Source organism: Sciurus carolinensis, unplaced genomic scaffold (genome assembly GCF_902686445.1).
Source record: "Sciurus carolinensis unplaced genomic scaffold, mSciCar1.2, whole genome shotgun sequence".
In the NCBI taxonomy this organism is placed as follows: Eukaryota; Metazoa; Chordata; class Mammalia; order Rodentia; family Sciuridae; genus Sciurus; species Sciurus carolinensis.
The window spans coordinates 768,867-840,955 of record NW_025920146.1 but is presented as its reverse complement, the minus strand read 5'-3'; the positions used below and the strand labels follow the sequence as shown (position 1 = coordinate 840,955).

Genomic DNA, 72,089 nt, shown 5'->3' with positions numbered 1-72,089 from the left:
GCTATCCTTGCTTCATTCAATAGCATATTATTTAATCTCCACATGTTGGAGTAATTTTTCTTTTTTATTTTGTCATTGATTTCTATTCTCAGTCCATTATGATCTGATAGAACACAAGGCAGTATCTCTAATTTTTTTGCATTTCCTAAGGACTGCTTTGTGGAATAACATATGGTCTCTTTTGGAGAAATTTCCATGTGCTGCTGAGAAGAAAGTGTATCCACTCGTTGGTGGATGGAATATTCTATATATATCTATGAAGTCTAGGTCATTGATTGTGTTATTGAGTTCTATGGTTTTTTTGGTTGGATTTTGTTTGGAAGATCTATCTAGTGGTGATAGTGGTGTGTTAACATCACCCCAAATTACCGTGTTTTGGTCTATGTGATTTTTGAAATTGAGAAGGATTTGTTTCATGTACAGGGATGCACTATTGTTTAGGGTATAAATATTTACTATCGTTATGTTTTCCTGATTTATGGTTCCCTTAAGCAGTATGAAATGTCTTTATTTATCCCTTCTGACTAACTTTGGCTTGAAGTCCACTTTATCTGATTTAAGGATGGAAACCCCCACTTTTTTACTGAGTCCATGTGCATGCTTGTTTTTTTCCCATCCTTTCACCTTTAGTCTGTGGATGTCTTTTTCTATGAGATCAGTCTCTTGCAGGCAGCATATTGTTGGTTCTTTCTTTTTAATCCATTCTACCAGTCTATGTCTTTTGATTGATGAGTTTAGGCCATTAATGTTCATGGTTATTACTGAGATATGATTTGTATTCCCAGTCATTTGGCTTATTTTTGGTTTTTAAGTTGGCTTGGTTTCTTCTTGGAGTGGTTTTTCTCTAAGGTAGTTCCTCCCTTTGCTGACCTCCATTGTTGTTTTTCATTTCCTCCTCATGGAATATTTTGTTGAGAACATAGTGTAGTGCAGGCTTTCTATTTGTAAATTCTTTTAACTTTTGTCTATCATGGAAGGAATTTATTTCATCTTCAAATCTGAAGGTTAGTTTTGCTGGGTATAGGATTCTTGGTTGGCAACCATGTTCTTTCAGAGCTTGAAATATGTTGTTCCAGGTCCTCCTAGTTTTTAGAGTCTGGGTTGAGAAGTTGGCTGCTATCCATATTGGTCTTAACGTCTATGCAGTCTGATGCTTTTCTCTCATGGTCTTCAAAATCCTATCTTTATTTTGAATGTTAGGCATTTTCATTATAATGTGCCTTGGTGTGGATCTGTTGTGATTTTGTGCATTTGGTGTTCTGTAAGCCTCTTGTATTTGCTTTTCCATTTCATTCTTCAGGTTTGGAAAATTTTCTGATATTATTTCATTGAATAGGTTGTTCATTCCTTTGGTTTGTATCTCTGTGCTTCCTCAATCCCAATAATTCTTAAATTCGATCTTTTCATGATATCTCATAGTTGTTGGAGATTCTGTTCATGATTTCTTATGATCTTCTCTGTTTGGGCCACTTTATTTTCAAGATTAAATATTTTGTCTTCATTGTCTGAGGTTCTCTCTTCCAAGTGGTGTAATCTCTTGGTGATGTTTTCCCTTGAATTTTTCATTTGGTTTATTGTTTCCTTTATTTCTAGGACTTCTGTTTGTTTGGGTTTTTTGTTTGTTTGTTTGTTTGAGAATCTCTATCTCTTTGCTGAAATGATCTTTTGCTTCCTGCAGGTGCTCTTTTAGTTTATTGGTATTATCATTTATTTATTTATTGCTTTCTTATCTCATCCTTTGCTTCACAAATCATCTTAATCATATATAATCTGAAGTCCTTTTCTGACATTTCTTCTAACATGCTGTCATTGGATTCTATTAATATAGAATCCAGATTTGTTTGGATCATTTTCTTCCCTTGTTTTTTCATGTTGTTCTTGTATCTTCCCCTCTAGCAATGCAGATCCGGAGTATTGCAGATTTCTTCCTTTAGGCTTATAGTGGCTCTATAGGTTTCCATAACCCTTTCTTTAAGGGGAGATCAATATTAGCAGTGCCCAAATCAGACACTATGCAATCCTAGACCAAATGGCCCCTATGAGGACAATAACAAAATTGTCATAGTAAACAGAAGGAGTTCAAATATTATCTTTGGTAAAACAAACAGGTTTGCAGTAAGGCCTGCAGTTTCTAATGGAGGACAAAAAGGATGCAGAGGGATGTAGAATGTGTCTGTTAATGGGATAAGAAAAGAATATACAGAAGTTCTAGAAAATAGAAAAGGTGAGAGTGTATTCAAAAGAAATTGGATATTAGCTTGCAAAAAAGGGAGAAAGAGACTCTGAGGGAACAGGTAAACAAAAGGAAAAGAGAACAAGAAATGTAAAATAAAAACGTAATTTTTTTAAAAAGGAGAAAAAAGAAAATCTGCACTATAACAGTCATATACTGATGAAAACCTCCCAGTGTTCAGTAGCCTGATGCACAAGAGGTACCTGACAATGCACTTCAAGCCTCCAGCTGGCATCTGAGGTTGAATTTTGCCCCACCTGAAGATTGGAGCTGCAGCATAAATATGGTTAAAGCTTATTGTCTCTCTTATTCAACCAAGACATTATAGCCAAGGCCCTAGAAGCTCATTGGAATGCATTCTTGATGTTTCCTTAGGCTGGCAGAGTAACCCATATTTGTTGCTTTTTTTTTGAAAAACTAAAAAAATTATACCACTGATTTCCCTATCTCACAGTCTTTTTCTCTATAATTACATGTAAAGTCGACATATGTAAAAGACAAAGAGAGATTCCTTTAAAAAAATAAGAGCCACTGAAATATTTTCCTGCTCTAACATGAACAGGAGCCTCATAGTCACATGTTTGAGGTTAGTCAAAAAGAACAGGATTTGGGTGTCAGAAGACATCAGAGAGTTTTGGGATGTCTGGGGTTAGTGGAGGAATAGGTGTTTAGTGCACAGAGTGTCACAGAAGTACAGGAGAAATTCAGGCTTTATTCATGTGCTACAATGCCTTAAGGCAGAGAGTAAAAATCCTCACAAATCCTACTTTTCTAGAGCACAGGAGAGTACATTAGTCTGTCAACTCCATTTTACTTTATCTGCCTTATAGAAGTCTTCTCATTCGGACAACAGCCTCAAACAAAACTCTTCTTTATGGAGTATGAAAATCAAATATTCTTGCAAGGACCCTAATGATGTGATGGTACCTGTGGTATCAACATTTTGTGTAACATTTTACAGGATATGTCATGTCTGGGAAGATATACACTGTACTGGCTATGGTTACATTCCCCTGTATATGTTACTTTTCTTTCAGACCACTGTGTACAGTGTGAAGAAGAGGCCTGATTTCTCTAGTTCAGGCCAATGGGAGGTGGTCACTGAGTGTAAAGGGAAAAAGAAGGTTAATGTCTTTGATGGAGTCATGGTTTGTACTGGCCATCACACTAATGCACACTTACCCCTGGAAAGCTTTCCAGGTGAGTGACCTACTAGAAAGGAGGTTGACCCTTAAGCCATGCCTTTGACACTAAGGAATAGAAGGTTATGATCTATGTATTTCTGACAAGTAGAACATGATTGTATTTAGTTTCACAATGACTTTGGTCTTCTTAAGGATCAAAAAGGAAGACTGTGGATCTCTTACACAGCATTGGTTCAGATGTGGAATTTTTTAGTGATTGAGGAAACAAATATTGAGTTTCTAAGTGTTAAATGAAAGCTTGAATAATTTAGTTTCAGTTTGGGGCCTGAACTTTTTTTTTTTTAAAAATGCACTTTGTGTGTATCCTAGAGTATACAGAAAGATATATACTCTAATTGAAATGGGAGTATGTATCTAAGGGAATGAAAAGACAAAAGAGAATGGCAGTTTTCTGAGGCAGTTTGGGTTTTGGAGTCTGCAAATACAAAACACAAACTACTTATGACAAAGGAATCACAAGTTACAATTCTGGGGCTATGGAAGAGAAAAATAAGCAAAAGTATTCAGAATGATAAGAATAGCTGAATAAAGGTAGATCATATGGAGAATATGTGCTTCAACTTTAAATTCTACAAAAGAATGATTTAAAAATGATATCCATCATATAAACTATCATTAAAAAATATTTTCTGTTCTTTTGCAGGAATTGAGAAGTTCAAAGGACAGTATACTTCCATAGTTGAGACTATAAAAACCCAGAAGCACTGGCTGGAAAGAGTATTATTTTTGGGAATTCTGGAGAAGATCTTGTTGCAGAGATTAGCTACACAGCCAAACAGGTTTGAGTCAATGATTTACTTTGCTTTATTCTATCTTCAGTCTTATAAAGAAGGTAGACCCAACAAAGTATGGATGGCTGCACATTCCCCATCAGTAGCAGTGGCAAATATGAGGCTTGGTTTCATTGCTTCAATTGGCATCATGATTGATGCTAATGGAGGGGTATGATTACTGGTTAGAATTCCACTATTCAGTTGACCTTATACTAAGAAATAAGTTCACTGCTTCAGGCTTCACTCAGAATCCCAGTTAGGGCTGGGACTGTAGCTCAGTGGCAAAGTGCTGGCCTGGCATGTGTGAAGCACTGGGTTTCATCCTTAGCACCATGGAAAAATAAATAAAACAAAAGCATACTGTCCATCTACAACTCCAAAAAAATTTTTTTAAAGAATCCTAGTTAGCCTCTCCCTGGATTTGATGAAGACCAGGTATTTGCTGGAAGAGGTTGTGTAAATGAAATATTGAGAATGTGAATTATCCATTGGCCAGAAGAAATGCCATGCTCTCATATAAAGAAAGGAAAATTTTGGTAATTAAAAATTTTTACTTAACCAGATGGTGGGTGAGTTTCCTTTTTGCCACTCAAATGGAAAAAGAAAAGAAGCAATCTAATCTTTCCAAAAATATATAGATATCAGTACTTAACCACTGAGTCACTTCCCCAGCCCTTTATATATTTTATTTAGAGACAGGGTCTCACTGAGTTGATTAGGGCCTTGCTAAATTGCTGAGGCTGAATTTGAACTCGATCCTCCAGCCTCAGCCTCAGGAGCCAATGCGATTATAGGCATGTGCCACTGAGCCCAGCCTATTCCATGATTTCTAATGAGTCCTATAGTTGGTAAGTGCTAGTGAAGTTCAGAGGATGGAGTGAGAATTCTCAGCCTTAAAGATCAGTGGTGTTCTCACAGAGGAAGCCAACTTGATCTGGATCTTAAAAATGAATGGGTTGAGGAGAATTTAAAAGAGGAGAACTTTTCAAGCACATTAATTTTAAAGGAAAACAGTGGTGGATCACAGTGAAATATATTCTTGGACAGTGTTTGGGAAGGAAAATGGCAGGAAATTTTTTAAAAGATTGTACAGAACTAAAATGCCATACTAGTGAGTTTGAACTTAATCTTGAATAAAGTGTGAGTACTTTCAGATTGTGAGCCAGAATGATGAAAGTAAATAATGTATCCCATGCCTTAGGTTTTCCTCCGCACCAGGAGTGGGGCTTGGATCCTGAATCATGTAGGGGACCATATATATCCTTTTGAGGTGTTACACTTTTCTCAACTTAAACATCTTATATTAAAGATATGTGGTCAAGCATTAACAAATGAATTTTTGAAAAAGTATGAATCAAAGATTTGATCATGAAGTTTGGCCTGAAGCCTAAACACAGATATATTCTCAGGATGGGAATGGAGTTGGTAATGGCTAAGATACAAGAACAAGGATTGTTCACACAGTCTAACAGAGCAATCTCAACCCATATATTAAGACAACTCAGAGAATTTGAAATTCAATTTTTACCTTATCAACCACAGAAGATCAAGATCTGCTGATCTAAAGGATTTCTGTCACTTATTCTCATTGGCATTAACCATTTTCTTATTCTGTCAGGTATCAGTTCTTTTTATATTGTGCCCAACAACAACAAAAAGGTAGTACAGGGCAGTACATCTTTCAGTTAGTCAACAAATATGTGGCACCAGTCATGAGCAAGGCATTATATTGGGCATGAAATACAGAGAGAAAAGACATGATAATACAAATAATACCTTTCCTTTTTTGAAGAGTTTTTGAAGAATAGCACAGTGATGAGTTATATGCATTATATCATTACCCTCACAAATGTCTCTGGGGGTCTGTACCTTTTTTTATGTCCATTTTACAGATTTAAAAAGTTGAAACTAAGAGAAACTAAGTAATTTGCCCAAGGAAAATATGAGCAACAAATGGAAGACTTCAGAATGGATCTTACCTTAAAAATATAAATGAGAAGACAGACAACAGGATATGACAAAGAAATGCATAGGATGCAGAGTATTAAAAAAATAATGTTCTCATACAACCAGGAAGACCATTGTGAAATCATTTCTATATACTAACTTTAAATGTTTTTTTAATAATTTCTCATTTTTGAAAATGTTCAGATCTACAGAAAAACAGTTGAATAATAAATACATTGAACATTCATATATCTTTTACCTAGATTCACCTATCAAATATGGCCATATTTGCTTTTTCTGTTTTCCCTTTTAGAAGATAGAAAGATCCAAACAATATGTAGCATACATACATACTTCAGTACATTTTTTTAAAGTAAGCCAAAATCATTAATATCTACCTAAGAAAAAGGGCACTCCCTTATATACCATAATACAATTATCACATTTGGGAAATTTAATATTGATAAAATACATTATCTAAAATGTTGGCATATTCAAATTTGTACAGATGTCCCAATAATATTCTTTTCTTTTTTCTTTGGGTACTGAGATTGAACCCAGAGTCACTTTAACACTGAGTTACATTCCCAGCCCTTTGTATTTTTTGAGAAAGTGTCTCACTAAGTTGCTTAGGGCCTTGCTAAATTGCCTAAGCAATTTGAAATTAATTAGTGAGATGATACTTGGATGCTGTGTTTCCCAACAACTTTTTAATTTAGTTATTTAAGCATGAATATCTTTTGTAGTTGCAAAATAAATTGAGGTGTTATGAAATAATAAGAGGTAGGTAAATAGCATCAGCATTTAGCACTCTAATTATAATATCTTAGAATAGCAAAAGGCACATTATAGCCTGAGACCTGCACATAGTCTGATATATCTAGACTATATGGGAAAGGTAGAGGAGAAGTTGAATATGTCTCTAGGTCTATCAGATAAGAAACTTTTTGTATGCTCTGCTAAATAAAAAGTTTGGGGTTTGGGGATTTAGCTCAGTGGCAGAGCACTTGTCTAGAATTTAAGCAAGTGAGTGACATGATAATAAATCTGTAATAAAATAATTGTAGAATGACCACAGCACCTGACCCAATAATATTTTTTCTAGCTTTTTATTTTCTTTTCTAAATTGAAGATCCTAAAATCATTTTTATTTGACTTTCTATTCTAAGGCAAATGGTATAAAAGGCAGATAGAAGGGGAGCCCTAAAGACAACTGTAATAGTTCATGGGAGATAGGGAGGAAAGAAAACTATTATGGGTAATCTTCCTTTTTAAGTGATAAAGAGCATAGGGTTGGTAAGCAGATATGAGACAGTTTTGTGACTTGGCCATCTATGTAAATGTTGGTACTGCTAATGAAAGGGAATAGGTTTAGAGAGAAAAATGAAATCATGAGTTTGGGATGCAGAAAAGATTCTTCCTAAAGGTTAGAATCAAAGCAAATTAAATTTGACAAATCAGGTGTAGTTGTAAACATATAATATTTCTGAGCCTGGCCAGGAAGATAATGGAATGAGGATTGTCAGAGCCTACTGACTTAAAATTCAGAAATTAAGACTGTTAAAAAACTGAATTAAGACTTTTTTTAAAAGACCGAAGATACTGGAAACCTGACTTACTTATTTTGATACCCTTATTCCATGCTGTCTCTAGAAAATACTAAATAACAGGTCCAAAGTATACCAACAGACTTTATAGAAAGCTATTTTAATAAAAATTCTAAAATACTAGGCTGCATAAAATTGGTCAAGTCACTTCACTTCTCTTGATTTCGGTTTCCAAACCTATACAACCTAGATAATGACACCTATCCTATCTCCTTCTTAGAGTTTGTGTGACTGTCAATGCATGGAAATGTAATTTAAATTCTACATTGCTATATGGATGTAATTTATTACACAGTTTGGGAAATGAAATTCTAAGTCTACCTCTTGGGTCTTTGGAATTAGAAATGGAACTGAACAAAATATTAACAGACAAGTTCTGCCAGACTTAATGATATGTGAACAGAACTATTGGTCTATGGCCTTATGATACCACAGAGTGTTAGTATTACTTAAGAAACCACATATGCATTCCTCAAATAAGACTCTTCTTCTTTCACTTCTCCAGTACTTTCCCCTTTCAGTGACATCTAGGGTTAAGCTTTTGCCCTGAAAAGCTGATATAAAGTAGAACTGTTATAAAGTAGAACTTTTCCAAATTTCATTGGCAGAGTGAGTGGAAACCATTGACATTGTTTAACCACCTCCACTGAGGAAAATTTTACTTACATGATTTATTTCTCTCTTTCCCCTTCTTTCCCTCTCTCTTGGTCACACTCATTTCTCCTCTTCATCTTTATCAGCACTCATAGAACTCTGAGCCAGCATCCAACAGTAAATGATGATCTGCCAAGAATATAATTTCTGGCCTGGTAAAAGTGAAAGAAAATGTGAAGGAATTCCAGAGACAGCTGCCATATTTGAGGATTGCTCCAGAGAGGATGACATTGATGCTGTTATCTTTGCCACAGGCTGTTGTTTGCCTTTGCTTTTCTTGAAGATTCTGTCAAAGTGGTCTAAAACAAGATATCCCCATATAAAAAGTTCTTCCCCCCAACCTAGAAAAGTCAATCTTGCTATCATAGGCCTGATTCAAACCTTAGAAGTCATTGTGTGTATTGCAGAGCTCCAAGGAAACTGGGCCACTCAAATATTTAAAGGTAAGTGACTATACAAATTGACTACTTAATTACTTGATGATGTTTAATTGTGTTTATGTACTTGCTTTTAAATAGCAGTATGTGTGACTGAAATCTTGAGGATTGCATAATATCTGGCATACAGTTAGTACTAGAATGTTTATTTTTAAGTGACTTTAAAGTAGTAATTTATAACCGTAAACACATATTAGAATCACCTGGGATATTTTCCAAACTAAGAGATGCTTTGGTCTCATCCCTGGTGATGCTTATTCAATATATCTGGGTGGGACAGGCATAAGATTTTAGACAAAATTTTTCCCCAGATGATTCCACTCATCTAAATTTTGGATAACTGGCATGTATTTGTGAAGTAAAAGAATGCCATCTTTCATTATAGAGAATGTCAAATATAGAAATGGTATGACTTAACTTCAGACAGCAAGTTAACACCTGGTAGGAGAGTAGTCAGAATGTTGAATATTCAACTTTTAAATCCTCACACTCCCTTTACATACCTTCTTTCAGTTTTGACTAGGAGTACTAGAAAAAAAACTTTGAGGTTTGGGATAGTAGGCTCAATATGAGTCAGCAGAGGATAAGGTTTCTAAAAAGCATGATTAAATCTAGCATCATCAGAAAATATTATACCCCAGAACACATAATTGTTCTCTAAACTGATAAGACTACCACCTGAAAACATTATAAAAGTGTAACTGGAATTCATTGAATAAGGAGAGAGATAAGAATGATCTAAGGATTGTGAAAACATATCATTTGAAATACAGATGAATTTGCTGAAGAAGTTTAGGCAAAAGAAGATAAGATCTGGGGAAGATCTGAGAGTTTCCTTCAAATATTTGAAGGAATAACCTACTTAGTAGGGTAAAGAGTCAAACTAGAAACAAGGAGTGAAATCTTGATGGTTGCATATTATCAGCTTATTAAAAAATAAAAAAGACAAGACCTTTTCCTTTTTTGTCCATAGAAAGTTTTTTTTCTTAATTTGTTGTTTTTAAATATACATGACAGTAAGGTGTATTTTGACATATTATACATACATGGAGTGCAACCCATTCCAATTTGGATCCCATTCTTGTGGTTGAACATGATGTGGAGTTACACTGGTCTTGTATTCATATATAAGCATAGGAATGTTATATCTAATTAATTCTACTGTTTTTCCCATTCTCATCCCTCTTCCTTTCCCTTCATTCCCCTTCATCTAATTCAGTGAATATCCATACTTTTCCTCCCTACCCTCCCCTGTTATGAGTTATCATCCACATATCAGAGAGTACTTTGGCCTTTTAGTTCTTGGGACTGGTTAATTTCTTTTTCTAAATAATGTTTTGGTGTATATTGACATAATACCTTTATATTATTTATTTTTTATGCAGTGTTGAGGATCAAACCCAGGACCTCACACATGCTAACCAAGCACTCAAACATGGAGCCACAACCCTACTCCTGATTTATTTGACTTAGCATGATATTCTCCAGTTCCATCTATTTACTGGCAAATGCCATAATTTCATTCTTCTTTATGGCTGAGTAATATTCCATTGTATATATATATACCATATTTTCTTTATGTATTTATCTGTTGAAGGGCACCTAGGTTTGTCCCATAGTTTTGCTATCTTGAATTGAGTGCTATAAACATTGATGTTGCTGTGTCATTGTAGTCTGCTGATTTTAAGTCCTTTGGGTATAAACCAAGGAGTGGGATAACTGGATAACTGGGTCAAATTATGGTTCCATACCATGTTTTCTGAGGAATCTCCATACTGCTTTCTACAGTGGTTGTAACAGTTTGTAGTCCACCAGCAATGTATGAGTGAATATTTACCCCTGCACCCTTGGCAACATTTACTGTTACTTGTATTCTTGAAATATTTCTGACTGAGATATACTCTCAGTATAGTTTTAATTTGCATTTCTCTCATTACTAGAGATGTTGACCATTTTTTCATATTTTTTGACCATTTGCATTTTCTGTGAGGTGCCTGTTTTGTTCCTTTGCCCATTTATTGAATGAGTTTTTGGGGATTTTTTGATATTAAGTTTTTTGAGTTCTTTGTATATCCTTGAGATTAATGCTCTGAGGTGTAGATGGTAAAGATTTTCTACCATTCTGAGAGCCCTTTTGATTGTTTCCTTTGATGGAAAGAAGCTTTTTATTTGATGTCATCCCATTTATTGATTCTTGATTTTAATTCTGCTTTAGGAGTCTTAAGGAGGATGTTGGTTCCTGAGCTGATATGATAGAAAGTTGGGCCTACTTTTTCTTCTAATATGGTCAGGGATTTTAGTCTAATGCCTAGATCAACACAACCTTTTCTTTGGCAGTCTCTGATATTGTGAGAAATCCAAACATAATAGCAAAAGAATGTCACATGGCTAGATGGCCATTTGAACAGAGGTGAATGGACAAGAGTTAAGCCTCAGAATAGAGAGAAGCCAGATGACTTAGAAGTTTCTTTCTAAAGAAGAAATTCTTTGATCCTATAACTATCATAATAAATCTTTTTTATCATTACTAGTATTTAATTAAAACTATTCAGTGTTTTCATTGGAATTATAGCTTACTGTTTACTAGTGAGATCCTCATAATGTCAGAGAGAAAAAATATAATGCTATATAGTTAATAGGTAAAAAACATCTTTCCAAATGTCTGACAGTTCTTAATTTCTTACAGTCTATGCAGTAGATCATGTACTATTTAAGAGCACTGGACTACCAAAAGCAAGGTTCCATGGTTGGTTTAATCCTAGTCGTATTAAATGGATATTTTAATTAGATTAATTAAGTAAGGGGAGAAAAATTCATTAACATAGACCAGAGCATCTTAGTATGCTTGAAGCAAATGGGACTCTTATTCCATGCCCAAGTAACTTGCAAAGAGAAATTGAAAACATGAGTATTTGGAAGAATCTGCATTATGGGTATGAGAGTAGGTGATTCAAAGGAAAATGTACAAAAATTTCAGGTTCTTATAGTAGCAGAATCCTAGCACACATTCTTCCAGCTTTTGCAAAAATGAAATCTTCAAAGAATCCCTATGACTTTACCAAACTTCCACCAGGAACACTGAGTTTTTTATTCTAGCCATGACTTACCTGTCTACCTACCAAATTCTTGTCTTTCTCATCCCTGAATTTTATCTTCACTAAGTTTATCTTTGACCTAGTTTCTTCTAGTCTTTCAAGCCTTCCCAGCTCAGTCTGCCCTCTTCTTTGGTCTGTATTCCTTCTACTAAATCCCATTTTCCTTCTTTCTTCATTCTCTGGAATGATTGCCCTCTTGTCAAGGGAAATATTCCACCCTTTTCTATAACACTGAACCCATATTCTTGCCATGAATGAAATGAAGTTTCTTTGTTCTTTGCCTGTTTTGCCAGTCTCACAAGGGTTCTTTCATTCAGCAAATTTCTTTCCTTGAAAACCATATCAAGTTATACCAATTCTTTGTATTACCAGAAGGTATAATGTCATAGGGTGACATTTAGGTTCCACCAGATTGGTCTAACCTGCTTTTTCAGTTTCAGTTTTTATTAGTATTTACCACACATCAAGTCTTCTAGAAGCACTAGATGACTTACTCACTAAGTAACAATATAGTAGATACCCTGGTTAAAAGCCAGAGATTTTGTTTCTGATGTTCTCTTCTTAATATGCCCTCCCTTTACTTTCTGTTTATACAGGACAAACCTATGCATATTTTCTCCCTCCTTTATTAGTATATTGAAAGTTCTTTAAATAATCATGTTTATTTACCTTTCTATTCCAAGGCTAGACCAATGCCTAGCACATAGACGGTATCTAATAAACGTCACTTCTAATGAATACAGTATGGCCTTCAAGCAAATGAAGTTCTGAATTCTGTAGTAAAACTTCATATCTCAGGTTATCAAGTGCCTTGGCCAATTTCTCTTCATGTTAAAAGGCTGAACTTGTCTGGAAGACCAGTATGGCAGCCATATCTCTTTTCTCTTGTAACATTGTACCAAAATGTGAAGGGCAAGTCAGGATTTCAAAAAGTCAGGATTACACAAATACAGTATGCCTTACTCCTGAGAGTAGACCTTGAAAGACCCATTACCATAGGGCTTAATTTAGGCTCTCTTCATTCCCACATTGTCTTGGGACCCTGGGAAAATAAACTTCAATTCCTCACTGTTCTTCAACAGCATTGTTCAGCAAACATTTACTGATCTCTCAGTATATATGATCTCCTAGGTGCAAAAAAACCAGAAAAACAGAAAATCCCTATTTTCATGGAATTCAGAGTCATAGAAGGAATACAGGCAAGAAACATTTAATGTGTTCATTCACTTCACAGATATTTACTGCATCCTAAGCAGATGGTCTAGTGACAAAGTAGAGGAGCTACTATGGGAACAGTGGGCAAAAAGTACCCAATTCTTCCATGACTATACACTAAAAGAAAAAGGAAATTTGAATATATGAGTGGGAATATCATCGATATTTATATAAAGTTAGGGGAAAATGACAGTAAATTGAATTCTGGGTATTACAAGTAATTGAGAATGTTGGGAAATAATGTTATTGAAATTAAGGAAAATGAAGTCAGGGGTATTCACAGAGGTGATATCAAGGAATTTCTTGACTGCCACACAAGTAATTTTTCTTTTTTTAATGTATGCTATAGAGAAACACCGAAAGACTTTAACTGGGACAGGAGAACTCAAATCAGATTTGCAAAGTAAAATACAAGTTAGAGGGAGTAAAATGGGAATGTCAGTCCAAGTAAGACCTCATGAAGCCTTTAAACCAAAGTAATGGCAATGTAAATGAGTAGGAGGAAACAAACTTGAATGAAACTTCATAGGAACTTTTAAAAGGATTTGGTGGCAGAATACATTTGGGGATAAGAGAGAAAAGAATCTGCCCAGGTGCTGTGGCCATTATTGTAAGCTAGGAATATAAAAAGGGGAAAAAGATTTGGAGGGAAATAAGAAATATGATACAATATGTATCTAAACAAGATAATCCTGAAAGTTAATGAATTCAAAGAGAACTGCATTACAAAATGTTGTAAATATATTTGTCCATCAAATCTTAACAGATTTTTGTTATTGTTTATGAACTGACTGCCTGTCACCACCAAGAAATCTTTGTCCCCTCCTCCTCCATAAAGTTTCAAGCTAATAAGTGCAAGATTTACTTACATTTATTTACTCCCTCTGACATGTATTCTAAATTGCAAATCTGATTTGAGTTTTCTCCCAGTCAAAATCCTTTAGTGGTTCTCTATAGCCTACATTGAATGCAAATTTCTTGCATGGCAGCCAAGAACTTTCTTGATATCACCTCTATGAATACCCTGTAAGAAGTAATTGGAAATAAGCTCTCAAAATGTATTTCTTGAGCATCCTAAAAGACCTGTGATTAATTTCAAAGGAAACATTCCCATTCTTCCTTATTGATTTATAAGTAATAATTTCTGTAGCTAAAATGAGAAAAGACATCAAAAAACACATAAGCTCTGAGTATTGAATTTCTGACTTCTGTGTTTCAGGAGGAGCATATCAGTATAGTTAATGCAGTGTGCCCAGTAAAGGGCAACTAAAATGTCAGAGAACTTGAAACCTGTTATGTAAGGAACCTGTGCTGGTTAGTCAGATAATGAGAAGATTAAAGTAGTTATGACAGGTGCTTTTCATATATTTTAAGACATGTCAGGTGTTAAAATTCAATTCTGTGGCTCCAGAAGGAAGATCTAGTTCCAATGATGCAAGTAGAATAGAAGTATATTTGGGGATCAGTACAAAAAATAATGTTCCAGCAACTACAGCAATCAATTATATCATCTCCTTAGATGGCAGTGAGATCTCCAAGACCAGACACTTTTAAGGAGGAATGATACTGTATTGTAGAAATAAGGATTGGACTGAGTAAGACACATTTCTGTACTGAAATTCTACATTCCAGAATTTTATAGAATAACACTTTATGATTGTGGCTTAAATGTTCTACATGGCATAGTGCCTACATATCTGGTCACAAGCCTATATATCTGAGCAAAGGCTAATTGTTTGAGATAGAGTTGTTTATATGAACTTAAATGTGATTCTGCCATTGTGTAGCCATGTCCTTTGTGTTAGATCCTACTACAGGAACTGTTTGTACACTAATGTTTAAATTTATTTGTCAAGATTGGGTATTACCCTTGGCTTTACACTCTGCACAAACTTCTATCTAATAAAAGAGAATAGAAGGTAAGGCTTATCTTCCATAGGACTTTAACATAAAATGTGATTGAGAATTTATGTTTATTTCCTTTACTCTCCATTGTATAAAAGACATTTTTAATTAAGATACCTGTGTAGGTGAATTTCTCCATTCCCCTCCTTTTTTGAGATGGTGTTTTATTACACTGCTCAGACTGATTGAACTTCTGAACTCAAATTATCCTCCTACTTCAACCTCCAAAGTTCTGGGATTGCAGGTTGTGTCACCACATCCAACTTGCTTTGACCTTGTATCTCATTGTCCATATTCTTTTAAGGCCATTTGTCACCTCCATGTGTCCATATTTCATTTACCAATTCAAAGACTATGTTAGGGAGGAGGCAGATATTTGTTGGAAAGCAGAGTACAATAAACATGTTAAGACAAAGCAGAATAAAGTAAGCCTCAAATATTAATACAGGTGAATATTCTTTATCTGAAATGCATAGGACTACAGGTGTTTTGAGCTTCATGTATTTTCAGAGTTTGAAATATTTGCATATATATAATGGCCTATCTTGGAGATGGAGCCCAAATCTAAAAATAAAATTCACTTATTTTTCATATGTACCTTATGAACATAACCATAATGTAATTTTATACAATAGCTTTAATGTACCTGTTTTTTGACTGTGAGCTATCACATAAGGTCAAGTGCTAAATTTTTTAATTGTGGCATCTTGTCAGTGTTCAAAGAGTATTGGGGTTTGGAACATTTCATATTTCTGTTTTTCCAATTAGGTATGCTCTTATAATATTTTGATGGTGGCAGGATCAGGTAATCAAGCAAACTATAATCTCTTTGAGTACAGAAAATTATCCTATATTTCTTTGAATTTCTCATAACACAGTAATTGTTAATAGGATCATTGTTTTTACTGAGGTAATTTACACTCAAGTTTTAATTTTTTTTCTTTAGGGCTAAAGAAATTTTCCTCACAAAGTGAAATGATGGCAGGTATAATTAAAATTCAAGAGGAAATGGCAAAAAGATAAGAAATTCTTCCAGAATAAAGTATGGTAACTCTTTCTACATATTTCTTAATACAAACAATATTTTACTATATTTCAGTTTCCTCTTGTTAATTTGAGAATTTTGATTAAAAATGGAACATTATTGGTGACAATTGAATGGGGAAATATCACTAACAGTTTCAACACAAATGAGAAAGGAGAGAAAACTCAAGAAAAGGGTATAAAGACTATGTTTAGGACTTAAAAGAAAAGTTAGGTAGAAAAAACTCATGAAGAAAAAAGTTAGGTATGTTATTTTGGGAGGAATTACTTGAAGCAGTAATAGAGCTGCCAAAGGAAGGAAGAGTATGTTGAATTAATGATAATTTCAAATCTGTTAAGTAGATTTACAAATCTGAAGTGACTGCTTTGCTGGATATCATCAGGTGAATAGCACATGCAGGTTAGACTGGCTTGGAGCACTAAAAGTCCATGTGACATGGAAAGGTAATAACATCAGCTGTCTGCTTAGTGATTTGGTGAACACAATGATTCAGAAGTCTGAACTTGAGCTCAATCCTAGGGTTATTTTTATTCATAAAAAGTGGAAATTGATTGTTGAAGTCCCCAAAATGGTGGTTTTCTGCAAATGACTATACTAGCATAACTCCCCTATCTTGGAGAAAGAGAAAGTAATTTTTTACTTAATCTTATTCTTACCAGGTGCCCTCCTATTTTCTTCCTCTATTTCATTGCCAAAACATCTAAAGTTTCTACATTCTATGCTATCAGGCCTCTCCCCTTTTTTCCCAGAGTCCCTGCATTTTAAACTCACCTCCTTACTTCTGATACTGTTCCCTTCAAAGCCATCCATGACCAGGTTCCAATCTCTCACTACTGAGCTTGGCATTTTTAAACATTTTCCCTTGGAGTGCTTTCTTTCCCTTCTTTTCTGGCACTAAATTCTTTTATTTGGACTTTTCTGCTGTCCTTCCTTTGACTTATTCTTGTCCCACCACCTTCTGACTATAATCAGTCCCCAAGGATATAATTTGAACTTTATTAAGTGTTGACAGTTACATTCAACATTTCATGTACATGGAGCTTATTTAATCCTCATAACAATCCTGCAAGATTGGAACTAGTGAATCCTTTTGTGAAACCTTCATGAAAACTCCAGCTCTTGACCTACTGCTATAAGATAAAAGCACACAAAGAAACACCTGAGTTAATATCTCCAGAAATCAAAGCTCTCAAATTCTTTCCTATTTAATCTCTTCAAAATTCAAGCCCCATTTTGATAAAATACTACTTGACCATCTATCAGTTCCTTCAGAATTCCATCTCAAGAATTCTACCTAAAATTTATTTTCTAATCATTTTTTCCTGTCCTTGGTTTTGAATCCCTCAATCAGCTTAATTTGACTTTCCTCTTATTTTCTTTGTGTTCTGTTGTTCTTTCTTTTTATTACAGAAAGTAGCAAGTGAAATTCTCCTAGTCACACTTCTTCCACATATTTTATTGTTCACAACATTTTCCCACTAAAAAGTCTCTTTAGCTCTCCAAAAGCCCTTGCTATAATCATTTCATCTGGTTCCATCTGGAGGGCCACTTCCTTTTGTAGGATAAGTCACCCTCCCTCATACTTTCAGGATTCCATGTTAACATTTTCCCTGGGAAGTCCTGATCTGTGGACTCCCACCACCCCACCACATTGCCCTCATAAAATAATTGAGAATCCCATGTTTGAGGATTTTTGTGGTGAGTTCCCTCTTTTGCATCAGTCTTCTGAATCTGGAATGCTGTCCATTCTTGTTTTCTATTAATTTAGGCATTGACCATAAATATTCTTTGACCCATTCCTGCTTTATTCTTTCACTTTGCTGCTGTTCCCTGATTTTTAATACTTTTCTTTGTTCTCATCTTTATCTTTTACATCCTTCAAGGGCCTAGTATAGCCCTATCTTAAGTGCCCATTTTTACATTTCTATTATCAGTCAAGCCCACAATATTTAGCAAAACCCTTGGGTTCTATTATGTGTATACATATCTTATCTCTTACTAGGAGATTTGTAAGATCTTTAAGGATGGTGACAAATATCTTTTTGTCACTATTTACTACAGCAAATAGTCCAATATAAAATCAATACCAGCAATTAGAAATCACTGATTGATTGATCATATAATTGATTGCCTTGTTGATAGACCACGACTTCTATCTTCTCTACTTTTGGGTACATGAAGAGCCAATATCATACTATTCAGGGAGACTACATGGATAGCATTGAAGGGATTACTGTTTTGGTGGGAGTCAAGCCTAATCTGTCTCTGGCCTTCACTCACCCGAAGCTAGCATTACAGTTATTTTTGGGACCCTGTACTCCACTCCAGTTTCATCTACATGTCCCTGAAAAGTTGGATGGGGTTTGAAAAACCATCTTAATCACAGATGACCATTTCAGGAAGCCTATGAAGACAGGATTAATTGAAAAGAGTAATTCCATAGCTTCAACAAAGACAACAGGCAGGTTTATGCTAGTTGTTTTTTTCTTTGAGGTGATTATGGTTTATTTTTAGATGTCCCATTGTCAATGACCTGACTTTCATTGGGCAGCTCAATCTAGAGATGGCTTCCAAACCTAACAAAATGGAATAACTCTCAACTTCAAATTTCCCAGAAAATACTTTTATTTCTCTTTCAGAAGCATTGATCTTCTTTCTGCTTTTTTTTTTCAATAAAATCCTGGGTTTTCATTTGTGTTGATTTATGCCCCCTTACTCTTGTAATCCGTCACTTTTTTCTTTCAATAATTTCTAGACTGTGAGCTCAGGGACCTCTTTAGTCATTTTTATATTATGTCCTTAGGCATGTTGATTATCAAATAATATGGTGGGGACCCTAAATCAGCATCTCTAAAAAAGTCTGACCCCATGTAATTATTCTGATAGGATTTGATTTTCTATTAAAAGCTCATTTTTTGTTTTTAATATTATAACTAAATATGTTTTCTGAGAGATTAGATAAATAATGGTCTTAAAATAGTTGTCTATGATAAGACATTTTGTTTTACTTACTATTTACTAGTGTACCTGATAAGTGGTCTACTTTGCTCCTGTCCCTAAGCAACATGTCTTTATTTTCTTAATAAAGAAATTACTTTCAACTTTCTAGGCTCATAGGTTGTTTTAATAATTTAGCATCAACCCATGGGCTCTACTTGGTTTAGACAATTGGTATTTTTTAAAAGTAGCTGTCCTATCTTTTTTGATCTCTTAGTTCCCAGATTGAATCTAATCAGAGTTTTACTTTAGGAAATAAGTAGCAGCCAATTATTGTAATGTGAACTACAAATGTATTTTGTCTTCTCCTAATCTAATTTTCTCCCATTCCTTCAAGTAGATTCTAAGTAATAAGATTTCAAAGAAGTTATGTCTAAAATGTAGGAATATTTTTCTAATACCTCTTTTTCTTATGTCATACCATGTAGTTCTCAAAAACAGAGCAAAGAAATAGAAAGCAGGAACTTGGGTTTACATTCAGTGCTGCTGCTATTTTTTTCTCAGATGTTGAAGTTTTGCTCTGTTCTAGTTCATGAGAAATTGTCAGCTGTCAAGCACAATGAACTCCATAGGTAAAGGTGCTGAAACTACCAGTCAATTGTATATTCATTAATAGCTATTGTGCAATATGTTTATATGTTTGGATTGCTGACAAATTTTTAATTACAGGATAAATTTGAATAAGTAAAATGACATCCAACAAATACAAATGAACATAAGATAATTAGAAATGTGAGAGCTAAAACTTCTTAATCACATAATTATTTGTTTTTTTGTTGTTTGATTTTGTGGTGCTGGGGATTGAACCCAGGACCTTGTGCTTGCAAGGCAAGCACTGTACCAACTGAACTATATCCCCATCCCTCACATAATTATTTGGACAGCTGCCTATCATTTCACCTTTTCAAGAACTAAAATAATGAAAGTTGATATTATTTCTTAGGTCTTTTTCCTTCTCTAATATGTATGATACAAGGGATTTGTCATCTATTAAAGTAGAACTAGTATTTTTTGATCTGCAGATTATTCTTGTTCTAAAGAAAATTGAAGTTCTCTTCTTAAATTTTCTCCTTTTATATTATAAACTTACCTGTTTTAGAATGTAAATGTATTATGTTAATAATCCTCTAATAATTCCTAATTATTACTAATAACTCCCCAAGTTCCTCTTTAAAGTGTTTATTTTAAAATTGATTTGACTTCTATTATGTAAGACTACCAAAAAATGAAATCATCACTCATTTTCTCAACCAAGCTGAAAACAAGGTGTGAATAGAATATTGCACTCAAAACAACTCAAGATGCAAAGCCTTAAAGTTATTGATGCATATGTACTAATATTCTACGTACATATTTTGCTCTTTATATTAAGATCATATACATGTATTCATATATATTTATGTAAAATTTTTCCAATTGTTTTAATTCTGGTTACCAAAGAAAATGCATTCTTGTAATGGCAGAGAGTGAGAAAGTGCTCAAAACAATCTGAATAAGTATATGTCAAAGGGACACCAGAGCCATCATGTAGTGGAAAATTTGAACAATAAAAGATAACCTAATATTAGAATATAAGGCATAAACATACATGAGTCCATAGTGATATAAATAAATGATTAAATAAATAAATGAATAAATTAATAAATGATATGAAAGAGACAACTTTGCCATACAAAAGAATTCTGAATTTATATAGTTTCCTCTCAAGGAGATGGAACACAATTTTCTACTTCTTAAATGGGCTGCATAGATTGACTTCCTTTCAAAAATTAAAGTATGAAAAGGAGGAAAGAGTGACTGCAGTGGAAAAATTTGAAAAATGCCACTGCAGCTAGGTAATCAAGATTAACATCAACAGTGATAAGTCATACTGACAGTATGTACCCTTGAAATGATATGACAGGAAGGTCACTTACTTCTGAGGTATTCCTCCCCTAAACCATAACCCAGTTTAACCATGATAAAAGTATCAATAATCTCAAGTGGAGGAATATTCTACAAACTATCTGACTACCTCAAAACTTTGAACGTCATCAAAAACAAGGAATTTTTATCAACTGTCACAGTATAGAGGAGCCTAAGGATATCTGTCATAAAAATGTAATGGGTATTATGGAATAAAGAGAGGATCAATTTTAAAAATAGGTGAATATAAGTAAAGTAGGTATTTTGATGACTAATAATGTGTCAATGTTGGTTTATGAGTTGTGACAAATATACCATAATAATGTGTAAACAATAAGAAAAAATAGGTGTGGTATATCCAAGAAATTTGAAATATTTTTGCAGCCTTTCTTAAATCAAAAGTTATTTCAAAATTAAAAATTACTTTAGAAAAATAAATGTATTTATTTGATTCAGGATTTGACCCAGAGCTACAGTCTAGTGAAATTTTCTTACAGGAAGAACATTAACTATACCATTCATTTCTATTACTATGTGTTTACCTGATTACTCTCAAATTAAGTTGATCTAATAAAACATAATCTAACTGAGCAGGATGATTTGATAAAGTAAAGAGAAACAGCAATGAGGAACTCTAGGCAGCATTAGGAATGAAGAAGACATATACCCCAGTTTGCTATTTATATTGATCTTGCTCCTTTGAAGTACTGGCCACCAATTCTCCTCATTGTAGTTATTTTCAGACCCATTTACTCCCCTTCATTCTGTAAATATTTTAGTATCAAGCTTTGTGCCTTTCTCTGTAAACACAACTACTTCTGCAGTTGACATTAGTACCTAGGTTATAACTTTCATCAATCCAACATATTAATTAGGATTAGGTTTGGCTATATATAATAGAAAATCCCCATAAAATGATGTAAACAAGACTGAAGCTTATTTCCCTCTCATATAAAAAAGTCCAGAGGTATACAGACCTGATATATAACAGCTCTATAGTTCTTTTTTCTGCCGTATTATTCTCAGCTACCTCACGGTCCAAGGTGACTGCTGAATTTCAGCCATTCAAATAACAATCACACAGAAGGGAGGAGAAATGTAAGGACATACCCTTTCTTTTAAGCAGATTTAACAGTAGTTCCATATAGAATTGCCACTTAGATCTCACTGGAAGAATGTAATCACATATCTAGTTACCAGGGAAGTTAAGAAATGTATCTTTTAGCAGAAAGGAAACATACCAAGGTTATTGAAAAGGAAGAGAAAATGAATATTAAATTGGGCCTTTAACACTCTCTGTCATCTAATTTTTCAGTTCTATAACCTTATTCCAATGATTTTATGGTCCATCTCACCTCACCTATCTACATCTATTGTTATATATAAGACAGTGCTATAAATGCAACATCACTGAAATCTCAATGTCAAACATCCTATTCTCCCAAACATCTCTTACCTACTAAACTCATCCTCTCTGGTACTTGCTGCCATCAGCCAGTTCTTTGATTCCATTGGGTCCTCCATAAATCTGCTCTTCATTTCCCAGACCAACAGGGAAAAATCCACCACCCTGCATTATAATTCCACCCTGCTATGCATTCTCAAATCCTTTGTTGCCCTTCTCCATACCTGCTTGGATAAACTTTACCTTTGTATATGCCTGCAACCCAAAAGCTAAATATGGTAAGACAAAAATACCACTATGGTGAATTGGCTTGTCTTAAATTTATAACCACCAAACATACCTAGACCTTCAGTGCAATCTGCCATTAACACTTAGGTTTTCTAGTCAATTCTCTATCCTACTATTCTTGTTGATTATTTCACACCTCCTACCTGTTGAAACTTCAAATACTTGTCTCCTGTCCTCAGTCCATTAATCACCATGCTGCTGCTTTTCTCCATCTAAGAGAACAGAAGCAAGGCTCACGATATAGCTCAACTGGTAGAGTGCTTGCCTCACATGCACATGAGTCCTGGGTTCAATCCCCAGTCATTCCCAGGGAAAGACAAAGGAATTGGATGTGAGAGGGGAAAAAGTAAGGATAATCAAAAGGAGGTACTCAGGCAGTCAAGAATGTGGAGGGGTGAGCAAGCAGTTGTGGTAAAATTGCACCTCTTCCCTTAAACTGTTTTTGACCAACAGCAAGAAGATGAGTTCACAAAGAAATAGAGCAAATAATGGGGGTGCAGTGTATATTAAGTAGATTTTAAACTTCATAATACAAGAATAGACTTTATGGCAAACAATGCCACTCACTCAGAAAACATGGCCTGTGTGACTTGGAGTTCTCCATCTTTGGCTGCCTTCCCCATCACTACACCTAAGTGGCATATCTTGTTAGAAATGTAGTGAGCAGTATTCCTGTATTCTTCACTCAGCAAATGTTTACTGAAAGCTTACTCTCTGCACAGTGTGTGCATAATATGAAAAGGGATCAAGTCTGGATCTATGCTGTTATCAGCTGTCAAAGCAGTGATTCTCACACTTTAAAATACACTTGTTAAAAATGCAGATTCTACAAAAAAACTCTACACCAAAAATACAAATAATCCAATCAACAAATGGGCAAAGGAAATGAACAGACGCTTCGCAGAAGATCTACAAGGAATCAACAGATATATGAAAACATGTTCAATGTCTCTAGTAATAAGAGAAACGCAAATCAAAACTACCCTAAGATTCCATCTCACCCCAATTAGAATGGCAATTATCAAGAATACAAGCAAAAATAGGTGCTGTCGAGGATGTGGGGAAAAAGGTACACTTATACATTGCTGGTGGGGCTGTGGATTAGTGCAGCAACTCTGGAAAGCAGTGTGGAGATTCCTTAGAAAACTTGGAATGGACCACCATATGACCCAGCTATCCCACTCCTTGGCATATACCCAAAGGACTTAAAATCAGCATACTACAGAGATACAGCACCATCAATGTTCATAGGTGCTCAAATCACAATGACCAGATTATGGAACCAACCTAGATGCCCCTCAATTGATGAATGGATAAAGAAAATTTATTATATTTCTTAGCCATAAAGTATAATAAAATCATGGCATTTGTTGGCAAATGGATGAAGTTGGAGAATATTATGCTAAGTGAGATGAGCCAATCTCAAAAAACCAAAGGATGAATGATCTTGCTGATAAGCGGATGATGATACATAATGGAGGGTGGGAGGGGGGCAAGAATGGAGGAAGGAGGAACTGTATAGAGGGAAAAGAGGGGTGGGGGAAAAGGGAAAAAATAACAGAATGAGTTAAACATCATTACCCTTTGTAAATGAATGATTACACAAATGGTATGCTTCTACTTCATGTACAGAGAAACAAGATGTATTCCATTTGGTAACAATAAAAAAATTAGATTCTGGTTCTGTACATGAGGATGGACCTCAGATCCTGGTTAGATTGTAACAAGCTCCCAGGTGATACATGAATGATGCTGGTCTGTATATATAACACATATTGAGTAATAAAGGTTTCTCATAGGGAAACATAAGTCCCATTATCATAAAATCTTGGTCTCCTCCAAACCCTAGAATTGTCTGTGACATTTTTATACATTTTGTGTGCCTTCTAATGTTATTCTTTTATTGCTCTTTCTCTTGGAGTTTATTTCTTCTGGAGTTAATCATTGCAAAAATGCTATTTCTTAGCTTATAAGAGCATTCTCCTTCTTCTAACAATTCACTAATTTGTCAGAGTCTATCTACTATTAGACACTCCATCTCAAATTATTCCCCAGAACCCCAATTTGGGCTGACTAGTCCTTTCTGTGGCTCTACACAGTATCAGCCTCGAACCTTGACCTCTAATTCCCTCTGCCTGGAGATGAAGTCCATGGTATTATTCCTCTCCTGGTCACCCTTCAGAGAGAAGCGGCTCATAAAATGTTTTGGCACACCTGAGGCTGTGTGAGGCAGCCATAGAGAAAGTTGCACTGGTCCTGTGGCACTGAACCCCTGGCGTTCTCCGAGCTGTCCACTCGCCAGGCAGCACGGGGCCCACAGCTCTGGTGCTTCTGGTGTGGCGTCCCCATGGGGCAGTCCCTGTCCAGCGCGCCCACACGGGCGCTGGAGGCTGTGTGCACCCACTATCAAGGCAGCAGCAGCTACAGAGGCGGGTGGGCTGGGGAGCCAAGGGTAGTGGGTGGCAGGAGTGCGCAGGAGTGGCCTCGCACCACTGGTCTTGTAGCCATTTTAAGAGGAAACCCAGATCCCTGGCCAGGGGTGCGGCTTCAATTTCAATAACTTTATTGGTAGCCTTGCCTGCCCAATGGTCAATGTGCCCATGGTCCCGGGAAGAGGGAGCGCATCGCTGGAGATGATCAGGGTGCGGGAGTGGGTGCAGTACTGCGGGGGAGTCCTGAGGGCGGGTTTCCAGAGTGGGGGCGGCGGGAGACCCGGGGGGGCTTGTGGGAGTCCCTGTAGGCTGGGAGGTTGGGAACGACAGGGCACGGTTTCCTGCAGCAGGGATTCCCTTCCCGGGTCCCCAGGCACAGAGGTGGAGCTGGTGTGCCCCTGATGCGACCACTGGGGTGTTTGTTCCCCGCCAGTGTAGCTCTCCGCACCAAGTGGCCCCCTACTTGAGCTGCAGCCATGGAAAACACCATGGGCGAACGGGTGTATTGGGAGCGTCACGGTACCAAGGCTGCATGTGTGGAGGGCGATGCGGCCATGCCCCAGGCAAGGAGCACGAGATCATGGTGGGGAGCATCAGCGACCCAGGCATCTTCAGCCTGCTGGACTGCAAGGTACTCGTCTCCACGCCGCCTACCATGGTGGTGCAGCTGCTGCTTGGCTTCTGCACTCTCCTTTCCTTGGCAACTTTTCACCACACTAAACTGGGTTATGAGAATATATATATATATATATATATATTTTTTTTTTAATTAAAGAATATTCCTGGGAGGGAGGCGTTAGATTGTAAATTCTTCTTGTGGTGCCGCCTCAATATAAGGCACACGTGGAATTCTTGCTTTCTTGGTGGTTTGACCAAGCCTTGAGCCACATATTTAGGGCAGGAACCATAGACTTCTCCCCCACCTTCACCATCCTTGGATCTTCTAACAATTTATAGGTTGTAAACTTTGGTGGAAAGCTTGAGGGGGTAGATTGTTTGAGCTGCTGGCCCTAGCTCAGTTGCTTACATTTTCCTTGAAATGGCTAAGTGATTTTTTCCCTGGAATTTTCTGTTTGTTTGGATCCTTTTTGCTCTTTTAGGAACTCTGCATTTTAGGTTCTTTTCCTCTTTGGCATGGCTGTGAGCATCCACCACTTGTTAACTAGAATACTTGTGCCTAGACTTGGAGATCAATAAAGGGCATCATTTAGTTGACTGTTCAGTTTTTGTCCTATATTTTGTAGGTGTGGTGACTGTGCTTTCAGGCCAGCTGTGCTTTCAGGCCAACATCTCAAGAGGGAGAGCCAGTGATTCCCAGATAGCTCCACTCCACAGTAGTCCTTCAAATTTTTTCCTTATCCTACAAGCAACAATTCATTGCTGCCCTGAAAACCTTGCTTTCAATTGAAGGAGTTACAGGAAGAGGTCAATTGTGTTCCCCCCTAACAGAAAAAGCAGATGGAGCTGACAGTAATGTGATTACCATTCTAATGTTTCTAATAACTTAGAAATGTCAGCATAAATACATTTAATTCTTTCTGGTAGGCTATTCAGGGGTGAAACAGAAAAATGGAGGGATTGAGGCAATTGGGGTGTATGTTTGAGGCTTTATAGAGAAATTATTTTTATTTGCCACAGCAGTAGTACATGGAATTTGGATGCTATGGTTTATTTTTTTGGATCCCTATTGAGAACATCATCATAGATGGAGAAATAAGAGTGGTTGAAAGGGGCATTTCATGGGACTTTTTCTCCATTTCTTTCTTTCCTCTCCCACTTCAGAACTTCTTCCTTATCATGTGGTATGTCTATCCAGTTATCTGTATTTACTTCTTTAAAACTTTCCCAAGGTGATCAACCTCATTGTATTTTTACCCCCTTTCCTACATCAATGACTCAGGATTTAAGTACATTGTATTTGTCAAATCATGACTGAAGTCGTTGGTGTACTGAATTAAAGCCAAATTGTTCTGTGTGAATTGGGGCCTATTCTGAATCATTCTTTCTCTCACTCCAATCTTGCCATTTGGAAAACAAGAAAATGTTTCATATAATTCTCATGGTCCCACCCAAATCTAAGGGTTTTTGACTGACCCTTTTCTTCCCTCCGTATTTTACTAAAGCCTCTTCAAAGTATAGTGTTAATTGTTGTTTTGCCTCTTTTATCAGTGGTTTTGCTGTTTTACTTAAGTAATCAACCTTTTTTCCAGTCAGCCGCATTCAATCCTACCACAGAAATGTCATGTCATAAGTGGAAGATCTTTGCTCCAAATGTTGGAGCATTAGTAGTTTGTGGCTTTCAGATTCTAAATGAAAAATTCTAAGTTGTAAAATTATTAATAGAAACAGTGGCAGTGGGACCTCCATTGGATGCCAGCCTTTTTCAGCAGACTAATTCAGTGGTTCTCAATCTTATTTATGTATTAGAATTACCTGAGATTTGTTTAAATACTTTATGGAATATTTGAATCATTCACAATGTAGGGAGAACAGTATAAAGAACCCCGTGTACCTCTCACCCAGTTTAGAGATAGATGAAACATGAATAAATGTATATCATCCATACCCTAATCTATTATTCCTACACCAATTTTTTTCCACCAATTTTTTGAAGCAAATTCCAGATGTCATAACAAATTATGATGTACCTCAAAAGATGAAATTTTTTTCTCTATTTTAACATAATCACATTCTTATCTGGGTGATTTTAAAAATAGATTCCCAGATCCTATGTCTGAATCAGAATCTTATGTTATTCTTAGGCATATGCAAAAATTCCTGTCTAATGTTGCCTGTCAGACAGAATGCATTGCTTTTAGAATATGGATTCTAGGTTTTCTCTTGTGCTAATTCCTTGTAATATTATAAAAGCCTCTTCAGTTTTTTTTTTCAGATTTTTTCTTTCTTTTAGCTAATTAAGTAATTAATCTGTACTTCCATGGCTGGAAACCAAGGCCTCATGCATTCTAGGCAAGTGCTCTATCACTGAGCTACATACCCAGACCTTAAATTTTATTTTAGATCATGTGCCTGGTTTCTCAGACTGTAGTTTTGAGGAATAGTGGAAGACAGTATGGAAAGTAGACTTTTGTATTCCCCACCACCACAACACAAAAAAAAAATCCTAAGTAAATTAGCTGTTCTTTTTCTTTTAATGCACTTTATTTTTTTGGTAGTATCTTTACTTAACAGTGTAAAGTACTTTTTACCTAATACCAGTTTAAGGCAGGGCTTAGCAAATATTTCCTGTAAGAAACCACATGGTAAATATTTTAGACTATGTAGATAATACAGTCTTTCACAACTGCTTCCACGGTGGCATAAAAACAGCTGTAGATAATAGGCATACAAATGAGTGTAGCTATTTTTCAGTAAAATCTTTTTAAAAGAACCTGGGTCACTGGCTGCAGTTTGCCAACTACTGGTCTAAAGGGATGGTAAAAAAAAGAAAAAAAAAACTAAGGAGTTAATATTTTTCAAAATTCTGCAAACTATATTTGATTATATATTTTGATTATGTAATTGTTTTTGTTAAAGGAAAATGTTTTTATTGTCTTTCACTGTTTGAGGTGCCAAAATTTGCATTCTATAACTCAAATAGAATAAATCTGTCATAGGTGAGCAAGTTTGATTTCATAACCGCTTTTTGGTTCTACTACTGTCTCACTAGCTAGACCAAGTTCTCTACCACTAAGCTACATTCCCACCCACTATTTCTCCATTTTATAAAATAAATGGTCTTTTTAAAAATTTTAATTAATTAACTGATTAATCTGTGGTTCTGGGGCTTGAACCCAGGGCCTCGCATGGGCTATGCAAGTGCCCTGGCACTGAGCTACTTCCCCAGACCTTTAATATTAAATTTTTAATATCTCTTCTTTGTGTAACTTATTGGCTAAAATAGAGTTTATATTTTTTTATAAAGTTTGGTATCTGTAACTTTCTTTACAGCTGATGATTGAAATCTGTTTATAGTTGCTTATGAAAAATATAAACCTGACCTAATTTTTAAAAACATAGCCATCTTTTGTTTTCATTTATTTCTCTCTCTTAAGAGGTACTCAGAAGCATGTTATAATTCCCTGCCTATGAATTAAAATGGCAGTAGAGAGTAGGGTTTTCTTTTTCTTTTCTTTTATTTTAAGGGCAATCTTGAGGCTCTGAAAAGTAAGTAATATATGCAAACTCAAAAGTTAGACTATGATTTATGCAGCACTTGAGCATAAACCATTTGACCATTTGTGGTTCATGATGAATTCCTTTTCTATGGTTTCTAAAAATCTGATTTATTCTAATTTTAAGGCTTATTTTCTTAGCTGAAGCCTAGCACCTCTCTCTACTCTAAGAAGGAGAATGATCTTTTCCAGAATTCTTGGGTCACAATTTATTCTATGGGTAATCTACTCCTTACAGCTCCCTGGGGACAAAGAGTTTGTATCATGGCAGCAGGATTTGGATGACTCCATAAAGCCCACCCAGCAGGCCCAGCCTACTGTTATCCACTGGTCTGAAGGTGGCAAGGAGGTCTTCATTTCTGGGTCTTTCACTAACAGGAGCACCAAGATTCTACTGATTAAGAGGTGAAGATAAGTGTCTTTGTTGAGGTTGAGGGGTCCAGGAATAGAGCCTGACCTGTTATCCTTTCTAATAGAAGTGAACAGGCTAGACTTCCCATCTCCACCCTGTAGATGCTTTCTTTGGAATATGTCCTATTCTGTGACCACTTAGTATCTATGGCATTATTTTCGGACCTCATTGTGAGTCAGATGCATTACCACTTAGAATATCATTACCTCAAGGGAATTTATAATAGCTTTGTGGGTGTGTTCTTTAGGATGGTGTTACACAGGTCTTTTCTATGCTTGGAGGAAGCCTGTAACTGACAGAATCTGTTGCTGTGACTTCTGCACTAAAGCAAAATGCACTGTAAAATTCAAGGTGGTAGTGTTATGTGGTACTTGCAGAGCAATGATGAATTAACTGATTATTAGAATGGACCAGATAACCAGATAGGTCATTTTCCAGTAATGGCTCACCAAACTATGGAAAGTACCTTAAGGACTCCTATATCCCAAATCTGTTAAGGTGCTTATACTTGTGAGGGATTTGTTCTGCTAGAGCAAAATAGTTATACGAAGATGAACCATTTGGGGAGATCATTGACTATTTTTTTCTAGGCATTGGTTTAAGAAACAAAGTTGTTGGAAGGGTTGGAAACATATATCTAAGATGATATAGATAAAGAGATTGGATGTATACTTTATTTTTTACACAAAAGACAAAGTGGCTTAGGGATATGGGAAGTCATTGGAATAATACTATAATTACCACTTGGATTTCTATATTCTGTCTTCTTAAAGGAACTTGACTGACCTTCTGTTTTCTTCTATAGCCATAATGACTTCATTGCCATCTTGGATCTCCCTGCTGGAAGAGAACCAATACAAGTTTTTTTGTATTTGGACAGTGGGTTCATGATCCATCAGAGGTAAGACTTTGATCTCCAAAAGTCACCATGACTTAGCAGCCTCATTTTAACTATCATTGCTCTCTGAGTTGATGGTAGCAGTTCCCTTACCCTAAAGGATTCCTCTCAATAAAAGATGGAGATGCTGAGTGTGATCATTTGTAACCTTTAATGGGTGCAGACAGGAGTGTGAGTGGAAGAGAGGGATTTGAAAAGGGAATTCAAGAAATTTTTTTTCTGCTTATTGTTTCACCCTACGGTTACCAGTCAGGTTGGCATGATTACCAATTTGACCCATGTCAAGAAATACAATTTGGAGGTGTTTGATGCTTTAAAACTAGATTCAAGGAAAGCTGTGAGACATCTTGTTGAGGTAATTTTATAATATTTGCTCTCTTTTGCCTTGTCTCTCTTGTAACAAAGAAGTGGTTTTAAAATTTCCTTCTTGAGTGTAATCTTTTAATTTTGTTTTTTATTTCCATTTCTTCTCAGGAATCTTCTGAATCATTTATATATGTGCACATATTTCTTATATAAACATTTAGATCCTATTTTTATACCAAAAAAGTCTCAGTCTAGTGTACTTTAACTTTTTAACCAAGTATTTACAGTAAGATATTTATTTTGCATTGCAGCTCAATACACACATACACAGAAATACAAAAGTGTAATATGTGGTATAATGTTTGCCTTTATTCCCTGTGATGTATTCTTTAAAATATTTATTTATTTATTTATTTAGGTACTGTAATTGAAATCAGAGACCCTCTACCAACTGAGCCATAACCACAACCCCTTTTATTTTGTAACAGGGTCTCACTAAATTGCTGTGACTGGCCTTGAACTTGAGATCCTCCTGCCTCAGCCTTTTGGGTCACTGGGATTACAGGCATGTACCACAGCACATGGCTGCTATTGTATTTTTTAAAGCCCAATAGTGGGTGATAGCCTATTGTTTGAAAACTCTTTCTAGTAATATTTCAAGTTTTCCTTTGACCTCTGGTGGTATCACCCAGATGTGCCTTGTTTGTCTTACTAAACTGCCTCAGTTTAAGCTGCCAGTTTGATAAATCAGTTGGCAGTTCTGCAGTTTTATGAGTAGTCATTGGGGAAAAGTAGCTTAAAAACAACAACCACACACACAATATCAGGCAATTCTTTTGCACATAATCAAACTTTTGTAAATTTTTGATTTAAAAAGTTCCCTGGTATTGGAAAAAAATCTCTATATACTCTTTTTAAATTTTATTATTTTTTCTTGCAGTGCTGAGGATGGAACCCAGGGCCTTGTGCTAACAAGGCCACTCTATCAGCTGAGCTATTTCCCCAGCTCCTTTTGTTTCCTATAATATTATTTTTTCCAAGACCTTCATCTCTACTTCATTTACTATGTCAGTAATGCAAATATTCTCCAAACCACATACATAATTACTGTTTTACTACTTTACAGTAAGAGCTATGCCTGTCTACAAAACTGCACTGTATTTACACTGAGTATTCTTCTTGCTTTGAATTCAAAACCTGCCTCTGCTACTAAATAGTTTTACCATTGTGGACAAGGCCCTCAATTCTTTTGCTTCTGTGTTCCATAACAATAAAATCAGGGGTTGGACTCAGTGTTTCACAGCAATAACAAGTCCTGAAGTGGAACATATTAATCACAGGGCATAAGGGTGACATGTTGTTTCTAAAAGTGTATAGTATAATAATTATTTAGGAAATTTTGGGTAATAATGTTTTCATTATATAATCTCTCAAAGTTAAACTAGACATTCTTTTTGACTGGTAGGCAGAGGTTTAAAAGGGTTTAAAGATACCAAATAAAATTATGAGGCCACTGGTAACTACATTTTTGCATTATGTGATTCTGGCAAAGCAACCAATGAATAATAGTCAATCATAACTATACAGAGAGAAGACTAGCATACTTTTGATATTTCTCACTTTCCTCTTTCACCTAATTTCCCAATCCATTCAGGTAAGCCTTGGAATACATTTTTATTAGGTTTTAATTTGCACTACGTTTAGTGTAGCCAGTTACTTAACCAAATTGTATTTTTTTTTGGATGATGATGATGAAAAGGAAATTAAAAAAATCTATTCTGTGTACTTCCCAGCAGTGTTTTGTGGATTACATGATATAATAACTGGATATGCTTTGGAAAGTTTTTAAGATATTGTATAATATCACTGTATTTATTAATTTTGCTTTTGCTTCATATATGTTTAACTGAATTCGGTTCTTTAAATGAACCATTATAACTTTCTGCTGGAGACTATAAAATATTTTTTTAAACTTTTAAACAAAATCAGTTTTCTTTATTGTTAAATTTTTCCTTCTATGGTGCATTATTTTTTCCATTTTTGAAGTATAATTTACATACCATAAAATTCATCCTCTAAATTGTATGGTTTAATAAGTTTTAGTATATTCAGAGTTGCGTTACATTACACTAGTTCCAGAGCATTTTTATCATCTCCAGAAGAAACCCTGTACCCATTTTCAGTCACTTTCCATTTCTTCCTTTCTCATATTCCTATCAACCACAAGTCTACTTTCTGTCTTTATGGATTTGTCTGTTCATGGTATTTTGTGTGAGACTCTTTCACTTAGCTTAATGTTTTAGGGTTCATCCAAATTGAAACATGTATCTATTTATGATGCAATAATATTCCATAGTATGGACATATCATTTTGTTTATTTGTTATTGATAGACATTTGTATTGTTTCTGTTTTTTGGTACCATAAACATTAGCATACAAGTTTTCATGTGGACACATATATCTTGGATATATACCTGGGAATGTAATTGTTGAGTCACATGGTAACTTTCTGTTTAACTCTTTGAAGAAATACCAAACTGTTTTCCCATGTGGCTATGCTATTGTAGATTCCCACTGGCAATGGGAATACTGTACTTTGAAAGTTCCAGCTTCTCCATCTTTGCCAGTATTCATTAGTTTGTCATTTTAATTATAGCCATCCTAGTGAGTATGAAATGGCATCTTACTGTGGTTTTGATTTGCATTTCCCTAATGGCTATTACATAGCTCTTATTATTATTGCTGCAGTCATTGTAGTATCAGAAATCTTAGAATTTGTAACTTTGTTATGTATTACTTGCGTGGGGGAAAAATGAAATCTAATTTGTTCACCCTGTTTGAAAGTTTGCAAGACCTCTTCACATTTATTATCTTTTAGTTTCCTCAATAACATTGGAAATAGGGCAAGGATTCTTTTTATTTTTATGGATGAGGAAACTGACTGTGGTAAAGGCATTTTCCAAGGTTGTAAAGCTGATAAACAGGGTAGCTCTTTTCTTACCTCAATACTATGATCCCTCTTCTCTTCATGGAATCTTGTTGCCATGTTAGGAAATTTTTTCCTTGCACTACTTGACACTTGTAGACCAATGGGTTAAAAGTTATGATCCATGACTTACATATTTAACATTAGTGGCCATGTATTTTTCTATGCTTTGTCCTAATTTTTGTACTTTTGCTCATATTTGTGGAAATATCTTTTAGATATTTCCAGCTCACTCCCTGGGCCTTATGGTCAAGAAACATATGTATTTTGATCTGAAGAGAGATTCAGACCTCCACCCAGCCTTCTTCCTCACCTACTCCAACTTATTCTTAACAAGGACACTAATATTTCTGTTAGTATCCTGAGAATAGTGCTGGAGGATCTGGGGAACTGTAGGATTAATTTGGCCAAAATTTAGTAATCCTAGAGGTTAGGATTATTATAAAGGTATATTGAGATTATAAATCATATACATAGAAATAGCACTATAGAATACTTTTATCAAGCCTGGTTTGTTAGCTTATTCAGGAACTAAAATCAAAGCTTATAGTTGTCTCTGTTCCTGAAAAAATCAGGACCACCGTGTATTTTAGAACTAATTTCTGAGATTTCTATTCCAACATGAGGTAAGAAATACTTATCATTTTGGGATATACAAAAGAGTTACCATTTTTGTTTGCATATAATTGACTTCTGTATTTATTCTCATTGACTCTCACTAAGATTACTTTTGCCATTTAATGCAAATCTTCCATAGTTTTTGTAGGTAAGATTTTTGTTTTAGCTGTGTTAAGATTAGCAGATCTTGATGCTTAGGGTTTCTGCCATGAACTGAGAATTTTCCAAATTTTCTGTTATAAGAATGTATCATTGATACATACTGGAGCAGATACACTATTGAAAGGTGATAAAGATAAGGTGTTCTTAACAGTCCCAGAAAGCTCTAAGAAAGAGTAAGCTGATGATTTGTCCATACAACTAATGTATTCTTTTACATTTTTTTGTTCTCTTAGTGTGATCCAGCCTTACTTCCTGAGCCCACCCATGTTATGCTGAACCATCTCTATGCATTATCTATTAAGGCAAGTGGTTTCCTTGGTTCTTCACATCTCAGTTATATGAAAGATTAGGGGTAACATGTTGTGCAGTGGTTACTTGCTCACCTTCTTCATTTTACCTGAAGGTGACAGTAATGGTTAAGAAGAACTTACTTTTTAGTCAGCGGGTCATTTGTTTTTAATTTCATTCACTGTGTCTGTGTTATGGCTGACTGACTTGTCCAGAGAGTGAATGATCTATTTTTTTTCCCAGTTTCTTTTTGGGTGTCTAGAATCTTTATACCACCTACTTATTTGAGTTCATAGCAGTAAGACATCATTTGCTGAAAGTCAAAGGTTTAGCTTCTAGTTCAAAGAATACTTGAATGTGATAGTAAGACTTCTTTCTCCCATTTTAAATGTGGAATTAAGCTGCTTTTAGGTACCACTATCATATATACCCAAATGCTTGCTTCTATTCTGTACAGTAGGTAAAGGAGAAATGTGTCCAGACTTGCCCTGTCCCCTGTAGCTCTAGAGTCCTCCTTGCTTTCTCTGTTATTTTAGATTCTGGGATAAAAATTTCTGGTCTGTTCTTTCTTGTCATGTCTGGGTTTAGGCTGTTAGAATAAAGTTATATAGCTCTGTGGCTGTCAAACTAAACTGATTGTGATCAGGAGCAGAGTTTTTGGAGTCAGAACTGTCAATAGTAAATTGCATGTATCAGGTTTGTGTGTCAGGGGCTGGTAATCTTGAAGGAGAAGCACTCAATTGACTGGTTGGTAAACTTGTGTACATGATCTTGTAGGGATTTCTGTAGGCAATTTAGCAGGCTTGATCCTGTTTAGAAAGATCTGTAGGCCATAAAACAACCAAAAATTTCTGACCCTTGCAGTTTCTCTTGATAGTTATCAGGCACTTCTTCCTGCCTTGGAATCTCTTTTGCTGTCTCCACTCTTATTTATTCTTTGGGTTAACACAAATACACATCTTAAGTTACATTTGACTATTGTTTCTTCTGTTAAATGTCCAAGAATGGTTATGTTTGGTTTTAACTGTTTTGTTAGGTGTTCAAGATAATGCTGGTCAAACAGAATTTGTTCCTATCTGCTGTTAAGGGTTAGCTGAGTTCCCACAGGGGACACTCATGGAGAACTTGAGAGCAGCTTATTAACTACTTTAGTTCCATTGGCTAGGTAGGATTTCCTTGATGAGTGACATCCTTTGGAAGCATCAGGGATGTCTCCCTTTTTCAATGATCCTCCTCTTTGCAGCAGGTGAACTGATTGGCTTTTCATCCTCTAGTGGTCTCATTAATCTCCCTGATTGGGAGGTCATGTGACCCAGAGTTACAAAGCTTGTTAGAGAAGTTCTGCATTTCCCTAGATTTAGGCTGACTCAGAGGGCAAAAGTCAAATATTGGTTTTCTTGGCACCTGTATTTAATGTCAATTTCTGAGTTTGAGCTTAAACATCAAGCAAGCCAGCCTCACCAGTCATAAAGTAAGAGTACTGGGCTTTAACTTCAATGTTTATGACTTTACAGCCATTTACCCCCTTTTACTTAATTGGGGTCCATATTATCTCTCTTATACATTATGGCTTATTATCTCTAATTTAGGTTCTTTGTTCTTGAAGCAGTATTTCTTTAAAACATTAATCAGGCAGCAATTATAGAGTTTACAAGAAAAATACAAAGTGGAAATAACAACCTTAAAAGTATATATAGTTTGTCTAATAGGTATCTTGAATTTTGGTGAACTATGTATTATATTCCCTGTTTGAGATAACAGTAATTCTACTATAAAAAACAATATTTTGAATATAACTTTAAATGAGCTGAAGTCTGACTTATTTTGGAGTCACTCTGATACATAACAAGGTGGGAGGCAGAACTTATCTCAGGTAAGGTGAGACTCTTCACAAATCTTAAAGTGTTCTAGTTCTGAAGCTGATCTTTGCCTTCTCTTTAAACATGATTTTACAAAGTTTACATATGTTGTTTCCAGAGTCTACATGAATGTTAATTAACATAATATAACATTACATTCAAAACATAAATCAAGGAGAGGCTGAGAAAGCTTTCAACTTTCTTTTTTGCGTGGCAAAATATTTTATCTCAGTGTAAAAAGTAACATAAATTTTCCATATACCCTATTGATAACAGGTCTTGTTATAGAACATTAAATGATATAAATAAGTTCCCAATAAAATTTACTATTCTTGTAAGTTGAAAATTACCATTACAGACAAGTTTAGTTTGGAAAACAGCACCTTGATAAGTTTTCTGCTTTAAAGATGTCTATACCTGGAAAATGTGAACACATTTAACATAGAAAGAGAAATGGCCATTCCACAATTACCTTGACATTTTTATGTTAACCAAGTTTGGATTTTAAAGAAAAATTTAAACTCTGTAACAGTACAATACTCCAACTGTTGTTGTTTAACCATAATTGTATAAACCCTAAATTTTAGGACTACTTGTTCTAAAGAATAAAAACAGACAAAATGTTCAGAGTAAATTAGTGATTTTAAGAAATCCTTGTCATTTTAACATATAGATTTAACATTGGTTAATATTAACCCATTAATATTTGACCTTAGGGAAAAACCCTAAGCTTTACTGGATTGTCTCACATACATATAACCAACTTAGTTACACACAAACTTGTAGAAACTTGCCCTTTACTTGCACTTAGACTTCTTAGCACTTATTTAGACCCTCATATATTTCAACACACAGAGACTTACCCAGAAACATTTTTTCCTTCAACTAAATATATTTTCATACTTTAAATCTTTTACATTCTTTCCTATCTTTTGACCCTTTTGTTCACATTTTGAAACAACTCCTATGAAATTTTTGAATGTAGATAAACTACTCCATTTTAATAAGATAAAATATTTTATGTTATTTATAAGTGCTATAATTGAAACACAGTTGAACCTTTGAATCCCCTTTGTGTATAGAATTCTACCTGTTAGGACTTAGTTCCTAGTAACCTTGTTTTTAGTGATGACACAAAGCAATTATAATCCCTTTTTATTTACCATGTTACCCCATGGACTTTAAGGGGTTAAGAGTACTCTATGTTGTTTAAGTTAGCATTTTAATTGTATAAATTAATCAGATGTCTCTAACAAACACATTGAAGTAATGTCATATGTGTCAAATCTACTTATTTTACTGCAAAAACCAAATAGCTGATGAGTGTATTGAACAGTATTTACCATCTCTTTTCTGTTGAAGAAAAGTCATAGAAACAATGAATTAGACATTGTACAAACATCAACAATTTATTAGTTTGACCACCTAGAGAAAATTGTGAGTTAAGCAATTTTGAAGCTATTTTGCCTTCATTTGTTTACCCAATTTAAGTAAAACCTTTTAAAATCACATGAATTAAAGGTATTTGCATCCATTTTCTAAATTTTAATTTTATGTGTGCTCATTATTTATGTCAATTTTGATATCACGTACATATTTCTATGCACATATATAGACAGACAACACAATATCAGACATGATATATACATATCAAAAGAAAAGCCTTCTAGTTTTTTGTAAGTGAATCTCCATTGCAATATTATAGATGTTTTAGAAAACAAACTTTAGAGCTGAATAAAAAATAGAACTGTGAGGATCACAGTGTTTTGGACAGGTGTCCCCTGTGTTTCTTCTCTGCTAGTAAAGCAATAAACCTTCTTTTTCCTTTTCCTCAAAACCATGTCCTCATTATTGGATTGGCATTACAGAAAAGGAGCAAGCTTTCAGCAACAATTGTTCAATTTTGCAGTTGGAGTTGTTCTGTCAAAAATTCCAAGATGGCAAACTAGAGGGTAACTGCATCTCCTGTCACTCCAGAACTCAGGATTCAAGAAGGGGAGGTATTGAGAGCAATATTGAGAGCAATACCTCCCCTTCTTGAATCCTGAGTTCTCAGACCAACTCAGAGCTACTGGGTGAATCTCTCCCACTGGGCAAAGCTTGGGCCAGGGGGCAGACCTGGACACTGGGCAGCTTCTCAGAGCAGGCCTGCCTAGTGAGAGCCTTTCCACACACAGCCAGACCCCAGCCCAGACCCAGTGGTGGGGCCTGGTCTGCAGGTAGCTTCTAGGACCAGGGCAGGGACTTCCCCAAGCATCCAAACTCCATCCTGCAGCAGGCCCAGTCCACAGGCAGCTGCTCAGAGCAGGCCTGCCCAGTGAGAGGCTTTCTGTGCACAGCTAGGCTGCAGTCCCAGACCCAGTGGCAGGCCCTGGTCCACAGGGAGCTTCTTGGACAAGAGCAGGGCAGCGAGAGACTTCCCCAAGCAGCCAGGCTCCATCCAGTGGCAGGTCATGTCCACAGGCAGCTGCACAGAGCAGTCCCACCCTGTGAGAGGCTTTCCGTGCACAGCCAGCTCCTACTCCTAGACCCAGCAGCAGCTTTCATTGGCAGCATAGCATTATCAAGTTCCTTCAAGACTTCAGGCTACTGAAGGCTAGGAGGTGATATACTGGATATCTACAGGGACACTATAAGCCAGTAGAGAAAGTCTGCATTATCTCAGAATTCCACTGATATCTGATCAATATGAGAAAATAAGGGAAGAAAATGCCCACAAAAAACCTAGATGCTATATCAATAAAACCCAATGAGAGCATGGCAGAAGAAATGTCAGAAAGGAAGTTCAGAATGTACCACTATCACTCTACTTTGAACTACATACTCAGCTTTTTTTTTTTTTTTTTTTGACATAGGGTCTACCTAAGTTGCCCAGGTTGGCCTAGAACTTTTAATCCTTCTACCTAGGCCTCCTGAACTGCTAGGATTATGAGCACGCACCAACTAGCTACCCTTTAACACAAAAGTCAGTCTCTACAATAGCCCTTGGCTATTCCCCCACCCCTCTGGAAATTCATCTCTTACTACTCACCTTTCAGTATTTGAGTTACTCTAGTAACCTTGGTCTCCTTGTGTCTTGAATTAGGAAGGCACATTTCTGTCAAGAGAACCTGTGAACTTTTTCTTGATCTTCTGAAAATTTTTGTCAAATGACACCTTCTCAATTAAGGTCTGCCTTCATTTCCCTGTTATAAATGGCAATCTACATCCCCCATCCCCAACCTGCTTTACTTTCATTTATCCATAGTACTTATACCTTCAAACATATTACATAAATTCTTTTTTGTGTGTCTATGGTTTGTCTGCCCTGAGGTCCCCTAACACAGAGCTGCACCAGAATGTGGCTAGAAAAGGGCAGAGACTTTTGTTTTCAAACATACTTCCAAATACTCTGAGTACTATCTGGGATATATCAGGTACTCAAATATTTACTGAATTCATGAATATGTGTCCTATGAAATGATTCAATGTAAAAGTCACCAATGTAGTTTTGGATGACTGCACAAATAAACAGTGACCACATTTATGAAAATGCCAAAACACAAATCATAATGCTTATTATCCCCCCAAAAAGCCCTAACATACAATTTATCTACTATCATACTAAAAGATTTTACCTCTTTCCCATAGATTGCTTACCCAATATATCAATATGTTGCCCTTTTGTGTTTAATTCAAAAGCAGTTTAAAGATAACATTAGTGGAATGTAGCCAACATTCAAACAGCTCTAACAGGTCAGTCATAAGGACTACTAAAAATTCTTAACTACTAGACACCTGTGCTAAGTATGTCACTGGACTTTAAACAACAACAACAAAAATATTTCTGAAGGAAAATCTGAAATATGTTTACCTCCTGTTTTTAAAATCTGAAAAATAATTAAGAGTACTTTAATTTTGTGAAGGTTTTTACTATTCATCACCTCACCTTATTCTCATACCACTCTTTTTTTTGTGTGTGTGGAGCTGGGGATTGAACCTAGTACCTTGTGATTACAAGGTAAGCACTCTACCGACTTAGCTATCTCCCCAGCCCCTCTTATACCACTCTTAAGATCCACTTAACACATTAGGCTTACCAAGTTCAATGTTTAACTTAAAGGAGGTGGGGAATCAAGAGATGCCAGTGAAAGGCCAGTACTGACTTGAATCATACACACTGAAATTTACTTGAAGTTGTGTAAGTTTCTGTTAATAGGAGAAGGCATGTGTAATAACACTGGAATGGATAGTCAATGTTAGAGGCAGACATGCACAACCTAAGAAGAAATGAACTCTTCCAATGGCTCTAAAATAGGAATGTAAGGACTACTCTGAATTTTATTTTGTTCCCTATCTGAAGTTCTCTGTAAGTATAGTATTAGATGTATTAAAAAATAATAAGACTTGAGGTACAGTTCAATGGTAAAGTGCATGCTTGGAGTGTACAAAGCCCAGGGTTCAATCCCTAGCACCAAAAACAAAAACCAATTTTGAGTTATTTAGAAGTATTTAACAATAGTATTTCATCTTTTTACAATTTAAAAAAGGCACAAAGGCAGTAATTGCTTAGTATTTATAAAAAATACAGAATATTTTTAATAATGGGAATTAAATTCCCTTCATACATTACCAGAAACTAGGCTAACAAGAACACTTTAAAAATAATTACATCTACTTAAGACTGTTGTATTAGAAATTGTTTGATTTACCCGCCCCTCTAAGGAACAGAGAGATTTCTTAGTGAATATGTACCATGAAACAGGAAAAGGAATAAGTCAGGTATTATGTACAGAAAAGTATAAGTTCCAATAACTTTATACTGTTACTGATACTTGCAATCCCCTTTAATATTAAAAAGTACATCTATAAGTCCAACCAAAACTTATTTTGCAAAATAATTACTTCAAGGCAGGAAATATTAGGTCAATGGAGGAATAATCCCAATCAGTATGCTAAACTGCTTAAAATACTCAAGGTGACTAATTTTAAGCATCAACATTTTATTTTAATTAAGTTATTCTAAAAATAGCAAAAAATGTCTGATATTAATTTAAAAGTTTTATATATGTAGTACAGTAAAATAAAACCAAAATGAGTATTTCTCAATTTAAACACCAAGTATTTTTTACAATGAGATGGGTATCTTTTTTTTTTTTTTAACACACTAACTTAACAACAGTTGAAAACCAACTGTCAAAATGTTTCACCCTCCCTGGATGTGCTGTTTCAAAATTCTGCAAGGTGGCCAAAAAAAAAAAAAATTAGAACACTTCTTAAAACATGAACAAAGGCCTAGTAATTTCTACCTCTTTAATCATCACACAACCCTGTTCAATTCAGGTATTCCAGGCTTAGGCTTCATGTACATGTATTTCCTTATTCTTTGTATTTTAATTCTTAAGTGAAAAGCATGACTAGACATACCCTTTAGTATTGTATGAATGGCTCTAAGGCTAAGCAGTAAAAAGCTTTCACCAGTATAATATAACAAGACGAAGGGCCTATGGTCCACTGAAAAAAGGTCTAAATATGAACCACCACCTCCTTATACTTATCCTTAGCAAAATAATAACAAGTTTAATGATGCCTCTAAAATTAAGAAGAGTGTTAATTCTGAAATATCACAGAATATGATACAGGTTTAAAACAGATGGAACTCTTACAATGGAGAATAACATAGCTGCTACTGTGATCTTTTATCTTCCAAAGCTGAATTGACATTTTCAATGACTTTCTCTGGTGAGTAAACATCTTAATAAATACACTTACTCACTTTCCCCCACATGTCTTTTTTTTTTTCTTCCTGTAGTGCTGGATATTGAACCCAAGGTCTCAAATATATAGGCAAGCACTCCAGCACTGAATGATTCATCCAGTCTCCAACATGTACCTTGATTACAGTTAGTATTTTTACAATATGGTTAAAAAAAAAAAGAAAAAGGAAATTGTTGACACTTTACGCAATCCATTAAAATATCTCATCTATTTCTTATAAGGAAATTAATTTTTGATGAAACTGTTTTTTAACCTGCAACTTTCATGAGACTTAACACCAAATAATTCAGTAACTTTATACTGCAGTGAATCTTAAGTTTTTTGGGAGTAGAAGATACCTTTGGGAATCTAAGGAAAATTATGGATCTTCTTCCCAGTGTTCAGTAAAACATGAAATTTAAAAATCAAATTTCAAAGCTCTTAAAATTCTCTCAATGGGATTTACCTTATTTGAAGTCTTAACTGTAAAGCTATAGCAATCAAGATAATGTGGTATCAGTCTAAGAACAGACAAAGATCAGTAAAACTATGTAGAATCCAAAGTAAACAAACATAAGCAATTGATTTCAACAAAGGCAAAATTTGTTATTTATTAACAAATAAAATTAATTACATAGAAAAAGATGAGTCTTTTTAAAAAATGATAAACACCTGGACATCTTTACATGAAAGAATGAATGAACTTCAACCACTACCGTTTAATTTGCAGCTACCTCTGGGTATCTATAGGGAATTGGTCACAGAACCCCCAGGGATACCAAAATTGTAGGATGCTCAAGTCCCTTACATATAATGTTGTGGTAAATATGCACATAACTTTTGCATATCCTCCTACTCCTATAAACTTTAAATCATCTGTAGATTACTTATAATACTTAATACAATGTAAATATTACAGAAATAGTTGTTACACTGTATTATTTAGGGGACAAAGACAAGAAAAAATTCTGTACTAATTCAGTATAGACCCAATTCATTTTTTTTTAAATCTTTTAGTTGTAGGTGGACACAATACCTTTACTTTTATGTAGTGCTGAAGCTCAAACCCAGGGCCTCACACATGCTAGGAGAGCTCACTACCACTGAGTCACAACCTCAGCCTGACTCAATTAATTTAAAAAAATTTTTCTCCCCAGTACTGTGCATTGAACCCAGGGCCTCACACATGCTAGGCAAGAACTCTACCACTGAACTATGCCCCCATCCCTTTTTGAATAAATCATTCCAAATTCAGAAGCCTCCCTACTCTTTTGTCCCCCACGCCAAATTGACTCTGCTCACAGCATCATAATGGGAAATACTGGGAGCTCACTAGACCCCAAAACTCCTTTGGGGTGTATCCACCATAATTTTACTAAACTGGGACTTTCCAAAGACTTAAGCCGTAAGCAGCTAGCTTTTTATTCAAGCCTCAGTATGTTTTAGATCTGAAGATGGCCACCAAAAGGCACTTGCAACCATTCGCAAACTTTCTTTTTGGAATTTGGTGCTCGCCCCACTCCTCCATTTACCTGCTCCACCACCCACATTCTCCTCCCTTGAGCAGTCCCAAACCCCGCCCACCTCCATGCTTTGGCCAGAACTCCGCCTCCTCTTCCTGTCCTTCTCCAGCCGAAAACCCACCCCCACCTCCCGTGGATGAAGTTCCTGCCCCCTTTCTCCTCAGAGCCCTCCCACTTCCCCTCCCACCTCCTGCTTCAGAAGGTCACTCTGCCTAGTATGTTCCCTCCTCCCCTGTCAGCAGTAACAGGCAGCTTTATCAGACTCTCCCAATGCCTAACCCAGAGCTTCTTTATCCTCTCCAGGAAATAGCTAGTGCAAAAGGGTTATGTGAATCTAAGTTCCATTCTCGTTTAGGGTCTTTCTCTGCTAATTCCTCTACTTATATTAAGGAATTTGAGTATCTTTCCCAAACTTATAGTCTTAATATCCTTTCTTCCTCTCCCAGTAGCCAACAGGCAACACAGAACCATGCTGACCAAGTCTATTTAATGGACATAACTTTATCCACAGGAACAGGTTCCAATAACTGAACCAAACTGGAACTACCAGGAAGGCCAGCAGGGCCACCATCACTGTGCTTGCATGGTCCAAAACCTCATAGCAGGCATGCAAGCAGTCTCCGATAAGGTGGTAAACTTTGATAAACTGAGAGAAATTACCCAGAATCCAGATGAGAATCCAGCTGTTTCTTTACAGCCTAACAGAGGCCCTTACTAGATATACTAAACTGGACCCTAAATCTCCCTCTGGCACTACAGTGCTAGCAACTTACTTCATTTTTCAATCAGCCCCTAACATAAGAAAAAAGCTCAAGTGAGCTAAGGAGGGTCCTCAAATCCCTAACCGAGATATGGTGAAAAATGGCCTTTAAAATCTGTAATGCCCAAAAACTCAGCCAAATTGGCCAGGCAAGTTTATTTACAGAAAAAGGTGACACTCCAATCCCAAGCCTTGGTAGCTGCCCTGCAACCTGCGACTCCAGTGAGAGCTTCAAAGGGGAGCCAGCAACCCACTCCACCAGGGGTCTGCTTCAAGTGTGGACGTGAAGGTCACTGTGCTCATCAATGTCCAAACCCATGACCCCCCACCAGGCTGTGTCCCACTTGCAAACAAACAGGACACTTGAAGAGTGACTGCCCTATGGCCGGTCCCTCCTCAGCATCTCTACACAGAGGTGTGGCCAGTCAGGCGATCCCTTCCTATGAGCTTTCTGGATTCGCAGAAGACTGAAGGAGCCCCGACTTGAGGACCCCTATACCTAGCCAGGCCCAGGGTAAAAGCTCCAGGTAATGAGTAAGTCCATAATTTTCCTTGCGGATATGGGGGCCACCTATTCCACCTATTGCCTGCCCACTCTAAGCCTTTTTTTCCTTCCCAGATTTCGGTTATGGGAATTGACGGAAAAGCCTCCTTCCCAAGCAGAATAGCTAAATTAGCCTGTGCCCTGGAGGGACATCCTTTTACACACTCGCTCCTAGTTATTCCCTCCTGTCCAGTCCCCTCCTAGGAAGAGATGTTCTCCAACCACTAGGATCCACCCTAAAGCTTCTTCCCAGGCACACTGCTAGTGCTGACTTTCTTTTACCTCTGTTTCATACATTCTCTAGCACGCCCACACCATCTACCCTACCATTGCCCCAGACCTGGTCGACCCGCAAGTCTGGGACACTTCCAAGCCAGTCATAGCCTCCCATCACAAGCCAGTCTTTATCCAACTGAGACCTCAAGCTAGGTTTCCCTCACGTCCCCAGTTTCCAATTTCCCGTACTCATAGGGAAGGACTTAAACCCATTATAGACCAGTTGCTTACTCAGGGACACCTTATCTCTACTGACTTCCCTGTAACACCCTCATACTGCCAGTATGTAAACCCTGAAGAACCTATAGGTTGGTCCAGGACCTCTGTCTAATTAATGAGGCAGTTATTCCCATCCACCCTGTGGTTCCTAAACCTTACACCTTCCTTCTCACATTCCCCCTTCTACCACCCACTTCACAGTCCTGGATCTCAAAGACACATTCTTTACAGTTCCACTTCACTCTGACTCCTATTACCTCCTTGCCTTCTCATGGGAGAAGCCTGCATCCTTTAGGTCTCAATAGCTGACATGGACAGTTTTACCCCAAAGCTTCTGGGACAGTTCTCACCTTTTTGGGCAAGTCTTAGCTCAGGATTTGGCTACTTGGGATTTGGGAAGTAGCACATTCCTACAATATGTGGATGACCTCCTCCTATGCAGCCCATTCCTCAAGGCCTCCTGGACTCACACTGCCCAGTTCCTTAACTTCCTGGGGTCTCGAGGCCATCAAGTCTCCAGCCAAAGCCCAGCTCACCACCCCTTCAGTCACATATTTGGATATACTCCTCACTCCTACCTCTAAGAGGCTCTCAACAGACAGAATCCAAGCCCTGTGTGACTTACAGCCACTAGAAACAGCAGATTACATTCTCTCCTTCCTGGGTTTAACAGGTTTTTTTTTCAGACACTGGGTCCCTAATTTTGCACTCCTTGCCAAACTCCTATATCAAGCAACAAAGGAGACTCCACATAGGCCCCTTACCTCCCCTGAGATGATAGCTAACTCTTTTTTACAAGCTCAGGGATGCTCTTATATCCTCCCCTGCTCTCTCTTCCCAACCCTAACTGTCCTTTCCACCTCTTCATGGATGAAAAGCAGGGTATTGTCTCCTCACGCAACCAACTGTACCATCTCACAGAATGGTGGCATCTCTCCAGGCAGCTTGATTCCACAGTTTGTGGGTGACTACCATGTCACTCTGGTGGCAGCAGCTGAATCAACTAAGGAAGCTCTAAAACTCACCCTACTTCAACCAGTAACTATTTTCCACCCATCAACTGCAGGACCTCTTAAACCATAAATCCCTTCCACTCCCACAGGTGCTAGAGATGCTACATTCACCTCGTGAAGACCTCTTCGATTACCCACTCCCCTCTCCTAACCATTTTTGTAGATGGCAGTTCTGTGCTGGGTCCTGATGGACACTGTAGAGCCGCTTTATGCAGATGTCACCACCGCCTCAGTTCTGGAAGCCAATTGCCTTCCAGAAGGGAACACATCCCAAAAGGCTGAACTTTTTAGTCTGATCAGGGCTCTAACTTTATCCAAAGGTAAACAGGTCAACATCTACACAGATTCCAAATATGCCTCCTGATTGCTCACTCACTTTGAGCTATATGGAAGGAGTGTGAATTTTTTACCACAAAGTGCTCACCAGATAGGAAAGAAAAACAGAAGGTTCTAAGTATGGGAATGTATTCAATAAAAAGTAAAAGAATGTTTCTAAGGCAGAAAGTTCTTGTGTGATGGAATATATGAGGGTCAAAGTAAGTGCTAAGAAAGTCTGTGTAAGTAAAGGGCAAATTTCAACAAGTTTGCATATAACTAAGTTGGTTATATGTACATGAGACAGGCTGTAGCCTAGTACCTGGGAGTGCTCCTGTGCAGGAGCACAAGATGCCTGGCTGCTATGCCAGTACCCTCACTGGGAAGGCTCTGTGCAGGAATTATATCAGCTCTGACATTCATCTCAAGCACACAGCTCTCAGAAAGGAAGGAATACCTTTGCCAGACACCGGTGTTTCCTCAATTCCCTACTCTGGTTCCTACCTGCCTTACAGTAACTTTGGACAGTAGACTTCCATGAAAGCAACACAGAGCTGCTAACATTGCACTTTGCAGCTGTGAAAAGTTGCATAGATATCCTAGTCTCTGTAACTTTCCTGAAAACTAAGAATAATGCTTATATAATCTTTAACCTGATAATAAGACATATATAATGATTGCTGATATAACTCTTTAGAACTACATTTACATCAGAGAACAGAGTTGCATCTGATCTCTGCTTAATCTTGAAAATCTGTGTTTTGTGAAAAGCCCTGCCTTATCTGAAATAAGGCTCTGCCTCACCTGGCTGCATGTTAGAATGGCTCCAAAATAAGCCAGACTTTAATTCACTTAAAGTTGTGTTCAAAAGTTTGATGTTTACCATAAAGATTACTTTGATTTCAAACAGGGGACATAATGAATAACTCAGTCAGAATTCAGGATACCTATTGCACAAACTGAATGTTTTACTGTTGGTGATTCCATTTTGTATTTTCCTTATAAACTGTTGCCTGATTAATTTTTGCAGAAGTATTGCTTCAAGAGCAAACACTGTAAATTAACTTGAAATGGTAAGGCATCACCAATAAGACAGATAATGTAAACCCCAATTAGATAAAAGGGGATAAATAACTATAAAGTCATAGACCTTGAAGTTAAAGCCTAGCACTCTTACATTCTGACCGGTGAGACTAGCTTATTGAATGGTTAAGATCACACTTAGAAATTGAGATTAAATACAGAGGCCAAGAAAAGTCAGTAACAGGCCAATTTGACCAGTTTAATCTTAACCTAACAAAACAGTTAAATCCTAAATATAGCCATTCTTTGGCTTTTAAGAGAAACAAAAGTTAAATGCAACATAAGATGTACACTTGTGTTAACCTCCCTAAAATAAATAAAGACTGGAAGCTACAAGAGAGAATTTCTTAGGCAGATGTACCTGCTATGAAGAGAAACTGCCAAAATCAGGAGTTTTTAGTCAGTTTAAGGCCTACAGATCCTCCTAAACTACATAGATAGACTTAATCTATGCTTGCTAGTATGATTATCTAGCCCTAAGTCACAGGAATATAGATATCTCTACTAAACACAGGTTATACCAACAAGAGGACTTAATTATGCATTCACTGCCAACCAAAAGCTAGAACAGCAAATCCAGAAGGCAGTAGAGGCATCTGCTGCCCCCTGACATCCCTGCAAAGATGAATTACATTTATTGCTCAAGTTTCCTTGCAGAACTGTGGAGCACTAGATCTAATGGCAGACAAAGGGGGAATATGCCTCTTCCTAAAAGAATGTTGTTGCTGTATCAATGAAACCAGTCTAATGAAAGCAATGTCAAGACTCAGACATTTAAATAAAAGGCTGAAGCAAGAAGAATCAAATGACCCCTGGCCAGGATGACTGAACTCCACTCTTGTCACCTGGCTGATTCCTACCCTTACTCCCCTGTTTGTGATAAAATTTCTGCTAATGATTGCTCCCTGTCTTCTCAGGTTTGCCTGAAACTGCATAAGTGAGGTTGCCAGGGTGACCTACAACCAGATGGTCCTACACTCTTATAGTCGCCTCCCCACCGACCTAGAACCCAAACCTGTTTCTCCCTATGACACCCCCTAACATGCAGGAAGTAGCCAGACTCCAGCGCCCTATATCACCAAAAAGGTCGGGATGTTAGGTCAGAAATTAGGCGACTGTAGGGGGCAAAGCTGAGCAGCTAGAACAAAGACCAGCCCGCCAAAGGTGACCAGAAAGTTCACAGCAAGGTGGATGGAAAGTTCCACTGACCCTTCACACCCACCTGTCACTCAACAAGACCCCCTCCAATCCTAGTCTATGAAAACCCTGGGCAGCCGCCACGTGCGATTTTCTCTGGGTCCCTATACCCCAGGGGTCTGGGAATTTCGCCCGAGAGCCAAATTCCAATAAAGCTTGCTTCGACCACTTTTCTGTCCCATTTTATTTGGCTGCTAACTGTGCCCACCGAGACCCGCCGAGTTTACATTTGGTCCCGCCATTGAGCCCGCCGAGCCCGCCTGAGCTTACAGAAATAACGAGAATGAACAAAACAATAATAATAATTTAAGGTCTGAGAAATAGTAAAAGATTTTTTAAAAGTCTTTTCTTAATGATAATTTGAGGCAGAAATATTGAAATTAGGAACATTCAAAATTTCACAAAACAAGGGAATTATGACAAAATGTTCAATAAGTTCTCAGCTAAATTAAATATGAAGGTATGAAAACAAAATGAACTGTCAGTTCTGAAGGAGAAAACATTTTATAATTACAGAAAAAAAGAAAAGGAAGAACACCAAGTAGTTGCCTCATTTTACAAGGTGGGCAGCAGGTCTAAGAAAATGCCAAAAAATGGTGGGGTATGTTAGCATGTGCCTGTAATCCCAGCAGTTCAGGAGGCTGAGGCAGGAGAATTGCGAATTCAAAGCCAGCCTCAGCAACTTAGCAAGGCCCAAGCAACTCAGTGGGACCCTGTCTCTAATAAAATATAAATAGCGGGCTGGGGATGTGGCTAAGTGGTTAAGTGTCCTTAGGTCCAAACCCAGCTGAAAACTAAAAGCCAAAAAAAGGTGCAGCTTCCTCATAACTCACAGAACACAGGTTTTATTAGCTAAATCTGCTACCTATTCATCCTAATCAGGAAAGCAGGGGTCAGAAAAACAAGAAAAGTCAGACTACTCTAGCTTGTTATCCTAAGATAAGGTTTCTATTGTCAAAATATAATTAAATCAAATTTATGCCCAGGTTTACTACATTCAATTATCCCATCCAATACTCCTTTTTCATTTATTTACTGACAATCAACTGCCAACAAATATAAGTGACCAATAACAGATAGTTTCCTAAATAAAAGGAGTAAGTAGATGCCTAAATGAGTTCATAAAAGAAAGAAAAGTGTACCAAAGGGAACACAAATACTAAAATCAGCTGTTGCATATTTTTTTTAAATAAAGGAAACCTTTGAATACATCTAGACAAATATTAATAGCATTAGCCAGAACTGCACAAAACCTATCTTAGTGGGAATACCACTTTTCAGGGATATGATGCAATATAACTCCTGGTTCACAAATAAAGTGGACCTCTTATAAAGGAGATCCTATCCCAGAATATTCCCTAGTCATTGCATTATCATAATTACACAGCCTAACCAAAATTGTCCATAAGAGATCTTGAACATGAGAAAATACGATTGCGATTGTAATCCAAATGTAAGAAACACCCTTCTACAGAAACAGTACAAGAGGAACAGAGTAATACCCTAGTATCACAAATTTTTTACATTCGATGTATTTATTGTATCTTATTTTCATATTATACCATGCACCACAAGGTCAAACAAAGCAACATCAAATTGAGGATAAAGTTCAGTAATAGAGCAAAGGCCTAGCATGCATAAGGCTCTGGATTCAACCTCTAGACCACAGAAAAACAAACAAATTAGTCATGAGGTAGGTACAAGTTGTTCTGTAATTTATAAAGACAGTCAAATCCAACAGGAAAAAATAAATAAAAAAGAGACTTCACAAACAGCCTGAAAGACACATCAAGGAAATATGAATGACTAAAAGTAAACATTTAATGACCGAAGTATAAGCACATTCATTTCATAAACATTTAATAAGTTCCTGTCACAATATTCTAATTCAAGCCCTACAAAGTAATAAAAATACAGGACATGAGATCTGTTCATCCCTCTCCCCCTTTCTGTTCATAAAAGAGACTGTGCCTATCCTAAGTTGTCCAGGACAGAGCCACATCCTTACCTGTCATCAGACAATGAGGCTCTAGCCCTCATTTCCTCTTAGGTCGGTATGAGCTCCCCATGAATCTTACCCATCTTTGACTACCGGTCCCGCATATTTAACCAGACTTGGGAGGATGAGCCAGCATCAATTGTGATGAGAGCTTGGCGAATAATGGCTGTTTCTCTGTGCAAATGTATACGCATTTTGTATAAACACTGTATGCACAGAATAGATACAACACACAATAGATCTCCCCTGGACAAAAACCCAAACCATTCTTTTCCCCATTGAACAGCAGACTGGAGAAATGTGGCCAATTGTTTTAAAAATAGGAGGATATAGAATAGAAGAGTTGGTAAGGGGTACAGGATAGGACCATGTCTTTACTATCCCCCATAGTTCACGCAAGTCTCCTCCATTAACTTGGTGAGAAATTGTCAACACCAAGAGCAGGAGAAGCCTCCTCATCTTCCTCCTGTCTTTGGGTCTCTGTTGAGGCCTTGACCAATCTCTCCAGCACCCAAATTGGCGATTGTGCATCCTGTGGGAAAACACAAACAGATCCTCAGGTCCAGATTAATACCGGACCTGGGTCTTTCCATTTTCTCGATAGAATGTCCTTCCAGAGCACTTGAGGTAGATGTTTTTTATTAGGCGCTGAATGATGGTCAGCAGCTGATCGGCCTTCAGAATAGAGATTTAAAAAATTTAAGATGAACAAAGCAACAGATAATTTGTCTTTTGGGGATCTGTATGATGCCCCTATCCCCCTTTTTGTTTAAAAAACATGTTTTTAAGTGTTAAATGGGCATGCTCAACAATGCTTTTGTCCAGTAGGATTATAGGGAATTCCTGTGACATGTTGAATACCAAAGGTGGAAAGGGATACTTTTAACACCTTTAGGATTAATTCTGCCTCAGATTCAGTAAACAAGGATAAGACCTTGTTAGGGGTATAATTCATGTGAACCCATAGAATAGGACCCCTTTGCCAAAACACTCCTCTGGATAATTTATTTGTGGCCAAGACAATGAATGATAAAGGCTTAGCTAGGTCAATACAATCAAGATGAACATTTTCCATAGCTGTTTCAACAAGCCTAAGAGCTGTTCGAGCCTTAGAGGTAAACACCCGCTTAGAAAGTGAATCAGAATCACCTTTAAGAATATCAAACAGGGGGCCCAAACTTGAGGTGGGTAAATGAAGATAAGGTCTAATCCAATTAATATCACCCAAAAGTTTTTGAAAATCATTTAAAGTTCTAAATTTGTCCACCTGAATGGCAATTTTTATGTGTTTAACCATAGTTGCCTTTTGATAGACCCCAGGAAGTTTTTGGTGTGTTTTTGGTGTCTGTCATTTGTACTTTATCCATAGCAATATGTAAACCCCATCTTTCCAGTGACTTTAGTAAGGAATTATAACATTGCTCTAAGACAGGTTTTTTTCTTATGAGCTAGCAAAATATCATCCATATAATGATAGATTAAAAGTTGAGGGTTAATTTGTTGATACACACCGGGGTGGAAATTAATCTGATTACCTTGCCCTTCATATGGTCCTTGGCCTGTCAGCATATTTAGATCCCATTGAGGATTGCTCACAACTGCATTATGTCAGGCAGTATCAGAACATAACTCCTGGTTAGCCACCTTCCACATGAGATATTGTCCCCCAGATAAACATGCTTTTGCTAAATTACCCCAATCAGTCGGAGTAAGATTTTGACTTGCAACATTCTCTAATAAAGAAATGGTAAATGCAGCATGTACTCCATAGGACATAACTGACTCTTTTAATTGTTTTACTAATTTTATATCTAATATTTGATGATATCTCTGATTGTTTTGATCTTCAAATACCAGGAATATTGGGAACACTAATCGAGATTCTACATCAGCCCACTGTCTAGGGGCCACCCCTGTGCTGCAGGTACATGCACCCCTACAACTTGGAAAAGATTGGTGACCTGGATTATATGCCAGAGGGCATGGCGTGGTAGGGGTTAAATGCCACTGAGGGAACTTCTTTTCTAGCTCTGTCTCAGATAGCTCCTGTTCTGAGTCTGAACATCTACTTTCTCTTTCAGAAGCTCGACTTGATTGTTCTTCTTTTACAGTTTCTAATATTTTTTCCCCTTCTCTTAACCATTCTTGAAATTTTGGTTTTTTGGCAGTAAGAAATGAACTAATGTCCATATCGCCACAACAACAACAAACAGAAACCAAACAAGAAAAGGTAACACAATTAACAGCTTACACATATTTGTTCACTATAGGATGTCCTTCACTGTCTCTTGGGACAGCCTTCTGTTAAGTTCCCTCACTAGGGGAACCTTCTCATTAAAACCTTAAGGCAAACGTTTCCTCAAATAGGGAAACCTTCTCATTAATTACGCTAGTGAAACTGTCTTTTACTTACCTGAGCGCTCACCAATTCCCCGTATGGGTCAACACTTGTTGCTTGCCCCCGACCAGCGGGACAAAACGACACGTACTCTTCAGAAGTTAAAGAAGCTGCTTCCACTTTACTTGGATAACACCCTCAATATATAAGCAGTCTCATGCATAAGCAATTGTAATCAGATATGTCCATCCAATCCCATTAAAGGTCAAGCAATCACGAGTTCAAGCATACATGTAAGGTATATCTGTCCATGTGCTAAGTAACTGAATTAATAATCATACAGCCAATGGTAAACACTTCCTGTTTTGCTCAAGGTGCATTCAACACGCCCCTTTGCTCTCTGCCAGTCACCATCTTTGGATGCATGTGGTGTAACCCTTGGCCCCGGGTCTCACCCACCACATCCCTCAAAATAATTTTAAAAACTAAAATCTACAGTCTATGTCCAAGATGCTTGATAACAGTAAAAGAAACTGAAAATAACCTCATATCCAAAAAAGCTGATTAGCTAAATCATGATTAGCTAATGATATATAAAAAGCTTTGCTATATTTTTAAGTTCAAAAGAATTACAAATTGGGCATGGTACACACTTGTAATTTCAGTTACTTCAGAGGCTGAAGCATAAGGATCTAAAGTTCAAGGACAACCTGGGAAAATGAGAGACCATGGCTAAATAAACTAAAAAGGGATGGGGACACAAGGGAGGTAGTGAGCTTGCCTGGCAGGTGTGAGGCTCTGGGTTTAATCTCTAGTGGGGGCAGGGGGAGCTATAAATCACATACAGTGTACTACATCAGCACAGAAAGAGTAGACATACACCAAAATGTTTATAGTAATTTTATCTTGGTGGTTAAGATTATAGATGACTTTTTTCTTATTCTACCTACATTTCTGACTTTTCAACATGTGTTTTCCCTCTGTAATTAGAATTTATTTAACACAGATGAAATTTTCCTCTTGAAACATTTTTAAAGCTTATATTTTAATGTCAGTTAAGATAAATCTTCAGAATATGTTGTTACACACAAGCACAAATTTTTACATCTTCCCATGTCCTTGACAATTATACGATATTCTTAGTACAGTACAAGGAAGACAATTAAAAAATCATAGTACATGTCAATTTTAACTGAATATCAACTTCAAATTAAAAATTGTATCTTGAAGGAATTCTTTCATCTTTAATATTAATATCTACACTCAAAAGAGGTACATTTTTTATCATTTATATTCCCCACATAAATACCTTTATTATTAGTGTTAGGCCAGATGTTAGGGGCAGTTTTGTTTCATCGATAACTCCCAGAAAAACGCTCCGCAGACACAGGTCCCACACGAGGAACTTTTATTTTATGCAGACAAATCATGCCCGCTCGGGGAAAAGGGGAAAGGAAAAGAAGATGGCACAGGGTTTCTCCTAGTTATCGGAATTTCACAGGCTGGGAGGAACCAATTGTGGAGGAGAATTATTACAGGTTGACTGATGGACCAATGACATATTGGAACGTAATGTGGGAGGCAGGAAGATTACGGCAACGTAAGCTGGAAATTTCTGTAATGGGAGAGACGGGTGTAATGCAGATTGACGGGTGGTTGGAAGGCCAGATTCCTTACATTCCCCCATTTCTTTTTTTATAAAAAATAAAAAATAAAAAATTTTGCTCTCCAGTTCTTTTTGAAGCCTTCTCTCTCTTTCCTGCCTAGGTGCCTGGGGTTGGTTTTGCAGGTGAGATGTAAAAAGTTCATTCTACTTCTAGACTTCCAAAAGCAGATGATTTTCATGGACTTCATTTTCTTGATTTGATTGATCTATTTCTACACTAATTGTCTGTTCCCAGTTCTGACTTGATTTACCCCTCTAATACTAGGAACTCCTTCACTGCTGTAGGGAAAAGGGGTGATGACCGATCTGACTTCTTCGAGCTGGAAGTGGATGGCGTGGGGCAAGCAGTTTGGAGGTTCCTTTTCAGAAATTGGTTCAATTGAGGGGTTTATGGTAGAAGTCTGGTTGTGGGAGAGCAGGCTGTAAAGGCATCTGGGGATGTGTGCTTCCATGAGAGAAGAACAAAAAGACATGAGTACTGAAATGAGATTGACACAATATAAATGTTACAGGATCTGGAACATGCTAATGCATATTATAAAGATGACAGAAGTTAATAATTCCTCACCAGGGGGTGGAAGAACTGAGAAGTTGTTCCCATAACAAGGCCTAGCAAAGGCTGGAGAGGACAGGCCTTCATTTGGGAACTTTAACATTGTCTAGGTTATCAGGAATGTGAACACAACATTTAGTAGAGATCTCTATACTTAATCTGTTACTAGCCAACATAGATTAAGCCTACCTGTGTCTGTAGCCTTAAACTGACTAAAAACTTCTGACTCTGTCAGTTTCTCTTGAGAGTTACTATTATTTTTAAATGCCCATGAATGGCTATACTTTGATTTTAACTGATTTGCTAGGTGTTTAAGATCAAGCTGGTCAAAGTGACCTGTTTCTGCCTGTTAGAGTCAGCTGAGTTTCCACAGGGGTCACTCATAGAGAACTTAAGAGCAGCTTCTTAGCTCAATTAGTGCCATTTGGTTAGGCAGGGTCTTCTTAATGAGGTGGCTTTCCTTGAAAGCGCCAGGGATGTCTCCCTTTTTCCATGACCCTCCTCTGCAGCAGATGCACTGAGTGGCTTTTTCTCTAATGGCCCCATCAATCTCCTTGGTCAGGAGGTGTGTGACCCAGAGTTGCAAAGCTCCTTGGAGAAGTCCTCTTGTTCCCTGGGTTCAGGCTGACTTTGAGGGCAAGACCCAAATATGGAGTTTTCTTGACCTCTGTATTTAATCTCTAAGTTTGATCTTAACCATCAAGCAAGTCAGTCTCACCAGTCATAAAGTAAGAATACTGGGCTTTAGCTTTAATGTCTATAACTTTACAGTTATTTACCCCCTTTTTTCTAATTGGGGTTTACATTATTTGTTCTATAGGTGATGGCTTACTATTCCAAGTTAATTTATGGTGTTCACTCTTGAAGTAAGTACTTCTGAAAAATATTGATCAGGCAACAATTAGACTTTACAAGGAAAATACAAAATGTATTACCAATAGTAAAACATTCAGTTTGTGCAAAAGCTATCTTGAATTTTAGTTGAGTTCCATTTTTGCTACTGCACATTACACTCTTTCTTAAATGTCATTTTACATATACCCTATTGATGACAGGTCCTATAATAGAATATTAAATGATAGGTTTACTATTACAGACAAGTTTAATTTGGAGAACAGCAGCTTGATAAATTTTCTGCTTTAAAGGCTTGTATACCTGGAAAATATGAACACATTTAATATACAAAGAATAATGTTTTTAAGTATGTTACTCCATGGAATAACCTTATAAATTAATCAGGTGTCTCTAACAAAAACATTTGAGTAATTCTATACATGTTGACTCCAATTCACTCATCTTATTGTAGAAAAACCAAGATATCAGACATGTGTTCCAATAGTATTTGCTGTCTCTTTTCTGTTGAAGAAAATTCCTAGAAAAATTGATGTTAGACATTTTATAAACATTAATATTTTATTAGTTTGACCACTTAGAGACTTGTGAGTTAATTTTAATAACATTTTTATTTTATTAGTTTACCCAATTTAAATTGAATCTCATTAAATCACATGAATTAAAAATATTTGGATCCATTTTTAAAATTTTAATTTTTATGCGCACTTATATTTAACACAAAAGCAAAGGCCTTGTGATATTTATCTCCATTGCAATGTAACGGATGTTCAAAAATAACTCTAGAGTTGGATAAAAAGAACTGATCAAAAATCATTAACCTAGGTCTGTAGGATCAAAATTGTGAGCTCAAAAACACAGCATTTCCTAGAAGAAAAATGATAATGGTTATTAATTAAAGCATGAGAAAATGAGAAGGAGAGAAAAGTTGAAAGTGAGAAAAGTATTCTGAGTTGTAGCCCAGGAGGAATTTAAAATGGACACTTCCATGTCAGCCACCTCCAGTAAAGGAGCTAGAATGTGTGTAGAAGACCGCGTGGTTGGGGGACTTGGTGGGCTGAATGGAGGAGTGGAAGGAGAAACAGAATGAGGCAAAGAAGAAGAATGGACAGGGGCTTCTGTAGTAGGAGAACTGTAAGGAGATGATTCATCAGCTGGATTAAACTCAGAGAAAGGATTAAAGGGGGCAGGAGAAGCCAAGAGAGGTTTAGCAAGAAAGAAAGGAAAAACTCAAAGGGGAAAAGTTCCTTTCCATTCATCAGGTTGCCCACATATGTATTTAATTATAACTAGTACAATTAGGCATACAATTATACCTAGTACAAAGCTAGAATTTAGGGTGTCATAAATAGACCATTCTGACTTACTATCTAAAGGACAATTTAGCTCTGATTCAGGGAATAGGTGAAGGGATTTGAGATGCTTTAATAAGCATCTCAGGGGCGAGTTTGCTGGGCTGGATATCCCGAATCTCATGGTTAGCTGAGACCCACCTGGTTGGTGGATTTGGCGTACCAAAAACCACAATGCCAGGCAACGAGAGGTTAGAACCAAGGTTTGGTCGTCACCTGAAACCAATGTTTAACCAGGCAAACAGCCGAGAGAGTTTGAAGACCTGGCCAGGATTTTGAGCGAGACACAGAAGGCCGTGAGAGGGAATCGGGGGCGAGCAGCAAGAGCCGCAAGCCGGCGGAGGGAACCATGGGGATGGCCGCTTCTCAAATAAGGAGGGGGCTGCTGTGGGAGCTGCAGAAGAGAGTGAGCTTCAAATTCTGAGAAAGAATCTCAGCACCATAAAATTCAGGCATCCACCCAACAACTAAGACCAATTATGGAGGCCAAGGTGGTACCCCCACACCTCGGCAGTTGAGCAGCGGGAGCCACAAGGGGGAAGCCATGGGGCGGTGAGAGGGAGCCGTGAGGCGAGCAGTGGAAGGCCGCAAGAGGGAAGCGCAGGCAAGTGGAGAGAGCCGCAAGCTGGTGGAGGGAACCGTGGGGATGGCCGCTTCTCAAATAAGGCGGGGGCTGTGGTGGGAGCCGCGGGTGGCCGAGATGTGTTTAAGAGGTCAGGGGCCTGCCTAAGGGGAACTCACTAATTTTGGAGTCCGATGTTGTACGCAGAAAACTGGGCATCCAGGTAAATGGAAGTTGAGCCTGAATCTGCGGGCGCAGGAGCCATCGGATGGGATTCCGCTTGCTTAGTCAGCGGAAAAAACCCATCCTGGGTCTTTCGGCATCAGATGTTAGGCCAGATGTTAGGGGCAGTTTTGGTTCATTGATAACTCCCAGAGAAACGCTACACAGACACAGGTCCTACACGAGGAACTTTTATTTTATGCGGACAAATCACGCCTGCTCGGGGGAAAAGGGGAAAGGAAAAGAAGAAGATGGTGCAGGGTTTCTCTTCAGTTATCAGAATTTCACGGACTGGGAGGAACCAATTGCGGAGGAGAATTATTACAGACTGACTGATGGACCAATGACATTAGAATATAATGTGGGAGGCAGGAAGATTACGGCAACGTAAGCTGGAAATTCCTATAATGGGAGAGGCAGGTGTAACAGCAGATTGATGGGTGGTTGGGAGGTCAGATTTCTTACAATTAGTTTTTATAAAAAACATTGAGGATAACTATTCATCATTAAACACCAAAAGCTGGGTGGAGGGAATCAGTGGGAAACATTAGTTTTTTACTAAATAAAATTTAAAAATACCCTTACAGTTTCAAATGATGCAAACATATTTTCCAACTGCTGGCAATTTAAACTTAACTTCATCTAGCCTAGAGGTTCTCAAGCACTTGATGTGGGAACTGCCCAGGAAGTGTGCCAAATATAGAAAACCATAGCCCTAGTGCTAACCTAGGGCACTCTTCAGCAGGTAGAATTCCAAACAACCTGGCCCTTTTAAGTGAAATAGCAGGGCAGAAATTCGACTTAACAAAAGCCTTCCCTATTGAATTGTAAAGTGTTCCAATAACTTTGAAACTAAATTCTCAATGTAAACAATGGTGTATCAGAGAATTACAATTTCATGACGCTTACTCATTAATTCATCTATTCTTCTCTATAGCAGCCTTCAAACATCTATACAAATCAACAAAACCACACATGCAGGGCAGAGTAAATAAAGTCCAAAGGCACCTGTGCCTGATAAGACAAAAGCATATCCAATTCCAGGAGAAAATAGACAGCAGATGTGATTCCTCATATTTATCCACTGAAAACAATGTATACTAAAAATAAATTTCCATGTCAACAGAACAAAGATGTTTATAAATAAGAAGGAATGTGGAGGTGTGGGGAAGACAAGAGGAAGCTTAAGTAAGTTAAGTACCAAATCCAGGAAACAAGAGAGAATGAATGGTAACAGGGAAAGGGAAACAGAATAAACTGGTAACTGGACGAAGGGAAGAGCTTTATCCTGGGAATCCAAACAGTTGAACCAAATGAGTAGCTATTAATAGGAAGTGATGCGAGCAGAAATGTAAACTGGAAAGTGAAATGATTTTAATTTAAATAAGAAAAAAGGGGAAATTTAGACTAGATCAAATGATGTACAGAACACATACTGGGCACAGGACAGATGGTGTAAAAGCATGGAAAATAATAAACTGCTACTGAATAAAGAAAGTATATTAGACTAAATTCCAAAATAAGGATGAGGAGGCAGGAAAAAGAAAACTGCAGAGAAGAGAGTAAGATGTTATGAGAATTGGGAAACAAGATGTAAGTAGTAGGAAGGAAAAGAACTCTGAGCAAAGTCTACATAGGAAGTCACATCATCTAGTCAATAGTACAGTTAGGTCAGATATTACATTACTATTTGTGAAGTATAATAGTTTATATTTTTCTATGTAGTAAGGTACCAAATAGTGAATACAGTGCAGTTTATGTAATGAAAATGTAAATTAAGTAACCTGACAAAGTGACAAGAGGCTTAAGAGTGCAAAAGCAGAGAAGAGGCAAAAATTAAAGAGGAAAAGTAAAAGAGAAAAATAGGACAAAAAGGAGGACAACAGAAGAAAATCAAATTTACTTCGAAAAGAAGATGAAGAAGAAGAAGAAGAAGAAGAAGAAGAAGAAGAAGAAGAAGAAGAAGAAGAAAGTGGTGTGAATGCACACTGAGGGACTAATCAAAAGGTGCCAGTTGTGTAAGAGTGCAACAAGTCAAGTGGAACCTGAGGGAATCTTGACAGCTTCAGGGTTCAGAAAGAGAGTATCTTTAGAGTGTCCAGAAGGGTTCCTGAAGATAACTATGTAAGGAAGCAGTGGAATGAAGCAGAGGGCCTGGAGAGGACCAGGGTAATAGAAGTACAAAAATGCTCTTCAGTGGAAGCTGAGGTTAGGAAGCTGACAAGTCCGACAAAGGGAAAAATGTGCAGGGCAAGAGATGAGGATAGGATGGGAGACACCAGTCAGTGACAGAGCACTTGACAAACACTATGAATGAGGGACCAGAGACAGGTCACTTGACAAACATTGTCACGAGCGGCAGAGAGGCGAGTGACTAGAATTTGGTTCCAAACAAGTTGGCTTTATTTGATACACACGGGATAACACAATCCGTATCTTAACCTTAATATTCCTAATGTCACACTTCAATCAAATTGTATGGCAAATAAACACACCTCAATTAAATAGTCCAAAGTCCTCTCTGTCTTGTCAGTTCCAACAACCTTGAATGTGCCATATCTTGGTCGGAGAGAAGACGTCGGCTGGTCTCAGAACTTCCTCTGGCTGAAGGTCCGAGGATGGAGGACAGGCAGGCTCTGCTGGTCGTAAAACCATCAGAGCAGTGGAGTCTCAGCAGTCTTGACGGATGATCAGTGGGGTTCACGAACCTCGCTGACGTGGATTTGTCAGGAGATCTGGGCTGAGCTGAGGAGCTGTCTGAGGGGTGAGTTTATATACCCTTCTTCTTGGCTTGTTTCCAATTCTGGTCCAGATGGTGTCTTATCTCCCTGGTGCAGTGTTCTCATGACACTTATGTCTTTTTGGCTTGCTGTCCACTAGGGGCTTGCCATTCATTCATCAGACATCCAAGTCTGCTCCTTTCAAACATTACGAACATTATGAGGAACCAGAGACCGGGATGAGAAAGGCAGCAAAAATAGTGCAAACTGGGGGTGGGAAAGCGAAGACAAAAATCAAAACAATCCGCCGGGGAAAATAGGTGGAAAAAAAATCCCCCAAAAAAGTACAAAAGTGGAAGGAGGGGCTGAGGCCTGAAAAGGGTGGGAGGGTAGTCAGGGAGGGCAAAGAAAGGCAGATGCGCCCCATCATCCATCCCCAAGACTGGGTCATAACCACACAGGGCAGAAACCCGGGTCGGGGTCCTGGCCAGGCCGCAAACCTACTGCTTCCACTTGGATGAAGCTGCACCCTCCCCCTCCCCAAATAACAAGCAGCGAGGAGATGCAGGGACTGATCCCCCTGCCAGGCATGACCTTCTCTGGCCACCGGAGTCTCGCTGCCCCATCCCCACATCTGGGGTGGGGGCCAGGGAAACCCCCACCCCCAGGCCATTGTATGTTTACGAAGCAAGGAGCTGCAAGACGGGGAGGGGCACTGGGACCATGCCCACCAACCACCCCGAGGAGCCCATGGCAGAACGTGGCCCAGGACACCAAAGTCCCACCACCGCCTCTTTTCCCCAAATAAACACCAGTTAGTCAAGCGAGGAGACGCGAGGGGCGGCAGGGGACGAGGGGACGCTGGTACTCATCTCCTCGGGAATGGCCAGATCCGCTGTCAAAGAGGCCACAGCAACAGCCTCGGACTCCATGTCCCGGTTGAACAGAGTCTGGCCCTGCTCGGCGCAGCCATCGTGTAATCGAAAGCCTGGCCCAAGCGGCCGCCACTGGGCGGGGAGGAGGAGGGAGGTGGAGGGCGGTAAGAGGTGGGGGCGGAGGTGCAGGGGCACGGGGAGTGGCGGCTGGGGCGGAGCCCCTGGCGAGATGGTGCCTCAGCCAGCTCAGGTATGACAGGAGGCCCAGTAGCAGCCGAGCCTGAGGGGATTGGGGGAAGGACGCAGAGTGGGGGGGTGTTGGGTGAAGGGGTCGGAGACAACGAGAAGTCACCAGAGCAACGGCGTCCCCCGCGTCACGACTGTGACATCACCGGGAGTGCAAGACGTCATCCAAAGAGCGACTTCGAGCGGTTGGCAGGAGGAGGGTTCCTTTCCCTCCAACCACCCTACCGCTCACGCACAGGTTCCCTCCGTTCTGCGGTTTCCATGGAGCCGGTTTCCTACTTTCTTGCCATCTCCTCGGTACTCGGCCTGCTCTGTAATGTGGATTTACCAGAAGAACAGTGGTGGTGTTCGAGGAGAATTTTAAATCATAGAGGGAGGAAGGTGGGGAAGCCGATACTACTTGTTTCCATTACAGTGAAAGCCTCAGTATCCTAAAAATAAGACCTTAAAGCCCGAGGTTGAAACATGTAAGCAGAATTTCAGAAATATATTTAAAAACAGCTAAATCGTCAGTATGTGCTTAAATCCTTTCCTTAAATGACTCGACCTGTTAACTGAGTCCAAATGAAAGTTTAAAAAGTTTTTTTTTTTTTTTTTTTTTTTTTTTATCGTTGAGGAAAGTATGTTTTCTTTTAATGTAGTGTTCTTTTTCCGGAGTCATTCATTTAACAAATAGTCAAACACTTTCCATATGCACTAGGGCCCGTGCAAAGCACATACCATTCTAGACATCTGAAGCATCATAACTAATCACTTCTGTTTTGAAGAACATAGGTCCAAATATTTTTACATACTTTGTGCCTTTCATGAACGAAATATTCCAAGGCAGTCTCTGTGCAAAATATATATGAAAACATTTGAGAGAGGAGAAGTAAATTCTATTTGAGAAACCCAGTTACAGAATGGAATTAAAGAAACCCTATTCAGCATTAACAATACATTTAATCTAAAGGAAAGGAGGAGTGATGAGAAAATATTTTTATTTTTTTAATTAAAATATTTTTTATTTTTACAGACACTTTAGTTTTATAGACTGCATTTTGATTCATTATACACAAAAGGGGTGCAACTTTTAATTTCTATGGTTGTACACAATGTAGATTCACACCATTCATGTAATCATACATATACATAGGGTAGGGTAATACTGTCTCACTGTACTATCTTTTCTTCCCCCGCCCATCCCTGCCCCATTTTCCTCTACATCATCCAAAGTTCCCCCATTTTTCTCCTGCCCCCCTCCCTGTTATATATCATCATTCACTTATCAGAGAAAAATTCAGCCTTTTGTTTTTTGGGCTTGGTTTATTTCACTTAGCATGATATTCTCCAACTCCACCCATTTGCCAGCAAATGCCATAATTTTATTCTTCTTTATAACTGAATAATATTCCATTATGTATATGTACCATAGTTTCTTTTTCTGTTCATCAATTGAAAAATATCTAGGTTGATTCCACAATCTAGCTATTGTCAATTGAGCAGCTATGAACATTGACATTACTGCATCACTGTAATATGCTGATTTTAAGTCCTTTGGGTGTAAACCAAGGAGTGGGATAGCTGGATCAAATGGTGGGACCATTCCAAGTTTCAGAAAAGAAATTTTTAAGGAAAGGAGATAAGAAGTGAGAAGTTACTGATGGTGTGTGATTGCCAAAATAACCTAATAGTGAAGTCATGAAAGATGGAGTGAACTCTTGCCTTTTTGTGCTTCCCATGATAGTGTGGAGAGAGGGGTCACCAGTGACCTCCTATTTGTATTTAGGATGATTCAGGAGATGGCTGTCTTACTTCTGTAAAAGATGTCTGACTATTTGGGTTAGGAATGAGCCTGGGAGCTGATGCATACTCTTAAGATGAGAGAGAGAGGATGAGATGATCAAAATACTTACGTTCCTCTACATTGAAAAATACTACCCATCAAATGAGCATGGTATGCTTCGTCAACTTCATTTTATGTTCTCTTCTAAGCAGGACAGTTTCCTTAAGCAGCAAAATTTAAATCCAAAAGTGCTTTGTCAAATATAGAGTAAATGAAAGTGATCATAGAGACAATGTCATCAAGCTGGGCTAGTGTGAAGGACCCTTCTTCTTTAATATAAGGACATACTTATGAGCAGACTGAAAGAGCACCATTAAACGGTCAGGGCACCCCTTGACAAGAAACAAATGGCAAGTTTTTTTTGTTTTATTCTGTCTTATGTTTTTAAAAAAATAAGCTCTTAAAATATCATATCATTATTATATTTCTTATAACATTAAAATTTCTAAGATGTTTCTCATTAATTCAATTTTAAATAATAACGTTATGTATCAGCATCAATCTATAGATCAATTATCTTTTATGATTTCTTCTCCAGGAGATGATTGGTCATATTCATTCAAAAATAATTTTATTTCATTCAATATTGTATGACCTTGTCTTCAAATTTTGGGTGTATCTTTTTTTCTTAGGCTATTCTAAGGTCCTACAGTATCCAGATGAGAGACAACAAGAGAAGGCGTAAACTCTAGAGTCCAAAGATCAAGATTGTAATGTCAGCATGTCACATGTTGGCTATATAATCTCAAAACAGGTAAGCTGTTTGTTTTTTTGTTTTGTTTTTTAATCTGCAAAATGAAGGTGATGATAATTCCAATCCAACCTACCTAACTGTATCATTGGGAACATCAAACATTATAGATCTGCCATTTGCAAATTGTAAAATTACTCTCCCAATGAGAGTTTAGACATGGCATAGCAAAGATGGCTTATCTGAGCTCCATGATGTTTCAACTGCGAAAGTTGAAATGCCTGGGGTGTCTTGGTGACTGGAGACTGGAATGCTCTGATACATATTTATTAACATGACTGGTAGTCAAAACTGGGATCTAAGATGGGGCTTTCAGCCATAATTCCTAAACATACTATCTTCTAGCTTCTTCTTAGCATACATTCCTCAGGGTTGTCAGACTTCTTACAAGGCAGCTAAAAACTTCAAATGGTAGTATTTCAGAAAGCAATGTGAAAACTATATTCATTTTATGATCCAGACTCCATCACTTCTGCTGCATTTTATTGGATACAAATAAGTCACTAAGTTGATTCAAATTCACAGTGAGGGGATATGGATTCTACCTTTTGATGAAAGAAGTGCCAAATAATTTTCAGACATGGTTTAAAACCACCACAGGTCTTGTTTAGAATGAGGAACTTGCTACTCTGCAGAACTAACTACTCACTCTCCTCTGCTCCCAAGATTCTATACTCAATCAAACTCTCTACCCTTTATTACCTGAAATCACTAATATATCTCAGTATGCATATGAGCAAGGCTTTACCTTTTCTTTTCAGTTTCTGAAGCTTCCACTGCATGCAAAAATAAATGTAGGTCCTTTTCATTGGACATAGCCTGTCTACTCCTGGGCACTTTGCCCTAAATCCCAGTGTTGCCATGGGCAATGTCAACATGCTGAAACCTTCCACCCCAAACAGTGTTCCTGGAACCTGTGATGAGCCAAGCCAGATTGCACTCTGCGCAGAAACAGAGAACACCTCCCTTTTGTTGTGATGTGGGCCATATGATCATCAAGATAGTATCACCTTGCATTCTAAGTTCTTACAGACATTTTAGTCAGCACAATTCTTTTAGGTTTTGCTTACAATCCCTTTTTCCCCTAAGGTAGTTGTGTATTTACAGAAAACTGGAGAACAAAGTCTAGAATAAAAGAACAACACAGAACCATTGTTCTAGTTGATGACTGGAACATTGTTAAGAGCATTGTTGCTGTGTCTGACTCTTTCTCCCCTGGAGATGAGTTTATTTTCAATAAGCATTTCTATCTTGAATCCTACATTCTAATAGACACTAGATATTCCCACCAGTAGGCCAGACCTGCCCAGCCAGGTCTGATCCCACATTGATAATGGTCAAGTACTGAGAAACAGGCATCCTCCCATCCTCCCAGAGGCTTCTAGAGCTACAATCAGGTTCACTGATGTGTAACTGATCACAATTTAATACTTTCTTTTGTGAATCAAGGTTATCATTATGAATAACATTCCATATTGTTTAATAGTATTTAAGTGTGAATAGAAAATAGAATCATAGAGTTGATTCAGAACAACTTTCTCTTTTTTTACTTTTTTTAATTTTTGGGTGCTGGGGATCGAACCCAGGACCTTGTGCTTACAAAGCAAGCATTCTACTGACTGAGCTATCTCCCCAGCCCCCAACTTTCTCTTTGAGAAACCCTTGTAATTACCTCTGTGGAATTCCAGATTTTCTTTAAATACTTTAATAATGAGTATCTCAATAATATAGTACATTCAGCTGTCATCTCAATTTTCCAGACTTTCTAACTTTTTCCCATGGAGGACTTTGCTTTTAGATTGGTGAAATTTATTAGGATATTATATTCCTAATTTTTGACAAAGAATTTTTATATCAGAATGTTATTTTTCTTACAACATCTTGCTTATACTACCCTTGAGTATGTTAATAAGTTAGAATTCTTTGAAATATTCTTTGTGAACTTGTTATTTTTTATTGTTAGTTTCTTTCAAGTTTGCTTTTATTGTAAGGTACAGTAAGCTGTATACTGTACGTTACCTTTGGCAAAAAATAGCGGGGAAAATATATATAGTTTTAGAGGAGTTTCCCCTCTGCAGCTTTTCTCCTCTGGTTTCAGTTTTCTGTGGTCATCCATGGTCTGAAAATAGCTAATGGAAAATTACAGAAATAAACAATTTGTAAGTTTTAAATTGCTTGCCATTGATTAAAGTGATGAAATCATGCACCATCTGATTTCATCCCACTGGGATGTGAATCATCTCTTTGCCCAGCCTATGCACACTGTATATACTGCTTACATGTTATTCACTTAGTGGCTATTGCAGTTATCAGATTAACTGTCATAGTATTGCAGTACTAGTGCTCTAGTAACCCTTCTTTTACTTAATAATGCCCCTAAAGCACAAGAATAGTAAGGATGGCAAAATAATTTCAGTGTATTTTTATAATCATTCTATTTTATTATTAGTTTTATTAATCTGCTTTGCCTAATTTGCATATTAAACTTTATCACAGGTATGTATATTAAGAAAAAAATAGAATAAAGTTTGGTACTATCCACAATTTCAGACATTCACTGAAAATCTTGCAATGTGTCCCCAATGGGTAATGGGAAGGTGTGTGTGTGTGTGTGTGTGTGTGTGTGTGTGTATTTAATAGAATGAAAAGGATGGGTAAGAACTGAGTGGAACATTGGAGAATGGAAGTGAAATTTCTGAATCTATATTTTAATATATTTCTGTTTTAGTCAGCTTTTTCACTGCTGTGACTAAAAACCTGACAAGAACAATTTTATAAGAGGAAAAGTTTATTTGGGGAATCACAGTTTCAGAGGTCTCAATCCATAAACAGCTGGCTCCATTCCTTGGGGCTTGAAGTGAGGCAGACCATGATGGAGAGTGTAATGGAGGGAAGAGACTCATATTATGATCAGAAATCAGGGAGAATCCAAATACAAAATATATCTCTGAAAGGCATATCCCCAGTGCCTCCTCCAGTCTCACCCTACCTGCCTTCAATTATCAATCAGTTAATCCCCACGAGGGCTTTAATTCACTGTTTAAGATAAGACTTTCATAACCCAAATCATTTCACCTCTGAATGTTTTGCATTGTCTCACACATGAGATTTTGGGGGATACCTAATATCTAAACTACATAATTTATGAGAGGAATACATTAAGAATTTCAAATTTATGAGATAAGTAAATAATTTTAAAAATCTAAACAAATGAACTTAATTTTATATCAAATTGAAAACATAATTGCACAGAGAAAATGATTAACTCAAGTATCTTTTTTTAAAAATGTTTGTGACATTGGGAATTGAACTCAGGGCCTCACACATGCCAGGCATGTACTTCTCCACTGAACTCTATCCCCAGGCCCTCAATTTCTTTTGAATGTAGTTATCTGACTGTAGATTGTACCATGTAGAATTAGCTAAACCACAAATGTCTCCCAAAATTCTCCTCCTTCATGTAAGCCCTACTCAGCCATTCTTTAAATATACTTCCTGGAGTGATCCAGAGAAAACTCCCTTCACCAAAACTGATAAGAAATGCAATTAAGAGGGTAACTCAGAGATGTTTTTTGGCTTTCCCCTGTAAGCCAGAACTGAGGATGAGAACTGCAACCATTTCAATGGGACACATGTTCAACTCTGTGGTGAAGGACACCAGATTCTCCTGCAGGACCCTACATCATGGAAATTGAGGCTAGAGTCCAAGACAGTGAATCTGACTCATTGCAGTCCCCCCTCAGAGGTTCCAGTCCAGCATCAGAAACTTCACTTTATGCTTGTTTTCCCACTTCACCTCCATTTTTCTTCCTCTTTAAGGATTTTTAAGTTCCAACAGCAGACACTAAAATACCAGCTGTACATAATCTACTTGATCAGTTCCACAGTGTCATCATAGCAAGACCCTCTAATAAATCCCTTATTATTTATATTTCCTAAGTCCTTCAACTTCTGAGTACTAACTGGAATATATTCTAAGTACAAAACAAACTACAAATAAATCATTATCTAGAAGGTTTGTTATTGATAGTGGTATTGGTTTTGTCATTCTGAACAATTTTATAATTATTGTGGAGTAGAGCAAATGAGTACATAGGTTGATGTTGGAGAATGAGATAAAGAATCAAGATTCTTATTGTGTGATAAGTGAGAAACAAGTATAGAACAAGGGAAGTTGAAGACTGCCCCATAATGTCATATGTGAATTTGAAGTAGCAGAATGAACAAAAACATACATGTGTGTACATGCTTGCATGTGCATTCTTAGCCTTCCTCACTGAAAGACATGCTTAGAAGTAGAAATAAATATACTTGGTGCCTAGACCTTGATTTTGAAATGCCATTCTCCACTAAAAGTAACCAGATCTCCATTGAGAAATGCCTGATTCCAGATCTGGAACAGGAAATATATAGATTAAGCTTGCACAGGATGATCCTTGGTAAACTCAATAGCAAGACATTATTAAAGACTAGTAAGTCATGTCAAAAGGACCAAACTGCAAGAGTCCCACTAATGTGCTATGAAATACTTGGAATATAAGAAATAATGACAGTAACACCTTGCAATATATTTAATTTTTAAAAAATTATAAGTGCCTAGTGATGAGGGGTGGGAAGAAAGAGAGGGAGAGAGAAAGATATTGAAAGAAAGAGAAGAGATGGGGGAGTAAAGCTTCTTTTTAGAGATATTGTTAATTAATATATATAGAAAGAATGATAGATTTTTTTAAATGACCATTTTGCAGCCACCAATGTAATAATTACTTCAGGTCAGAACTATCAATAGTTGCTAAAATTTTTATTGGATGCAAAACACTTAGGGAACAAGACAGTTTCATGGTTTCATAATAGCATCACATAGACCTCTTATTCCTTATGAAGGGAAAAGTGTACTTTTACAACAAAAAATGTGGTATTCACCTCATTAACCAGACTATCAAATTTAACATCACCAACAAGAGTACAATTACACAATTATGTAGATCCTCATGTGATGTATCTCTATGTAGTATTTAGGCCAAAAAGTGCTTAACCTGAGTGTAACCACAAGGAAAAAATCAAATTCAGGATATGAGTCATTCTGCACAATGAATGACTCTAACTCTCCAAAATTCAGTCTCACTGAAACTGGTGGCATATGCCTGTAATTGCAGCTACTCCACAGGCAGAGACAAGAGGATTTCAATTTCAAGGCCAGTCTTGGTGATTTAGAGAGACCCTGTCTTAAAATAAAAAATAAAGAAGGCTGGGAATGTAGCATGCTAGAGTTCTCCTGGATTCAATCCCTAGTTCTGTAAAAGGAAAAAAAATCAAGAACAAAAAACCAAGACAAGAAAACTATTATAAATTAGAAGAGATTAAAGAAATTTAAGAACCAAATGCAATGCATGAAATTTATCTTAATTCTGGGTAAGAAAATTAAAGACAATTTCGTCCTAATTTTTGTTAAACTGGGAGAATCAAAATATACTAAAAAGTATCAAATTTTTTGAAATGATCAAATTATAATCAAATATCAAATAATAATTATGAATTTAAATTTAACTAATGTTAATATCCTCATTTTATAAGATAAGTGTTTATCACTTCATCATTATGAAATATCATTGTCTTCAATTTTAAAATGGTTCAGATGAAGAGCTAAAAGGTAAAACTGACTGTAGTTCACTTAAGAGCATATTTATAAATTTTTAAATTCTTTTTTAGATATACATGAAAGAAAAGTGTATTATGACATATTATAGATATATGGAATATAACTTCCCATTCTTGTGGTTGTACTTGATGTGGAATTATACTGTTCGTGTGTTCATATATGAGGATAAAAAAGTTATGTCCAATTCATTCTACTGTCTTTCCTATTCCCATTTCCCCTCCTTTTCCTTCATTCCCCATTATCTTGTCCATTGAAGTTCTATTTATCCCTCCTGACCCTTTTGTGTGCTAGTATCCACATATCAGAGAAAATATTCTGTCCTTGGTTTTTTGGAGTTGACTTATTTCACTTAGCACAATAGTCTCCAGAACTATCCATTTACTGGCAAAAGTCATAAAGTCAACAAATACATGAAAAAAATTTTTCAAACTTTCTAGGAGTTAAAAAAATTCAAATTAAAACTACACTGAAATTCCATCTAATTCCAGTCAGATGGCAATTATCAAGAACACAAGTGATGAAAAATATTGGCGAGGATGAGGGGGGAAATGTTCACTCATACATTGTTGGTAGGACTGCAGATTGCTGCAAACATTCTGGAAAACAGTATGGAGATTCCTCAACTTGGAATGGAACCACCATTTGATTCAGTTATCCTACCTCTTGGCACATACCCAAAGGACTTAAAATCGGTACACTACAGTGATGTAGTCACATCAATGTTTACAGCAGCTCAATTCACAATAGCTAAGCTATGGAACCAGCCTAGGTGCCCTTCAATAAATGAATGGATAAATAAAATGTACATATACACAATGGAATATTAGCCATAAAAAAGAATGGATTTATGACTAAAGAACATATTTCTAATAATACTCCACTCTTAGAGATATCAGAATTTCTGATACAACTTTTTGTGTCTAATGTCTCTGCTACTGATTTTCAAATGTTTTGCTTT

The 72,089-nt window shown here is 37.2% G+C and overlaps 1 pseudogene; it reads left to right on the top strand.

The window, feature by feature from the left end:
* The first annotated feature begins 25,697 nt into the window (after window positions 1–25,697).
* Window positions 25,698–62,098, top strand: LOC124974390 (uncharacterized; annotated as a pseudogene).
* The last annotated feature ends 9,991 nt before the right edge of the window (window positions 62,099–72,089 follow it).